General features: G+C 44.8%; 2 protein-coding genes across 3 annotated transcripts; both read right to left on the bottom strand.

Moving 5' to 3' along the window:
- Positions 1 to 18,154: 18,154 nt before the first annotated feature.
- Positions 18,155 to 20,607, bottom strand: LOC130473788 (probable transmembrane reductase CYB561D1). The gene is made up of 2 exons (XM_056845382.1): positions 20,570 to 20,607; positions 18,155 to 18,655 (listed from the first exon to the last, which is right to left on the bottom strand). Exons 1-2 carry the CDS (start codon positions 20,579 to 20,581, stop codon positions 18,155 to 18,157), a joined length of 513 nt encoding a protein of 170 aa, XP_056701360.1. The 5' UTR covers positions 20,582 to 20,607.
- An 11,896-nt stretch (positions 20,608 to 32,503) lies between these two features.
- On the bottom strand, positions 32,504 to 60,269 carry ATXN7L2 (ataxin 7 like 2). 2 transcript variants are annotated; one of them, XM_056844346.1, is made up of 11 exons: positions 60,131 to 60,269; positions 55,519 to 55,587; positions 52,931 to 53,035; positions 50,472 to 50,676; positions 48,490 to 48,782; positions 46,825 to 46,907; positions 45,607 to 45,851; positions 45,134 to 45,326; positions 44,341 to 44,462; positions 38,136 to 39,009; positions 32,504 to 32,630 (listed from the first exon to the last, which is right to left on the bottom strand). In XM_056844346.1, exons 1-11 carry the CDS (start codon positions 60,267 to 60,269, stop codon positions 32,616 to 32,618), a joined length of 2,343 nt encoding a protein of 780 aa, XP_056700324.1. In that variant the 3' UTR covers positions 32,504 to 32,615. The 2 variants fall into 2 exon arrangements, with proteins under 2 accessions (XP_056700324.1, XP_056700325.1); XM_056844347.1 differs by lacking the exon at positions 52,931 to 53,035 and having other exon boundaries at positions 60,131 to 60,266.
- Positions 60,270 to 60,948: the final 679 nt, after the last annotated feature.

Here is a 60,948-nt window from a genome sequence, read left to right on the forward strand (position 1 = left end):
CCTGCTCTACAGTACAGTGATGGCCACTAGTTTAGAGGGCTTTAAAGGGATTCAACAAATTTATGAAGGACAAGTTAATCGATGGTTATTAGCCATAACTTTAACCGACCTAGGAAAGGTGTTGACGCTATTTAGGACTGCAATGCTAGAGTGGGAAATAGAGTAGGAACCCAGACAGAATTTGGCAGCAGATGGTTCTTTGGTAGAGTATTGGATATCCCTTAAAAAAAAAAAAAAGCCCTTCAGGGAAAGGGAAAAGGAAAATTCTGTGTGTATATGTATGTCTTGTGTACGTATGCAAGGGAAAGACAGGCATTTTGCTCCAAAATAGTAGGACAAAGGAAGCTCCTCCAGCGCCATAAGGAAAGCTTTACAGGTGCTTATAGTCTAGAACAGCCTCATCTCCCACTCACCATTCTGTGGTTTGCAGGTCCAGCAAAACGTTACTCTAACCTGCAGAGGATGCATATGCGCTTATCTATATCAGGCAGAGACCACAATCCCACAGAGCATCTGGGCTGCATATCTCTGTCAGGTAGTCTGTACTCTCCAGCATAGACATAGGTGAAAATAAAATACGTTTTAAACAACATGTATCTGCAGGGTCTGTCTGTTTTTTTTAAATCACCGACTGGTTAATAACAGCTTTACTATTTTAAAAATGGGCCTAAGTAAGATATGCCTTGCTGCCAGTGAAGACTGCATGTAATTGTGGCAACATTGGGTAAGAGTTTTCAGGACAAACTGTGGTTCATAGTGCAGTGTGTCATTACAAAAAGTGATAGATAAAACTGTCAGGGCACAGATTAGCTAATCTGCACCCCTTTCCTGCAAATTAGTAGTAAAATGACCCAGTGCGGTCAGGGTCATGGCCTCGTGGGGCTATTCAGCAGTAAGGTTGCATGTATTAATATTTATCAATACATGGTGCTTATATCTCTTTAAAAACTTCACCTTCTGTCCTGCTATTCCATTCACTCACTTTGCTCCCATCTGTTGTGGGCCAAAACTAGAAATAATATGCCAGAAAGGCAGCATATTATCTCTAGGCAAAGGTCTAGCAGCCCCAGAGCAAGAGGCCCATCAGTCACCTGTGCCATAGAGTATGTGTAAACTCCAGGGTCAAATGTGGCTCTCATAGTTACCTGCTCATTGGTCACGTTTGTCTCACCCTTTCTCCAAGGAATTCAGGGCAGCATGTATGGCTCTGTCCTCACAACAACCCTGAGAGGTAGGTTAAACGAATCTGTCACACAAATGCAATAAGTATGGCATGTGTCCCAATATCCATGGAATACAGCACCAAATTGAAGGAGGAGAAGACAGAGAGGTGATAGGATAACCATCTTCAAGTACTTGAAGGGCTGTTGTCATATAGAGGATGGTGTTGTTTTCTGTTGCCCCAGAAGGTTGGACCAGAACCAACGGGTTGAAATTAAATTGAAAGAGTTTCCGGCTAAAGGAAGACCTTTCCAACAGTTAGAGCGGTTCCTTAGTGGAACAGCCTTCCTTGGGAGGTGGTGGCCTCTCCTCTGAAGGTTTTTAAGCAGAGGCTATAGATGGCCATCTGACAGCAATGCTGATTCTGTGACCTTAGGCAGATCATGAGAGGGAGGGCACCTTGGCTATCTTCTGGGCATGGAGTATGGGTTACTGGGGGTGTTGAGGGGGAGGTAGTTGTGAATTTCCTGCATTGTGTAGGGGGTTGGACTAGATGACCCTGGTGGTTCCTTCCAACTATGATTCTACACTCCAGAATTGTAGTGAATTAGTGGAGCACACAGTACAGATAGCTGCCTAGCAGAGCTTGGGTTGTCACCTGTTTTTCTGAAAAAGGCTTTTTGCCTTTTAACAGCTGCAGTTCATGACACATAACACTGCCTTATACTAAATCAGACCATTCGTCCATCAAGGTCAGTATTGCTTACTCAGACTTGCAGAGACTCTCCAGGACCTCAAGCAGATGTCTTTTACATCAGCTACTACCTGACCCTTTTAACTGGAGATGCCAGAAATTGAAGCCAGGACCTTCTGCATGCTAAGCAGATGCTCTAACACTGAGCCACAGAACCTTCTCATAGGTGTCAAGCAGCACCTATTCAGTTTCTGCCTACCTGCAGCTATTAAAGGTCCAGAACCTTTGACTGACAGTAAGGATGAGAGTCTCCATCTACACTCACAGGGTTGGGGTTAGTTATTGGAAGCATGCAATCCTAAGACAGCAAGAGACTTGTGCAACACCATATACCTTAGCTAAACTGAGAGCAATGCTCACACAAAAGGTAGCTCTGTGTATTCATGCATGAAAATATGTTTCACTTTCCATCACTAAGGTATGAACAAAAGAAAAAAATCTTTTCCCACTCAACTAGCAGAAAAATTGATCTGAGCAGACAGCGTGCCGGCTCACTGAATGGTCTGCTAGAAACTGCCATAGGCTAAAGTAGCAGCACATGAGCTATAATCTTTTACAGGCATTGCTACCAAAGAAGGTACGATCGTTTCAGACAATGCAAGTGCTATGGCAATAAACTGCCATGCAGAAGGCTAATGCTAGGGATTTCTATTGGAATTTCCTTCTTACACTCTCATGACTATTCCACATTTTGCATGGTGCTCGTTCCTACTTTGTTAGACGTCTGTTGCTTCTTTATTATGTGGCTACTCCAATGGCGGGTTGCTTGGGAGGTTGCACGAAGGAACATGTCTATATTTACTTGTCTGCGCAATTCTATGAAGATGCAGAACAGTTATAAAAGCCCATTTAATCATTTCTCCCCCATGTCCAGCATAGATTACTTCTAAGTCTACTGTGCCATCCAAATACACACATTTGAGCATGGTAAGGAGGATGTGCCTCAAATATGTGTAAAGTCACATTCACTGAGGGAAGAAAAGCAACCTTTTGACCTATACAGATTCTATTGTGTAGAATAGATCAAAGTAAATTAAACATTTGACAAAATACAGTTTGACTATGAAGACAGAGGTTTCAGCAATATAAAAGTTGTTCAGTAAAACTCACTTGATCATGTTTAACTCTGGCATCTTTACCTTCCTGCAAAAGGATTTGAAGCTTGAGCAAGATTTACCCTTGAGAAACACATCTGGGGTCAAGTGTAACTCTGCTATCAAAATCGTCAAATGCAGTGCTCTTACCATTCTTTGCGATTTTTCTTTAAGCTGTAAGCCCATCTCCCTTTCTTGGTGATTCTTTTTGATACATATATACACATATATAGATAGAGACACACACGTGTGTGTGTGTGTATGTGTGTGTGAGTGTATATATGTATGTATGTTTGTATGTATAGGAGCTCCTCTGGCTCCTGACTCCCAGTAATTACTAGTGGAAAATGATTGTAGTTTAGTATTTCAAACCCACAAACACTGATATACTTGCCTTTGCATGATTTCTTCCATGAGCATCATGCTAGGAAAAACCTTTCTGTCTTTTGGTAGCTAAGCCTTATTATGAATCTAGTAAAACAGGTCACATCTTGACCTGGATTGCCCAGTCTAGCCTGATCTTGCTAAGCAGGGTCAGCCCTGGTTAGTTCTTGGATGGGAGACCACCAAGGAAGGCCAGGGTCGCTACACAGAAGCAGGCAATGGCAAAACACCTCTGAATGTCTCTCGCCTTGAAAACACTACAGGGTCATGATAAGTTGGCTGTGACTTGACAGCCAAAAACTGGAGGTCACAGATTTCAAAATCAGGTATTTGTACATGTTGGCTTAATACTTACGTGCACTTGTGTTAAGCATGGGTCCATTACAAAGGAACCAGGAAGGTCCTGCTGTCTAAAAAATATCGCAGTGGGTGGAGAGGCACTTCCAGCAGCACAGAGGAACAGAGTAAAGAAAACTAACACATTCTCAGATGGCAAGCATATATTTGCACTTCATTTGGTAAGCACGTATAAAAATTCCAAGCAGTTCACTAAATGGGTTAGCAAATTGATAAACAAAGGTCTTGATGAAAGTAGAGAACTATTAAGATATTCAGTAACATAATTCTGTTGCTTGTACACCATTAATAATAATTGCACATACTTGGTGAACACATTTGTGCACCTATTTTGTAAAAAAAACACAGAGAACTTAAAAAGTAATATTATGGATCAGCTGGCTTGGAGAGAGGAGAAAGTTCCTTCATTGGTTTGGTCATTGCATCCTTCAAAATCAATTTTTGGCTGTACTATCCAGTTTGCCTCCTCTTTCTTCCTGTGGCTCAAAGCCCAGCAAAATCATCTCATCTTCAAGGGCATTCTAGGGGCCAAGCTAGCTGTATGTTCATTGCTTTAAAAGATAAAGTTCCTGCCACAGAAATCCCCTAGCCACATAGGTAGGTATTAGAAGAACTTTAAAAGCACCTTCGAATATATAGGATAATAACTTTTAGTCAAAAGTATTAAGACCTCATTTATCCTCCTGGACAGAGGGCTTTAGGCTGCCACGCCTGGACTTTAGAACCAGTCATTCCTTGCAGCGATTCCCGTGTGAATTAAAAATAACAATCCCCAACCTTCAGCTTGAAAAAAGAAAGAACAACCTGCCTTTTGGCAGCTCTTATTAGGATACAGTGGTGTGCCAAAAATCTGTCTAAAGATGGAATTGCAGAAGGAACACAAGCTTGACTAGCCAACTTGTAATTCAGGTTCATAAGCATTTGCTTATTTCCTACTTTTTTGCCATCAAGCTTGTATATATTATCTTGGGTGCCCAGGAAGTACCCCAACCAAGCTCTTATCAGAATCAGCCATGCCTTGTTTCAGCAAGGTTGATGTTGCCTTCAAATCATGTCCTAGGATAAAACCCACATTTAGTGATCGATGGTCTCTGGGCTCCATGAAAGGCATTTGAATCATGCCTGTGTGTCACAGGTGGGAGAATAGGGAATCTCTATCAGCTCTCACCACTCTGGTATGGGTCTAACTGGAGAGGGCCCAGAGCACCCTCCCTGCCCCTGGCTGCTTCTTCTCTCAACTGGGTATATCTTCTAGATGACCAAATGAGGCATGAGGACCCAGGCAGAGTAAAAAAACTGTTTATTAAAGAGGTCTAATAACAGTAGTTCAAGCAACATATAGGATGATATCAATAAAGGCTTTAGAACAAACAAACAAGCCTAGGATCATGACACTGTGCCATAAGCTTAAGAAGACCAGAGCAATCTCTGCAACACCAGATGTACCAAGATCTGTGCAACAGCTCTGTGGATGCATGATTCCTTCATTGCATCCTTCAAATCCCACTTTCGGCTGCACTGAGCTCATCACTATGCACCATCAGTTTGGCTACAGACAGTTTTCTTATTTCTTTAGGCTTGACATGCACTATTTATGTCTATGCTGGAAGTAACCCCTTCCCAAGTACCACCTGTTCCTCAAAACATACCTCTAATCCTAGCTTTCCTCTTTGGAGCAGGAGGCATTTCTGGAGAGCTCAGACAGAATCTCCTTTGCATCTCCAGGGACTGCCCATTCAGAACCAACTGCCTCCATAGTAGGACAACACTTGCCATTGAATCTCCTAATATTTTGTGGACCCTCCCACAATTTGGTGATTGGTCCCACTTTCCATGGCTGCCATTTTGTGGTGGTATGAAGTTTTGTGCTTCCATTGTGCTTCCTTGAAGTTTTTAATGTGCCTACAAGCTCAATAGGGGGGAAGTGTGGGTCAATAGCAGCCATATGTTCTCTGTCTTTTTGTGCCCTAAATAAAGTGGGGCCCAAGGAATATTCTTAATAGTGAGATCAAAATGGCCTTTCTGTTTGAAAGATGCACAACAACTGCTGTTTAAAATAAGCTAGAAACAGAGAGAACTTTGGGAATTTTTCCGTTAGAAAATTTTTCCATCTCCCCCATCAACTTTCACATTTCCTGGGAAATATGGCTGAAACCTCCCCTCCCTTACCCATTCTTTGCCTGCTGTTATGGCATAGTTTGCTCAAATGCAAGCAAACAGTCCCTGTTCCCATCTAGAAATCTGCAGAACTTCCCAGATGTCAGAAGGATGCTGTGATCTTGCAAAGCATGATGTCTTTATTGTCTCTAGGATTTCAGATGTTCATTATGGATGAGAGACATGAAAGAGATGCTGTCAGCAACTGAAAATATAAATTATAGCTCTGGGAGACTATTCAGACAGGAAAGTAGGTTGGAAACTCTATTATAATGAGAAAGATTCAACAAGCCAACAATTTATGTGCCTTCCAGAACAGCTATGCCAGCATGGCGTAGCGGTTAAGAGCTTTGAGCTCTAATCTGGAGATTCTGTCCACAGCAAGCAGACAAAATAGATCTCCATGCCTGGCTTTTCTTGGTAAACAACAGGCATCATGTGAGGGGTAGGGGCCTGGTGATTTTCCAGAATTGCAACTGATCTCCAGCCTATGGAGATCAGTTCCACTGGAGAAAATGGCTGCATTATATGTCACTGAGCTACCTTTCCTCCCCTCGCCTCCCCAAACCCCGCCCTCCCCAAGCTCTGTCAAATCTCAAGGAAGTTCCCAAACTGGAGCTGGCAACCCAAGTGCAGGAGGAGGGAGACTCAGAAATTAAGACCACGACACAAAAGAAGCAGGGGTTAGTGCTTCTTCTGCATCATTGTTCCTAATTCAAATGGACCCCCCAGTACTGCTATCTGCCCCTTGGGGGGAATATTGAGTTTGCACTGCATGTATGTTCTCTTGTGGGGCCAACAGCAGTTCATGAGGCAGGGGAGTCACAAGAAAGAAGCTAATCCCTCCCCGCAGTGGTGCCCCTATCTGCATATCTGATACTTAGCAATGCAAACAGAATTATTTGTAGATCTTCCACCAACTTGTGAGGATTGACTCTGACAGCAACTGGCCCAAAGTTTCCCAGTGAGTTTAATGGATGAGCTGGAATTTGAGCTCAGCTTGCCTGGTCCACACCCAACCAACTTATTTTCTTTACCTCACTGGCAAGTACACAGCACAGACAAGATACAAGGCAATGAGTGTTAATGCCCCCCAGGCAAAATTGGTAACACTTTTTCTGTATTCATCTGTCAGCCAAACTCACTCACCTTAAGATTTCTACAGTTGCCTGTGGTTGAAAGCTATCGAAGCAAAAGTATTGCTTTCTGTCTTCCCAATTCCAGTTGCTCCATTAAGACCACAAAACAAACAAACAAGATCACAGACAAAAAAAAAAATGTTGCTATAGGGGAGTCCTTCCTGATTACATAACCAAACTTTCCTCTGGGTGGCAGTGGTGCTCCAAAATTCCCCAGAGCAATATTGTATAATGGAGGCTGACCAGCAAAACATTGAGGTTGGGGTGGTGGTCTGTCAATCACCAAAAAAAACCCCCAAAACAAAAAAAGCAGGTTGTGGTAGAAAAGCAAAGCAAGATAGGGCCCAGTAGGAAACAAGGCTAGACCCAAATGGCATCTGTTTATGTTTCATCTCAACTTCTACTAAAGCAAGAATCCAGATCTCTCCCCCACCCACGCACACCATTGCAGAAGCAGGTTCCCGATAGAGATTCTTGCAAGGACGGGTAGAGGAGCAGCAGTCACAGCAGCCAGACATGGGACTGAAGAGTCCACATCCCTGCCAAACACAAAGATCAGTAAAGGGGCAAGGCAAGATGTTGGGCTTGACTGTTACGTGTATTTGCAAAATGTCTGTTATTATAATGACAAATGGGAGGTAGGATTTCTGGCATTCCAAAAAAAACAATGCACAGGAAAGAGTACAGTGGACTAGAAGGTGCTACATTAAGGTGGCCAGGCTTATGCTAATCACAGGATGATCTCAGCCAATTCAGAGTGCATACAGCACTATGTGGAATCAGTTTCTAAAATCCAGACTTCTACGGTCCCTGGCAATTCCTTTTGCCTTTTGTTTATGGGCTGCAGCCAGTTCCATATGAAATAAGCCTGCCCTTTGTACAGGAATCTAGTCTGCACTTTCCTTCAAAAGAACACTTTTCTCTTGCAAGTATAGGAGATGCTGCATGTACTTGTGAAATGTCTGCTATAACGGGAAATGTCATAGAGGATTCCAGAAATTCCTGGCAAGCTCATTTTTTTAAACTGGATTGATTTGAAGTATTTTTATAGCCTGCCTCTCCTGTGCCCAGTGCAGCTTTTAACAATGAAACAACAACCAAAGAGCATGGGCTGGGCTGGGCAGTGTCAAGTCAGCCTTGGTCATTATGGGTTCTCAGGTAAACTGTAACAGAAGGAAGTGGGGAAGGGGCCTTTCCTTGCTGGGATTGGGAAAATTCAGTCGACTAAGGGTTCCCTGGGGAGAACTTGGTAATGGCTGTAGGGTTGACAGGTCCCTCTTCTCTGCTGGCGGCAGGTTTTTGGGGCAGAGCCTGAGGAGGTGGGGTTTGGGGAGGGGAATGACTTCAATGTCATAGAGTCCAATTGCCAAAGCGGGCATTTTCTCCAGGGGAACTGATCCCTATCGGCTGGAGATCAGTTGTAATAGCAGGAGATCTCCAGCTAGTACCTGGAGGTTGGCAACCCTAAACGGCTGTAACCACTGAGAATGTCCCCTGAGAACATCTAAACTGTCTAAAAGGAAGCATGACAGAGTTTTCCTCCTGCTTTCCTCCCAAGCTGCTTTCCCATGCAGAAACAAAGCTGGGGGGAGGTATTTCCCCTTTTTTGCTGCTCCATGTGCACAGAACATGAGAGCAATAACTCCGCCACACACACTGTTTTGGTGTGGGAAAATGGCTTGGGGGGGAGCAGGAGCCATTCCCCTCCACACACAGTAGTGCTCTGAGCATGTTTGGCCTCTCCTTTATTTTTAAAAAGCCATCCCTGTAGCTGCTGTGTGACTGCAGGTAACCTGAGCTGGGTCAAGGTAACCCAGACATAACTCTTAAAAAACCCAGACATGTAGTTTGGCCCAAGAAAGCAGCCATCACTATATCTCAAGACAGCAAAGTTCCACAAGTTAGTTATGCATTGTGTAAAGTAGTATTTTCTTCTTTACTCTTCTGGATCCATAACTCTAATTTAGTTTTCTATGAGGGAGGGAAAGTGTGTGCACTCCCTTCCTTCTACCCCACAAACACTTTTGGAAAACTCCATCGTGCTTCCCTATAGTAATTTCCCCCCTAAACTAAAAAGCCCCACAGTCTTTTGTTTTTCCACTTTTAGGGAAGGTGACCAACCCCTTGATCAATTTGGTTGGCCTTTTCTGCAGCTTTTCCAACACTACAGCATCCTTTTTGAGATGGGCCAACCCAGGATTGTGTGCAGTATTCCAAATGTATAGGGTTGCCAACCTCTAGGTGGTGGCTGGAAATCTCCTGCTATTACAACTGATCTCCAGCCGATAGAGATCAGTTCACCTGGAGAAAATGGCTGCTTTGGCAATTGGACTCTATGGCATTGAAGTCCTTCCCCTTCCCAAACCCCACCCTCCTCAGGCTCCGCCCCAAAAATCTCCAGGTATTTCCCAACTCAGAGCTGGCAACCCTACAAATGTAGCCTCACCATAGGGCATTACAGTACTACCCATTTTATTTCCAATCCCTTTACTGATAAACACTGTGTTTGTGTGTGTGTGTGTTAAGTGCCGTCAAGTCATTTCCAACTCATGGCGACCCTATGAATCAATGTCCTCCAAAATGTTCTATCTTTGACAGCCTTGCTCAGATCTTGCAAACTGAGGGCTGTGGCTTCTTTTATAGAGTCAATCCATCTCTCATTGGGTCTTCCTCTTTTCCTGCTGCCCTCAACCTTTCCTAGCATGACTGTCTTTCCCAGTGACTCTTGTCTTCTCATGTGAGAAGACAATAAACACTAGCATAATAAAAACATAATAAAACATAACAAACACTAGCATACCATTTACCTTTTCACTGCCGCTGCACAATATTCACATATTCAATGAACTTTCTCCCATGTCATCAAGATCCATTTTCTGGTCAGTTGCTGCCAGCACAGCCCCCGGCAGTGTATGTGTGAAACAGCAGTTTTTGGTCCCAATACACGTCACTTTACCCTTACTTACACTGAACCTCATTTTATCTCTTTGTTCACTCAACCAGTTTTGAGAGATCTATTTAGAGTTCCTCACAATCCACTTTGGTTTTCACCATTATCAATAATTCAGTGCCATCTGCAAACTTGGCCACTGTGGCTCAGTGGTAGAGCATCTGCTTGGCATGCAGAAAGTCCAGGCTCAATCCCCGGCATCTACAGTTAAAGGGACTGGGCAGGTAGGTGATGTGAAAGACCCCTGCCTGAGACCCTGGAGAGCCACTGCCGGTCTGAATAGACAATACTGACTTCGATGGACCAAGGGTCTGATTCAGTAGAAGGCAGCTTCCTGTGTTCATGACACTGCTCACCCTCAGTTCCATAACATATATGAAATGAATTAAATAGGACTATCTGCAATAACATAATCAACAACTAGCATTTTTAATATGCTTCGATCTTGCTTGTTCACTTGAACAAGACTTCATCCAAAGCTTTAATGTTTGTAGTGTGTTTTACTTCACTATATTTATCATCATGACCATACCTATCAGATACGTCACTATTATTCCCAAAGTGATCTGCCCAAGAACAAACAAGCAGTAGCCTAAACTTATGGCTTCTATATCCATACTGGCTGCCTCTGAATGAGAACTACTTCTTTCAATGGCACAAAGGGCCCAAAGGCTGGGAGAGAGCATCCAGGGAAGGTCTTCTCCCTGAACTGCGTGGGGGGAAAAGACCACAAGAAGGGCTTGAACAGGAATTCTCTCATTAGGAAGCGTCCATCAAAGGGCAAAAACGCATGGTCGCTTTAGCCTCCTTTATTCCCTGTTTCAGCCAGGATTCAGCCAGGATTGAACATATGCGTTTTTGCCAAACGTGCATTCGATCCTGGCTGAATCCTGGCTGAAACAGGGAATAAAGGAGGCTAAAGCAACCATGCGTTTTCGCCCATAGTCTCCCACAAGGAAACGGGGAGGCCTGTGTCCAGACGTCTAACAGAAACGAGGGGAAAGCACAGCATCCAGCAAGCATCTCCCTGACTGCACAGGGATGAAAGCTGTTCTGAACTTCCCAATGAAAGAGTAAATTCCTTCAAGTACCTCTCAGGAGTCTACAGGGCTGATGAAAGGCAGCCAGCACATACAAGAGGGAGTGAAAGATCAAACGCAGGGGGCCTCCCAAGCTCCACAGCTTTAATTCAAAGCTAAATGGCTGAAAAGAAGCTAATGGGCAAGCACCAGTCACTTATGGGAAAGGGCCTACCGAGCACCATTGTCTGACCATCTGTTATTGCATCCACTCGGGGGTAACTTGTCAGCCTGCTCAATTGAATTCTCACGCAACGTCACTCTACATGAGGTCAGGCAGCTATAAGACAGTCTCCTTCCATGGATACTGGGAGAGGGAAAACAGCAGCCTTTGGTAAGCAATGGGGGAGAGGCAGACTTCGTGATGAAAAGGGGTAAAGAAACAATAATGTAAAACCTTTATGTACCAGCTAAAATGCTCTCAACCCCTGATACTCATCTGTTTTACATCATCATCTTTCTGAGTTTTAGATGCTTAACCATTTCGTAGATCCGGGCGGCCCTTTAAATAGTAGGGACTTTTAATAACAAGGAGCCATAATTTGAGAGCAAACTGAAATAAACCAGGTTAGCACATTTTATTATGAAGTCCACTACCTCAGAGGGCTGCTCAATAACCTGGGAAAATTCTGTAAAAGAGACAAATGGCTACATAAGGATCACAATAAAGGAATCTAAATTTATATAGATAAAATAAATAGGAGGGCAAACATTCAAAATCAGGAGACTGAGAACTAATAATGGGAAGACTATAAAACACAGTAACGGAATGTCTCAATTTATCAAAAGATGCAATTAATATCACTTAAGGACAGTAACAGTCTTTACTGAAAAGTAACAAATTTTTATAAATCAGGGGTGGGGAACCTTTTTTCCGCCAAGGGCGGAATTATTATAACATAATTTGCGGGCCATACAGAATTATCAACTTAAAAATTAGCCGACCAAGCCCCAAGCAGACAGCTGCCCCAGATGACCCCCCCCACGCTTAGGCAAGTAGGCAGGCATCCAACCAGTGGCGCACTCGCCCACATGGTGGCACAGGATGGTCTGTTGCACCAGCTGGGTGTAGCCGTCCAGCCGCACACCGGAGTTGCTCCTGCTTCGCATGGTCAGGGCTGGATTCTACAGCCAGCTCCTGCTACCTCCGCCTGCAGGGATGAAATGAGGACACACTGGCTAAGAACTCCCCTCCACGTGCATTCTGGCCCTGCCTCCTTTAACCCCTCCATGGTCGCCACTTCCACCCCCAGCCTTCTTGTAGTACAGAGGGAATACGTTTCTCCATGGCCCAGGTGGGAAAGGGTTAACACGGCTTCTTGGGCAGTCCTAGCAGCTCCATAGCTAATAACTCTTCTGCAAGTGGGGGGGAAATGTTCCTTTTCTTGGCAAAACAAACTCACATCTGCCTTGAATAGAGGCTATTCCTGTCCGCGGGAGGGGGCGGATCACCAGTCTTAGATCCTTCTGAGCTAGAGATCTGCCAGGACCCATGAAGAGCCATACCAAATGGTTTCGAGGGCCTTAAACGGCCCCCGGGCCTGACGTTCCCCACCCCTGCTATAAATAGTATGTCAGTGATTTACCTGGTGTGACTAGGCTCCAAATGAGATGGAAACATGGCTGACTGCAATAAAGTCTTGCTGTCCTCTGAATGAGTGTTTGTATTGAGATTTGGGGCTTCACAGCTTGATCCACCATAGCAGGTTGTTTATGTTAAGATTTTCCACAGTCTAACAAACCACCCATGTTATCTGAATTTTGGATTAAAGGTGCTGTTTGACCAGGGATGCCAAGTGACCAAGGAAAGTCTAATTAAAAGCATACAATTCCAAATTAGCTGTGAAGTATCTGATGTTTTAAAAGATGTTTTAAAATAATATAAAAGATTGAAAGATTAAGGGGCGAGAGGCTGAGGTATCAGACACTTACAATTTTATTAAACAATGAACGCTAAAAAGAGCTTTACCTCTGGAGATTAGTCAGTGATGGTTTATGAGTTTATAGAAACCCCTTATACACTACCATTTCAAGAATGACATTGAAACATTTCTCGCACACACATGTCCCTGGCCATTTATGGATGGGAGGTTTTACCTTGCATTTGCTGTTCCCCAGATGCACATTTTCCCCATCCACACTCTTAAAACTCAAAATAAGCCCCCATGTAGAGTTCTGAGAATTCAGATGGGGAAAATGTGCATCTATAGAGCAGCAAACCAAGACAAAACTTTCCATGCATAAATGGCCCCTTTAACAAAGACTAAGCTGTGCAGAAGTATCAAGATTGGTTATTCACTGGTCTGGATCTTTGGACACCTTTTTACTTACTCTGACACAGATAAGTGGGTCTTAAGACAGCTTTTGATACCACACACACAAAAACTTGCCTCCATGAATCTCAAGAGGATCAATTGCTGATGCAGATTAAGACCTTATATTGGCACAGTTTGAGGGCCATGTTTAACTGTATCAGTCTTTTACCAATACCATTCCTGTTACCATTGGGGTAAAACAGAGTTTATTCCTTTTACACTTTTTAAAATAAAATGACATCTTATCAGAACTGTAACCCCTGCCCCACTCAAATCTTGCTTTATGCTAACAACACTGGCTTTTCTTCTTATACCCAAATAATGTTTGCGTGGGCTGTTTGCTGCTTTGGGCAATTTTTGCAGCAGAAACTCACTGTGTATAAATTATGATAAAAACAAAGATTGTTGTTTTTGGAAACAAGCCAGCTATTCACATATGGCATTTTGACTCATTCAACAGAGCAAGTTAAGTCATTTTGCTATCTAGAAGTTGTTTATCGCCTCTGACAGGTAAATCAAGAGTTGTTTTCCAGTTAAGTCACATATAGATCAGTTTCTTGTATAAAAAGATCCTGGAGGACCAGGGGGTCAGGGGTTGAAGAGAGAGGTGTGTATACCTTACCTGTCCTTAAAATTCTGGAATCTAAGTGTTATCCCCTCATACCTCATAGGTCAGAAATTTGGAGTTTATACAAGCCAATAGAATTTTTCCAAAATAAATAACCTAGTGATGGGGCTCCGAAGACTCTACCAAGAAAATGGAAGGGTAATTCCACCCCTGCTGATTAAGGTATACTTGGGTCTATTTAGCTAGTATCAAATTATAAAGTTCTGCCCAAGGATAGTTCACTCAAGAATTTCTGGACAGAACAACATAAAGCTCTCTCAAGCAGATCTCAAGGACAGAAAAAAGAGTTAATTATATAAAATATTTATGATTTGAATGTTGTAAAACTGAGCTGGTTACAAAATGAGAAAAAAGTCTGACAACTTTATTCAACTTAATGGTGACTTCCCTCGGCTCTGAGATGACTCCATGGTACACCACGATCAAGTTCAACCATGGATTTGAAACCTATTTAGCAGACCTTATTTCAGGAAGGCCTGTACTTAGGATTCAGTAAATGCCATCAGCCACTCCAGACAACTATTATAACAACATTATTTTAATCTGTTTATGTACCAAAGGTGTTGGAGGATATTCCAGTTTATATTTTTCATTACCTCTTTGTCTCTGAAAAGGAAATATTAGTTTACCTGAGTACTGGTGAGATGAAATTGTTGCTCAAACCAATAAAGCAGCCTCACAATGTCAAAAATACTTCAGTGCTCATATTGTATAGTGGACAATTATTACTTTAGCACTGCTGCCCCTGCCCCTGCCTCATTGGTACCTGTTCCACAGGTACCGATAACTGACAGAAGACTTCAGCTCTGGAAGAAACTGCACCAATTTTAAAAAGCTGCACTGTGTTTCTCTCAGACCGACTGCATTATGCTGTACAGAACAAATGGCTTTCTATGTGGTCAATGATTCCTGCTGGGATTATCCTTCTAGTTTAATGTTATGCTAGCTATAGAAAGCCTTTGCAAATGGCTCCCTCTTGTGGAGTTCTTGTACAAACAAGATGTACTAAGCGGTTCTGGGTCCAAGTGGTTCAGGAGTGAAAATGATTAATTCCTTCAGTGCCACCTGCATCCTTCATAAGCATTCAGACAGTGCTGCCAGTCTTTGTGGCTGTTGGGGAGCACAATGCAAAACGTCTCAGAGCCACAGAGTCAGATTTATATTGTTAGATAACGTTAATGATGTGGCAATAACACAATCTGCCATGCATCAGTTCTAGGCAGTTTCATTCAACACAGCATGGCCCACTGATGGGGGGAGGGGGAGAAAAAATGCTGTTTTTCCTGCAGCAGTTTGAGATTGCATCTACAATCTGTTTTTACTAGCAGTGTATTTATTGCAAGTTCTGGAGTACTAAAAAAAAAAAAAATCAAAAGGACAATTTTGCAGGATCATCACTTTGACCTTACTGTGGGGCTTATTATATACATATGTAGGTGAATATGCTACTTTGAGGATTCTACTATAGAGCTGCCTGAGCATCCAAGCATAACTTAGAAGGGAGTCAGCTGCAAAGTGGATGGTAGGTAGGGGTTTGTTATCTGGTGCTGCATTAAGTAGCGGTGGATAATTTTTCTCTGTACCACACACTTGCACTCAGTATATAGAATAGCCAGTGGTGTGAGGGTTGCTGGCATTCCTTTCTTTGCAGATGTAACCCTGTTAACGCTGAAATAACAACATCTGTAACATTTGGTTTTCAAACGTATCACAAAAGGAGCAGTTATCAATTCCACTGTTAGAGATGGGGATAGTCTGGGATTTCAGACAGACAAAATTCTGAACACAACAGCAATCCATCTAACCTTAACAAATCAAAATGGCTCCTTTTCAAACTCAATGTAGCTCCTGATAGTTGCTCTCTGGATTTTGGCAGCAGCATCCAGGACACATGCTGCTACCATCTCTCTGACTTCGTCAAATTCAACCCTGCTTGTGATCTTCACGCACACACACGCCAACCAGCTCAGCTGTTCCTTCTCATTAATGAGCTTCTTTTCTTGGGCTCATTGCTACTGGCACCTAGGAGATTCCTTTCATAGAACGGCCTTCTTCCTCCCTTCTTTCTCGGAGTTTCCCTCATATGCACTCAATCTGGGCTTTTTTCTGCTTTCAGCTACCTTTGGGCTCGGCTGTCAGCCAAAGGCCAAGAAACAAGTGACCCCTGGCCTAAACTTCCCACAGAGCCCGGAAAAGATCTCCTCTCTAAGTAGGCCACTGCATTTTCTTTCTATGCAATCGATAATGCATTTTTAACATCCTCACATAACGCACATTCATTTTTAGTTGCTCCAGGTAAGTTAATGGACCCTTAAAACGATGTGGACTTGCAGTCCACAAAGATTCCTTCCCATAAATCTCTTTGCTCACATAAATTCCAAGATTCTTCTCTTCCTCTTCTGTAAACTCATAGGCATGCACACATTTCACACACCCACGCACCATCTGCGTGCTCAACAAGAACACACATGAGGCACTGTTGGTACTGAGTGGGCTTTCCATTGTTAGGTATGAGAATTAGTTCTGCGGCCAACTCATTTGTCTCAGAGATGTCTTCTTCTAAATAAAAATAAATCACTGTTACCGGCTAAGAAAGCAGACACACATCCTTTCCTTAAGAACAAACTGCAAAATGAAACTGAAGCAGGGAACAGCACATGGTAGTAGCAGATGCGTAAAGAGAGAGGAAAAAGAACTTGAAGGCATAAGTGAACAGATATACTGGTATCAACATGCTGCAAGGTAAGACCAGAAACATCCTGGGGAGGGAGAACTTGGAAAGTCAACTTGTCCTGCTCTCACTCACCTATAATCCTTACCCAGTGCTGTTATTGTGCTTCTAAAAAATGGAAACCAAGCTTTCAAACTCACTCTCCTGAAATCTGTAGTTAGCTGCCATACAGGAATAACGCTACTCATTTGCACGGTTGTTGGAAAGATTACAAGATAATGTCTTTATAGCATTATTAAAATGCCACGTGTTATTAATGTGAAAAAACCCTAGTCCAGTGATACTGCAACATCATAGGCTTAGCTTGTACTCTATGTTTTTCTGCATTTTATTCATGTATTCTCTTGGCACAAGAACCTCCATATCAGATGTTCGGGTTTTTTTAAGTCCTGTAATTTGTGCCTGAAATTTTGCTTTGAATTTCACTGATTTGTTTTGTTTCAATTCAACTTGCCTCATGCAAACTGTCAACTTCTCATCTTGAAACACCAAACCCCTTGGATGCCAAAACACCTTATCAGACTGGAATATTACTTAACTAGTCTTCACTACAATGCTGGTTCTACTTGGGAGGAGCAAATTCTGTTCCTTTAAAACATAAAGAAATCTGGGAAAGTGAGACAAATGGAAACCACTCATGATTTAACCTCTGTCTTGGATTTGGTTCCCTTAAAGACAGGAAGTTTTGACACCCTCAGCCTCCTCCTCAGTGTAGATCTTATTCACCAGCTGGTAGGACAGTGAGGACTCTGCTTGGACCAGGCTGCACCTTCAGCAGGTGGCCAGTTCCCATTCCAGGATGCCAGTTCATCAACAGGGTGCATATGGAAGAGCCAGGAGAAACTGACACGCTGGGCAGTAGGGTCAGCCCCATGGGAAGAATGTAGGAGATAGAAAGGTGAAAAAGAAGCCAGGCAAATAAAATCCCATCAGCACTCCAGGCTTCAGGTAAGGTTAGAAGGTCTATTTATTTTAGAAAAATGTATGCTTTGAGAAACCCTAAACTCTAATGCTTCCCTGCCAGTAGCAAGTGACAGTGTTAACGGCCTACAGAAAACACACATATAGAAAATTGGTATGTGGCTGCATCGAGAAAGCACAACATATTCAAGCATGAAGGCCAGTGAAGACTCTGTGTTCAGCTTATCAGCAAAGGGGAAACGGACGCTATGTGTTTTCAAAATGCTTAAAACATGCCTTAGCATGTTTTAAAAGTCAAAGCAAATAAGGAATTTCTGCTAATTCACTCAAGGAGAACAGATCACCGTATCAAAATATACAGAAAGTATAAAATAGGCCTATAGGACAAAAGGGGCTGGGTACACACAGGAACTCAAACCCAAATGTACTAAAGAAACAACAAGGGACCATGAGATAGGATTTCAGTTCTTGGGGAGTCTGAAGCTCAAACATGCTGTCTCTTTTTTGGCAGACAAGTTCTAATAGTTTGATTTATAATCACCAAGGCTGGACAGAAGGGAAGGCCCAGGCACAAATACCAAGCCACCCCTTTGATCTGGGCCTGAAACCAGTCAGAATAAATGCCTAGTACCACAGTGAAAGTGGCTAACAGGTAAACCAGCAGTCCAGACATGATGTGGTACAGTCGGAGCTGGGCCACAGAGATCTTCAGCAGCTGTGAAATCTGCAGGCACAGCCCACATAAAATCTGTCCACACATGGCCAGAAGTGTCAAGAGACCCAGACAGCTGTGCCAGGAGACAAAGTGAAGGATTTCGCTTCGGTTCTTGCTAGAAACAATGAAGGCCAAACCCAGTGTTGCAGCCACAATCACCAGTGACTGTGCAGTCCAATGCAGTCGCACTTTGACCCTGTGGGAGCAGGAGCTGAAGAGGGAGCCATCTGGCGAGAAGATCAGGATGGCTTCAGTCAAGCAGAGGCAGAACTAAGAACAAGGAAATGATTAGCAGCCTAGCAGTTGTCCCCTAAGAAGCATGCTTGTCAAACTACCTCATGTCCTACTTCAACTAAAAAATTAAGCCAAAGCCCTGGATACACTACAGTTAATCCTCAATATCAAATGGTAAAAGCTTACCCAGAACCACGTCACTTCAGAACAATAGAGGAAGCAAGGAAGGAACCGAAATGTACATACTTTATGCCAGCTTTAATTCATCTGAACTGGCACAACTTCCTTTAAAGCAAATGCAACTCTGTGAAAATGCTGAGAGTTCCATCTTTGCATAGTAGGGAACTGAATGCGCTCAACAGGCTAAACAAGCCAACAGCCCATCAACAAGCACACACCCCGGCGTGGCTTCCATCCATGCTCACCCATCACACAAGGTTAAGAGCTGGGAATTCCACAGGAGAGCACTTTCAACGTGATTAACAACAGGCACTTTTTGAATCTACTGACAGGACATATCTGCTGAGGCACATGAAGCAAAGTGAAAGGTTCACACTGGAGGGTTTTCACATAAAAGGAAAGAAACCATGACAGAACTAAGTCTGAAGCTTCTGGAACTCTGTATGACTCTCGTTTGGTGTTGAGTATTAACAATGATTACAAAGACTGTTTGCCAGTGAAACAGGTTGCAAAAGATAATTTTTCCTAGAGAATGAGAGTTGGGGCTGGGATGGGTGTGGTCAGGTGTGGCACTTGCGAGGAGGAGGACTAGGAGGTGGATGTGATGACCCTCAGTCAGCAGCTGCAGGTCACCATCTTTATTCTTACTTTCAGCCAGTAACACGCAACCGGTGAGATCTTCCCCCCTGGGTAGTTAACCTCACCTCCAAGGCTCACACCGACTCTCCCATCTCCCACTCTTCCTCTGCTTCCAGCCACTCCCAGTTTCACCATCCCATTGCCTTAAGGGAATGGCCCAACAACCGGACCTGCCCCCACAGATTAGGGTCCAGCCCTTTTGGCCCTGCCTTAGGTCAAACAGTATACCCTCGCCATGGAGCGCTGCTGCAAATGCCAACCATCTCCAACCCGTCGTTGGTGTTCCCAGCCATACTTGTCCCACAGGTTTGGCTCCCTCAGGTCTGACGTCTCCCTTGTTCCACTGAGGCGACCTGTCCTCCCAGGAGGGCCCCCCTGCAGCCCAGTGGGGTGGCCCCTGTCCTCCCCTGGTGTCACAAAGCAGTTTCTTCCTTTGCATTAAAGTAGCACCAATTAAATATAGTGGGATCGTCACCGTTCAAATGTAATTGCGAGGGAGGGGAATCTTGGTGTTCTTTTTTGCTCCTTTTGTTGGAAATGGGGAATCCCTGGAGATGTGTGGTCTACTGCTGAAGAGGGAACATGCATACTCTTCTAAAACATTGATTATGAAGAAAATAGAGACAATTATGTTAAAACCACAGACAGCTTTGCAGTTTCTTTTTTTAGGGACTGCACAAACCACCATCTGCTACAGCAAATTAGCACATACCCTTTACAAGTTGTTTCAAATCCTTTAAACCATCCCAAGCATGGGTGTGTGGGTGAAGTGTACTGGACATTACCAAAGATATCACGTGCATTACCTAACAGGTACTTGAGCTATTGGCCCAATCAAAATACATACATCTGTTCAGCAGGTCTGGTTGAACTTGAGGAAACTGTGTTAAGGTATCTCTTTTTTGTGTTAAGGTATCTCTTGAAGCACTACAAAAAAGAACATGGTAGGAAAATGGAGGAGGAGGAGAAGTGTGTATTGGCAGTCGCAAGCAGTAGACAACAGAATTCCCATCTCTCTAGGACGAGCTCTCTCGGTTCACAGCCCTAGTCTTTATGCTACACTCTCCATAAGCAAAAGTAGCAACACCAAGACAACTGAGATACATGCAGAAAAGAAGAAAACTAACTTACTGCTATTGACATGAACACAGGGTGCCAAGAAAATAAACCTGGGGGGGAAAGAAAAAAATTATTAGACAAAGCAGAACAATCTTCCAAGCTATAAATAAATATGACCCCAGTAACTGCAAGACCAAGCAGAATTTTCCCCTCACCAGCTGCAGAAGGTGGGTGGGCAGGCAGGAACAGAACAGCCTGGGTATATACCGTACATTTCCCACTCCAATATATTTTATAATGCTGGGATGGATTAGAGAATGTGGTTTAAATTGGGTTCTAAAGAAAGCCTTGTTTTTGAAGTACACTCCTCTCCCAGTTATCTATGTAGAGTATGCAGACTGGATATACATAGCATGCATTTAATATGTGCAGTTTGTTCCCGTTATAGAACTAGGAGGTTGCTGAATTTTGAGAATCCTGACAATAACTGAGATGACTGCGCAAGCTACATTAAGCAACAATTCAGGAAAGCCTTGGGAAGCTCTGCATGTTCAGTGCTCGCCCCTCTCTAAATCAGGAACATCCTACCCAGACAACCTCTGCTTCCCTGTGTCTTTAGGGAGAGGTATATCCTCACATTTTAAAGATTTTGCGAAAGAAAGAAAGAAAAAGAAAGAAAGAAAGAGAAAATTGAGAATAGCTTATTATGCACACGTACCATGATTTTGATTGCTTCTGCGAACTTTCCAAACTGAGGCTTTAGGGTAATGGGGTTCAAAATTGTGACTGCTGTTCTTCACAAAAATGAAAGATGAGACTTGGGACACTCTGAGCAATTTAACAGAAAGTTCTCAATGAGGAAGTCAATAATGGTAAGCAAGTGTTTCTGCAGGCCCACCACTACAGACCTTCTCCTACCATATGCAGCCACAGGGGATTCAGGTTGTCCTGGCAAGAGTGAGACCCAACAGGCCTAGCCAACACCCTGAATCAACCAAACTGTACACCTAGGACCGTGTTGGCGAACCTATGGCACGCGTGCCCGACCTGGCACGCGTAGCCCTCTCTGCCGGCACGCGGGTAAGTGGCTCGGGACGGAACCGAAAGTCCAGATGGGCGAGGCAGCGACGGATGGAAGAGGTGGAGAGAGAGCCAGCCCGCTTCCCGAGGGACGGGGCGAGGAACCAGCAAGCCGACAGAAGACGAAGCGCAGAGACGCGCCGGCGCGCTGCCGCACCCCAGCTGTAGCCCCGCCGCCCGGTCGCGCCTGCGCCAGTCAGAGGACTTGGCTGGGGGCATGGGGAGGAAGGCAGGATGTTTCAGCCCTAATAAGGTCTTGGGGGCGGGACTAGAGGGAGGCTCCACCCCCACCAAAAGTCGACCACGAAGCCTCTCCTAACCGCCCCATTTCTGGTTTATTCCCCCCCACACACACACACACAAGAGAGGTGGTGTGTGAGGTAAAGCGCCACCCTCCCCCTGCCCTCACAGCGCGGCCGGGTTTTGAATGCGCGCTCGAGGGCCGGCAGCGCCAAGGCGGGCGGCGAGGAGGAGTTCGGGGCTCGGGGGGTGGGTGGGGAAAGCAATGTTTGATTCAAAACTCTGCATGGGGGGTTATTGGCCATTTATGAATGGGAGGTTTTGCATTGGATTTGCCATTCAGATGCACATTTTCCCCATCCAGATCCTCAGAACTCAACAATAAGCCCCCCTGCAGAGTTTTTTTCCAGACGGAACCCTCTGAATATAGAGCAGGTTTTGCTTCATATATTTGCCTTAGGGTTGCCAGGTGTCTCCCCCAATCATTTACCTCTTTTCCTGATGGTTCAGTTACAAATATCAAGTTTCACTTTGAAGAAGAGTTGGTTTTTATATGCCGACTTTCTCTACCACTTAAGGAAGAATCAAACCGGCTTTCAATCACCTTCCCCTCCCCACAACAGATACCCTGGCCATTTATGCATGGTCAGTTTTGATGTTCGCTAAAAGCTCTTTTTTAAAATGCGAATTTAAAACTGCCTATTCACGGTCTCAAAGCAAAAGGAGAAATTCCACCCCTCCCACTCGCCTGCTCCTTTGTTCCTGTTTGCATAGCCATTAGCATGTGCATAGCTAACCCGCCACTGTTATTTTGCATGGTTCCTTCAGGGGGATTCTTCAGGTTAAATTGCCGTGTTGGCACTTTGCGATATATAAGAGGGTTTTGGGTGGCAGTTTGGGCACTCAGTCTCTAAAAGGTTCGCCATCACTGACCTAGGATATAAAAGGCCCTGTCATTTCCTGTAACAAGTAGGGATCCTGTATCAGAAGTGCAAGGCTTGCCAACAAACAAGACAAGGCAGAGAGGGTTCCCTGAGGATCCGAAGTTTCAAAGTCAATTCTCTTTACTACTTAGCTCACCTATCACATCTGCTCTATCTAGATTACTTGAACAAGATTACATTGTAGCCTGTGGCTGCAAGGAGATGCCATAATTCAAAAGGCTGATGAAGGATTTAAAAAACAATTAAAGGTGTTTTCCTTCAGTCACCTTCCTTCAGTCAATTAGCAAAATTAGTCTCATTTGCCAAAACAACTGTGTATGCCTAACTGTTTCTTTTCTTCATTTTGACTTGGAACACGTGCAGATGAAGCTTTCTCCTTGAGAAACAACACTAGCAAGGCTGCTTTAAGCCTCTAAAATCCCATACAAATTAATTAGGACTACATGTTAATTACAATAGGAGAAAACACGGAGCTAGGATCACCAACTCTGGGTTGGGAAATTCCTGGAGATTTGGGGATAGAGTCTAGAGAGGGCAGAGTTTGGGAAAGGAGGGTACCTTACTGGGGCATAAGACCATAAAGTCCACCCTCTGAAGCTGCCATTTTCTCCAGGGGAACTGATTGTCATCTGGAGATCAGTTGAAATTCCAGGAGAACTCCAGGCCCCAACTGGAATTGGTAACCCTACACAGAACACAAATCCAGTAAAAATTAAAAGCCCTTCTTAACTCCCATCAATTTGAACGGGAAAAGTAAAACATGTTCTTAGCTCTCTCACTGAAATACTCCCACACCACTTGAAAGTACTTAATTATTGCAGAATCATGCCATTGCAGCTGGAAACACAGACACTTTCATGTTGAAAGCAATGGAAAGCAGTACTAAACAATGAAACACATAACAGGACTGCCAGATCAAAAATTGAAGAATAAGAGACTGTGTACAAAGATCTGTTGTCTGCCCTATAAAGTTCACTAAAGCTGTTGAATTCTGAAATAAGAAGCATCCATTATATTCTATAGAGCTGTCATGTTCTAAAATAAGACTTCCAGGCGCCATTACAGAAGATAAGAATATTCCAGACTTCATTAAGAAAGACCTACAAAACACCCACGCTGGCTATTAATAAATTATAACCAGCAACTATAGCATTTAAATGACTGCAGAAAGCTAGGCAGAGTATACTGTGTCAAAAGATATGGACACACTTGAGTAGCACATGGCACAATGCAAATACACCTGGTAGCAGAAACATCTTGACTCTTTCCCAACTGCCTATGGAAACAAATGAAATTCAGTTGCACAGTTAAATGCTTAAACAGTGTCATCCTAAACTGAGTTATGCCTTCCTATTGAAGTCAATGGGTTCAGAAGAGTGTAGACACTGCATGTTCCATACCTTTCCTTGAGGACTGATTTTATAAAGCCAGATTAAACTCTCCAGGAATATATTTATCAAATATTTTCCCTCTTTCCATTATCCTACAATTGTTTAAAAGTGTAGGCAATTACCCTTCTTGGCCAGTCACTTCAAACAGTACAAACTTTGTACATGGATAGCATTTCAACACAGAACAAACATGCAGTGTGTGTGTGCATGGACAGATCATTGCCAGATATTTTTCTGTAGGCATATGATCTGAGGGCGGGCCTGACCTGAATAGCCCAGGCTAGCCCAGTCTTCTCAGATCTTGGAAGCTAAGCAGAGCCAGCCCTGGTTAATATTTAGATGGGAGACCACCAAGGACATCGAGAGTTGCTATGCAGAACTGAAGCAGGCAATAATGGCAAACCACCTCTGAATGTCTCTTGCCTTGAAAATCCTACATGCTCACCATAAGTTGGCTGTGACTTGATGGCACTTTCCACCACCATATACCCTGGGAAGCCACAATTAGCCTTGGTTTCAGCACATACATCAGATGCAACAGAGGACCTGATATGTAATGTTGCCAGGCATGACAATCAGTATGTGGTTTGCACCACTTTTCCTACACAAAAGCATTTTCCATGTAAGATTTTAAGCAATTCCCAGCAGTAAGTAAGGTTGGAGGTACATGTATTCATTATATATTGCTTTCAGAGAAAAGGGGGCACGGGTTCTTAAAACTGCAATCGAGGTTAAGATTGCTGAACATGGTTTAACGTTTGTAAACTTTGTTTCCTTGGTAAAAATATACTGACCTTTATTCTACCACTTCACTAAGCAATGTTTGAAGTCTTTCTCCAACCTAAAAAGCCTTCTTCCAACAAAAGAGCCACCAAAATAGGAAGAAGGTTCCTTAGGAGGTAAATAATTTCTCCAGCCTCAGGCAGGATGCCACCCACTATATTATGCACCCGAATGGATACCATTTTCTTCATTTCAGCCTCTACAATACTTTCTTGTCCTTTTCACCTTTTCTGTTGATATTGTACAAACTGGGCAGAACTGAATAAAGTACATAAACTGAGAAAAAAGATGGTTCTCGTAGGTTATCCGGGCTGTGTAACCGTGGTCTTGGTATTTTCTTTCCTGATGTTTCGCCGGCAGCTGTGGCCGGCATCTTCAGAGGAGTAACACTGAAGGACAATGTCTCACTTGACACTGAGAGACACTGTCCTTCAGTGTTACTCCTCTGAAGATGCCGGCCACAGCTGCTGGCGAAACGTCAGGAAAGAAAATACCAAGACCACGGTTACACAGCCCGGATAACCTACGAGAACCAATGAACTCTGACCGTGAAAGCCTTCGACAATATATTGAGAAAAGAGAGGTTGTAGTTTCCTCACAGGCAGGTTTACATAAGAAATAGACTTTCATTAATTGAATTCATTTCCAACCTCATTTTACCAAAGCGTAAGGAAAGAAAACAGAAAAAGATTAAAATTGGAATTGTAGCCAGGAGAACAATGAAACAGCAGATTAAGGTCAGCAGAGTGGGCTAGGGTTGCCCCCTCTGGGTTGGGAAATTCCTAAAAAATTGGGCGGTACAGCCTGGGGAGGTCAGGGCTTGGAGAGGGCAGGGACTCAAGAGGGCTATGATGCCATAAAGGCCGCCCTTCAAAAAAGCCATTTTCTTCAGGAGAACACATCTCCGCAGTTTGAAGTTGTTACAACTCCAGAGCTCCCCGTCCCATCGGGAGGTGGTAACCCTTGATTGGGCTCTTATTAGGGGAAAGGCAAGGGGCTGCCCCTTCCAGACTAACCAAGACTACAGTCCACAATAGCCATGCAGATTAGCTTTGGATTTCACACATTAACAGATCACTTCAGGATACAATGGTTCCATATTAACATACCACACCCTCATTAGCACATTATCTGGATACTTACAGGACAATGATTAGCACATTACCGTTGATACTTTTTGTAGGACAATGATTCAGCTCAACCCGACCCCTTTCTGACTATATATGACTCTTCCTACACACTTGACACTGAGAGACACTGTCCCTCCTCTGAAGTTGCCTGCCACAGCTGCTGGCGAAACGTCAGGAAAGAAAATACCAAGACCACGGTCACACAGCCCGGATAACCAAGGAACTCTGACCGTGAAAGCCTTCGACAATATTTTGGCTGCCCCTTTCTTCTGCTTTAAAGTAGGAGGGGGGGGGGTTCACAAGGGGCGGGGTGCCTTTACTCATTATGTCCCCAGACTACCCGCCCAGCCTTCCCACTTGTCCCTTCAGCCCGCTTATCTGCCCTATCAAGCCTGGTTCGGGTGCTGCCAGAGAGCCCCAGGCATGTTTGGATCGGAGGCGCGCGCGCGCTCCACTCGCCCGGGCAACGAGCGACCTCCCTCGGCTAAGCCTAGTTGCAGTGAAGAAGCCAGAAGGCGGGAGCTAGTCCAGAATCAGTCGCGTGTACGAGGAAAAGGCAGCTTTGTGGAAATGAGCAACGGTCGCGCGGGATAAAGCCCTCCAGGTGGCTCCAGCATACTTGTCCTGCGCCTCTCCATCCTAAAAGACGCGAGAGGAGGGGGTTGGGGGGGGGGCTCCTTCCGTACCAGCTCCCCTCCCTCCTTCGGGCTTGAGACAGAGACACCTCCATGCATGGAGGAAACGGATGCCACTCACTGGTGCCGGGCCTGGAGAGCAGCAGCAGCAGGACCGTCACGCCCAGCGCCGCCAAATGCGCCAAGAGCGCGCAGCCCCGCCGCAGCCAGCGCAGGGCCCGGGAGCCCGCGGGAGCGTCCAGCATGGTGAAACTTTGCCCTGCGGCCCCGGGCTGCTCTTATAGGCGGGTGGGGCTGGCAGCCGGCGGCGACACCCACCTGCCCGGGGAGAGGGCGGTGACCCGGGGCGCGGGGCGGGGCGCGGCACCTGGCCGCCCTTTGCTGCAGAAGGGAGAGGGGAGCGCGGCCTTGGCGCCTGCCGCTCGCCGTCGGCGGCAGACGCTAGAGCTGTGCGTGCGCGCCTTCAAGTCGCTTCCGACTCATGGCGACCCTATGCAACCATGTCCTCCCAAATGCCCTGTCTTTGACAGCCTTGCTCAGATCTTGCAAACGGAGGGCGGTGGCTTCCTTGATTGAGTCCATCCATCTCCTGCTGGGTCTTCCTCTTTTCCTGCTGCCCTCAACCTTTCCTAGCATGACTGTCTTCTCCAGTGACTTTTGCCTTCTCATAATGTGCGACCCAAATACGACAGCCTCAGTTTAGTCATTTTAGCTTCTAGGGTCAGTTCAGGCTTGATTTGATCCAGAACCCACTGATAGAGCTGGCCCCCTGAAAAACATGCCATCTTCTTTAGCGCTCCATATGGCGCTGAAGCCCAGGGACAGTTTTCAGCCGAGAGACGGCATTATTTTATTTCTTTAAAAACATTCCTATCCCGCTCTTTATCGAGAGCTTAAAGACTTGACGGCGTATGCGGAGTCCCTTTGGTTTCGCTACCGCTGCCTCCACTCTTCAAAGAATAAGATTTTAAAAACTACATTTACGAACAGGCTTGAACTTAGGCATGTGACCCACAGGTTGTGTGAACAGCTTCCTTCCCACGCAGTTTTGGCATTTCCGCTCCACCATCACAACTCTGCTCAGTGGCGGATCTACTATGAAATGAATGAAGCTTAAGTTTCAGGGCCCTAAATCCCAGAGGGGCCCTGAAGCAACTTTTTTTTTTAAAGAGTGTATTTTACAATAAAACCGATGGAGGGCTTTTTTAGTGTTTATTATTAGAATAAGGCTATTTTAGTGATAGAATCATAAGCCAATGGGTTGAAGTACTTAATATTGACCTTAGAATATTCTCTAATACCCGTTTCACATGGCCTCAAAATGTCCCTGTAATTGGTCAAAGCAAAATGTTCTCGGGGGGTTGCCGCTCCCGAATCCCCAGCTGTATGGGCTTCCTGAGCTCACCAGAATCTATTCATAGCCTACAATTTGGCAGCTGGATCCTCGAATCCTTCGTTGGTGCATGGCTTAATAGTTTTATAGCTCAGCCCTTAGGCTAGAGCCAATCAGAACCATAAAAAGACATCTGAATTCTCAATTCAGGCTGCCCTTGTCTCGCTTGTGCATTTTAACACCAAAAACCAGATTTTCACCTCTTTATCCTAACAAGCCCCCTCTGATGACCTTCCGCCACTCTATTAGAGAATGAACCAATACATCTGCCATAGAACAACCCCATTGAAGAAGATAACAGCGGTTACTCAGACCTCACTGCTGGTTGCAAAGGGCCCTCCATAACAGTTCAAGCTTCAGGGTCCCCAAAATGTAGGTCCGTCACTGACTCCGTTCAAATTTGATGTGAGGTGGATTTCATATGGTATATCTAATAATATAGAGCTTGAACTCAATAAAGTTTGTGAGCGACTAACTCACCTGAGAAAGTTTCAGTTTACTTGAGCAAGTCCTTACTATTTGGAAAGGGCCAGGGTTAAGCCTGCTCTGATTGAGTAGGCTGCCACTAGTACTGCATGCAAGCATCTACCATTTATTGTTTTGTACCTTGATTTGCAAAAGAAAATGTGTCCTGTCCTTGGACTAGCCAGTATCTGTCTTTAAAATGAAAACAGTAGCAGCTTGCTTCACAGGGCATGCTGGAAAGATTCCAGTACGCAAATGCAACTAAAGTGTTGCATCTGTGAAGCACACCGTGCATCTGCCTGCATGGGCTCTGGTTCTAAGGATCAAAATCGATGTTTTTATTGTTTATGTAGGTACCACAACTGTCCCAGACTAACATGTGAATCAGCTTCAAGTCCACTAGGAAAACAGTTACCCTGAGACAGGCCTGGAGGCCTAATTCACACAACCAAAGAGGTGGATTGTGTATCGCTGTACAACTTGGCATACAATAGAAGCTAGTCCTAGGCAGTAAATCCCTACTGCTATAAATCATGCCCAGGCTCAGTTTGGAAACATGCCCTTTCCCCCCTGACATGCTGAACTCATATTCTGTACTTTTTTGGAAAAAAAATATAACCATTCATGAAGGGTAACGTAACAGTGTGATTTTCCTCACTGGTTGGCAGACCAATATGTATGGAAAGCAAATTTAACACGGTATTATATACAGACATGTGGGTTATTACCTGGGAAATTGTCTTCTGCGTTGATGTGCATACCATCAAAATAGTATTGACCTGATCACTGCTTGGGTCCATGCAGCCTCCATGACCAACACACCGTGAACAGCTGCCCTATGTGGAGTGGTTAAAACGCTTAGGGCTGTTTAGTTTAGAAAGAAGGCGGTTAAGGGGAGATGTGATAGAGGTCTAAAAAATTATGCATGGTATGGAGAGAGTGCACAGGGAGATTCTTTTCTCCCTCTCTCATACCAGAATGCAAGGTCATCAGCTGAAGTTGGAGGGTGAGAGATTCAAAACAGACAAAAGGAAGTATTTCTTCAAACTATGCATAGTTAAATTGTGGAACTCCCTGCCCCAGGATGTGGCGATGGCTGCCAACTTGGAAGGCTTTAAGAGGGGAGTGGACATGTTCATGGAGGATAGGGCTATCCATGGCCACTAGTCACAATGAATACCAGTCATGATTTATACCTATTCTCTCCAGGACCAGAGGAGCATGCCTATTATATTAGGTGCTGTGGAACACAGGCAGGATAATGCTGCTGCAGTCGTCTTGTTTGCAGGCTTCCTAGAGGCACCTGGTTGGCCGCTGAACAGACTGCTGGACTTGATGGGCCTTGGTCTGATCCAGCATGGCTTTTATGTTACAATCTCATACACACAGAATCCAGCAACTTTCAGAGTCTGGCAGATTCTTTAGGCTCCCATCTGCAATAGCTTTATTATTTGTGTCACCCTTCACATGTGTACTTCCCCCATACAACCATCTGCCTGTGTCCCTTGCTCCTGACAGTGACCCATCTCCTGTAATTTGCAGTGACCTTTTAAATCCTAACAGCTCCAGGCACTGAACTGCTGCTCAGCCACCCCCTGCTTCTCCTTGCAAGAACTCTATGAATCAGCACTACACTTGGGTCCCTGGTCACCTGAGTCCAGCACTCCATTATCCCTCTCTGTGTCCAAACTAGCTCAGGCAGACTGAAGCTGGGGCGTCATCAGGTACCAAAGCAGGCAAATGTTTTTTTTTCCTGGCTGATGGGTTTGGGATGGGGAACCTTTCTTCTGGTATTGCCATTGCTGGGCTTGAGTACTTCCTTCACCGTAGTCCTGTGAAGGCTCTGCTTCGCCTCCCTGCTGTGTTGCTCCAAGGATAGGGGGGGAAGGGAAGAAATCCTCAACCCTCCTTTTTAATCAGCCTTCTGTGGGCTCCTCCCCAACTATAGAATTCTCATGCTTGTATCTGAGAGAGAATGCATAAGTTTCATGAACAACTGCCTTTTGGAAGCCCTTCGCAGTATGCACAATCTATGTGGTTTTCCTCTGTACCACACAAAGTCTTTTATGTATTCAGCCAATTCCCGGTAAAATCTTTGCAAAACCATTTCAGTGGGTTTAAGGAAGAGAAAGGCATTCAAATAGCTCTCCATTCTCCTTGGACTCATAAACATTACTTCTAAAAACAGAGAGCTGCCAGCAGAGCGCAGACACTAGTTTGCTTTGGACGGGCTCGATTCCTGGTTCTCCCCGCTCAACAGCGATGCTTATTGGAAAGGCTGAGGGCGCTTCTCAGTTTTACAGCCCTCAGAAAGCTTTATTGTGAGGCAGAAATACTCCAAGGAGTCACTGGAGAAAGGATGGGATACAAATGTAGCAAACAAATTAAGGGGAATCCACCAGGCTTGTGGGGGGGATGTTTTTGCTAAATTGAATACAAAACCTTAAGTAACAGGGACCCAACAGCAAGAAGAAACAGAAGGACGCATAGGTGGGCATTAAACTGCTGTCTAAAGGAAACACAGGGGCACCCGAGCATAATTAAAGGAGCACTGTAACTTCAGATTACAAAGGCTGAGATGCCTCTCTAAATTCTTGGCCCCCTCTGCAGGCTGGTCTACAGCATGTGGAAGGTGGAGTAGGAGAATCCTCGATGCCAAAAGTCCCTGCCTGATACGAGGTGGCACAGGCTACCTGCCTTTTCCCCACCCCACACACTTCCAGTGTTGCGCTGAAGTGCAGAGCACATCAGGGAAGCTGTTGTGTAGCTACTATATGTTGTTAACAATGTATCTTGCTAAGGCTCCCCAGACACACATGGACACATCCACAATTCTACAAGAAGCCCAAATACACCTACCAAGACACTTTGTAATTAATGTGCATGTGGTTAATTCTATATTTCTCCCTGTCTATTTTTGCAAGTATTGGGATGCTGATGGGCAGTGTAGGAAGAACAAAGACAATTCTGCAGGATATGCACAGGCATTTGACTTCTTTTCCTCTCAAATACCCTGCTCAGTTTCTTCCTTAAAGTGGTGATGAAAGACAGTCACACACCTCATCCACTGGCAGTGTGGGATAGCCTTCCCACCAAGTGTACATGTAACCAACCTAGCCATGTTCCCCCAGTGCAATTTACCTATTTCTATGGAAAGCTGTGCATGCAAGCTCAAAAGTGCCAGAATGGTTACATTCATAGTATGCACCTTCTCTTTCCTGGTTGGGCTTTTCCTTCTCTAAACCTGAAGGAGCAGTAGCACAGAGCAAAACATATGCAGCCACCATAGTACTTCCCTTATATTTAACAACAGGGCAGTGGTATGGAGGTTGCATGCAGAATGCTCACTATCATTTTGCCTGAAAAGACTTTTATCTGCCAAAGAGCCTAGACAGAATCAAAGCTGCAATTTCAGCCTCCACAGCAATGTTAAATACATCATAGTCATGGCTATGAAGGTGGCGCTTGTGGCTTTGTTTCTCTCTCTCTGGTTAACACAAAACACAACCCATTGTGCAGAGTCATAACGCTGATAGCGTTACAGAGGGAAAACAGTATGACTGAGGGAAGTAGGAAGTGGGCAACCCTCCCTCTTGAACTGTTACAAAGCTGTGTTGATTGATGGCCCTGGGCAGACGCACAGATACCTGGACACCGCTTCACAAAGTCTGTCCAACTCTGCCTCCCCTCCTTTCCCACTCCTGTTCCTTAAATTTTTTTTAATTATTTTTTAAATAAAACCAGAAATACTTTAAAGAATTATCATCCCCGTTTCACCGTGGATTCTTGGCCACTCCACCTGTACCCAATCTCTTACACTGTGACTTGGTTATATTTGTATCTATAGGGCTTCCTTGTATTAAGACTCTCTTTCAACACACGCCCTCAAAAAAAAATTAAGCAGCAAATAAAGCAGGAGTCTTGAGGTATTTTAGAGGAATTTTTTTTCTTTAGAAAAATACTATAAAGTTATAAAAAGCAGAAGGCTTTGAATCTGGCCCAGGTGCTCGGGGTCCGCAGACTGGTGGCTCCTTCTGCAGAACACAGGCACTTGCTGTTAATGCGCTTTTGACTGTAAGGAGAAAAGAAAACAAGAGTGTCAGTGTGGAAGCCGAACGCTAATAACAACCCTATTCACGTGGCAAAAGTCTATTCCAGCTCATGCTGCAACCAGCCACCTCTTCGGAATGACCAAAGGACTCACATCCATGTTTGCAGCTTACCAGGAAAGGGTGTTGGCATGGAAACCTTTTATGACTTTGCTGTGAACCCCCTTGGGCATTTTGGAGAGGCAGCATATAAATCTTTTTTTAAATACACAAAACAAACGTGAAATGGCTTTGTAAAGGTTCACATGGTGCCATGCAAACAGGGCTCTGCAAACACAAATTAGATATGCCCAATTCCTAATATGAAAAAAAAAGGAGGAGGAGAAACCCCCCCTTGTCGCTACTTTGGAGTGGCTACAAGTTATTATATAAACAACTTGTAACCTCTGCTGCTTTGCACAATTTTTTCCTGTCAGTTCCTAGTAAGGACAGATGATACCATTCGATAATCAAAAATGTATAATTCTCAACTGCCCTTCCTTAGAGGCAATCCATAAGTGATCCAAAACGTAGGCCCTTCTTAACTTACCATGCAGCTGCAGTAAAACTAGAAAGCTAAGCTGCATGGGTGGCACCAATGAATGCTTCCAGCCCAATCACCACTCCACTCCTCTGATTTGATTACAGGCCCAAAGAAGGATCACACTCCCAAGAATGACTGACGTTATCACAAATTACCTCTCTGTCACTATGGGATCAGTGAGCATCTAAACAGCAGTGATATTATCTTTGGTTGATGCGCTTCTTAGTTCCATAGGTATCACCAATGAACTGATCCAACAAATCAGCAAGGGCAACTCCTATTTAGTAAAAAACCCTAAAGGTAACAATCACATAATAACACAACTATATATTCCTTGATTATATAAGGTTTATACCCCAGTCCCCTCCTCTCTGATTTGGTCTGGTAGTTGCAACTATAATAAAGAAAAGGGATATGATCTACATCTACAGATGTGGATGTTGTGTCAGGATCTAAATGAAAAAAAGCCATTGATACATCCTCTGCACTTTCAGATATTGGTCTGTGATGATCTGAGAGAGCCTTTACTGGCTACAGGTACACAAAGGTACAACATTTTTTATTGAGTTGGGGGAGAATGTGGAGGAACCATACTTGTTAAGTTTCTATCTGCCATGAAGTTGGCAGGATAAAAGACAACAACCTCTCTAGATACTGTAAATCTAGATACTGTAATCCCACTCAGCATTAAGGCTCTCTATCTCTATAATCCAAATGAATTATAATGTTTGTATCTAATTTAGTAAGAGAAGAATTCTAGCCTGAGGGGGAGGAAAAACAATAATTGGACATCCCCATTCAATACCAAATGAATAATTCAGCTCTATTCAACAACAGAACCCACAGCTACAATTTGGTCTCATGATCAACATTTCAGTCTTGGAATAGTATTCTCTGAAAAAGACAGAAAAGAAAAACACACTCCTGCAACAACGTTCTTTGGCTGCTGAGTCTTCTGATAAGGATCTTGTAAACCCCTCACACTTGAGAATCAAGATTTAAAAGTTCCCAGATCAAAACACTGTTCCGAGCTGAGGTTACATTAGCCTGGGGGATTAATGCCCATTTGATTTATTATATTTATATCATGCCATTTTCCTTCTTTCATCTCAAAATCCAAGACGGTGCACATGATGTTCCCAGGAGGTCTCCCATCCAGGTACTGAAGAGACCCAAACCTATGTGGCTCCAAGAAGATGTCTGCATCCTGAGCCTTCCATCCATACCCTTGGGGTACCAGGTGTTATACCAAGTTTTGACTGGTCTTCTGTAACTCAATTCTAGAAGTGACTGCTAAAACTTTTTCTTACGTTTGAGAGAAATAAGTAGTTTTAATGCATAGAGATTTCATGGTTGCACCTCTCTCAGCCCTCCAAGATGCCCAGCTCTTTTTTCTCTAATATTTCTACCCGTTTTTGTCTGAAGAAAGGATATAAGTACTTACAGAGTATTTGATGGGACCAGAAAAACCAGGGGAAAAACAGCTTTGTTACCCTGCAGAAATTCTTTCTAGACAAATGTGACATATATTCACAGGGGACATGCCTATTGGTAGCTGTTAAGCCTTGATGGAGTCTCTATGTTTTAGAAGCATTCTCTTGTTGATTATCCGATGCTAGGGATAACAAAAAGGGAGGGGGTGGCCATCGTACCATGATTGTGAGCTTCCCAGAGATCTACAATTATTACAAGATCTTTTTAAAATGTCTGCATTTATTTTAACAATAGACCCCTATTCAAAAATATAACCAAAAAGTAGCTATAGCAACAGTTAACAGTTTTATACATGGCTACTTTTGGTTACAGCTGAATTTCTTTATGGGGCAACCATCTCTTCCATACTGCAATGTGTTTTGAGAGAATTCCACAGCAGAACTTGCTTATAAAAAATGACACATTTAAATTTTCACTGTAATTTCAGATAGCTAACACCCAAAAATACAACTCAAATAACTCCAAGAACAGCATCACAGCACAAGATGTCCCCCATGTTCTCTTTTCCAAGAACCAGTAAAGTTCTGCCTTATGTGTCCTCGACTTCAGAAGGGTTTTGCAGGACCCAACTGATATTGGAGGAAGTAATGTGGTAGGAGCCCCGTGGTGCAGAGTGTTAAGCTGCAGTACTGAAGTCAAAAAGCTCTGCTCATGACATGAGTTCGATCCCGACAGAAGTCGGTTTCAGGTAGCCGGCTCAGGGTTGACTCAGCCTTCCATCCTTCCGAGGTCGGTGAAATGAGTACCCAGCGTGCTGGGGGGTAAAGGGAAGATGACTGGGGAAGGCACTGGCAAACCACCCCGCAACCAAAAGTCTGCCTTGGAAACGTCGGGATGTGATGTCACCCCATGGGTCAGGAATGACCCGGTGCTTGCACAGGGGACCTTTAATGTGGTCTGAAATGATTCTAGGAGTGGATTCTTAATTTGCTTTGTACAGTTTTGCTCTCCGTAGCCTCCTCTCGGAGCAAAACCTGGTTACTTCCAATATAATTAACATAGCCCCAACCTAAACATTTCTGCTCCTCAGTCTTAAAGAATACTCAGTCAAAATTGCCACCTTTACCCCCAAAGAGAAGCTCTGTGCCTTTGACAGGAGGTCAAGATTTTTCCTATTGCCATCTCCATACCAGAAACAGCTGTACTTGCTGAATTTCTGCCTGTGGTGCAGCTAATAAAAGCGAAGAGCCTCTGCCAGGAAAAGGATGGCAATCTTAACACAGGCCAGGTGCCCTATGAATAAAGGAGCAGAAATGAAAGGTGGTGACACCAGCCCATATCCACCAGCCCATATCTTACCCCGCCTTTGGAGGTCTTTAAGCAGAGGCTGGATGGCCATCTGTCGGGAGTGCTTTGATTGTGGGATCCTGCGTGGCAGGGGGTTGGACTGGATGGCCCTTGTGATCCAACCTTGTGAACTTGTGAATTTTGTTACATGGAACCTTGGTAGCCCCATGCCTGCTAAAAAGCAGGCTGCCCATCAATTACATGGTTTTTAATAGTGCCTCCACTTTTAAACAGACTGATCAAAATGTAAAATAAATTTGCATATTGCAAAAATCACAATATGGGTGCACTTTTGTTAATGAAACGAGCGAGATAAGTGCTCAGAGAGCTTTGCTATGGAGCACTATGAACATTTAACGTGGACAATGTGATTTAATAAGCTAAAACTACCACATTGCTAGGAAAAGCGACCATCTTTAATATCTTGCTTTTGCATTTCTCATTACCATCCCACGCCACAATTAAAAACGCCTCATTAAACTCTCATGGCTGTACCTTAAAATTGGTTCATGCCCCAAACCAAGCAATCCAAGCATGAACTGACTGGCAGCATTGGTAGAAGGTATGGGGCGCTAGCCTGACAGTCATTATCAGTTTGTGCTCTGAGAAGGAGCTTGGTTTACTTTTTTTTTTAGCTTTTATCTCAGTTTAATTTTTTTAAAATTTGTTTTGGTTACCTCTGCCTTCTTGGTATAAGCTGTTGGCTTGTCTTCTCTTTCCATGCATGCGTGGAACAGAGAGAAACAGCGAGCCTGTGCTCACTTCATGGGCCATTTTATTTTGTTTTCTTTAATCTTATAATTGTTTTGTCTAGATTTTGTGGTGTTCAGCTGGTGCTGAGTCAGTAATTTGTTATTAAGGAAAACAGTTTTTGCTGTTTTACCTAATTTCTTAAAACTCCTTAGTATATTTTAGTTGGGAAGTGTGTTGGAACTTTGATTTTAAAGGATGGATACACTACCGCGGGAGGGGGGGGGGCATTGTTTTAGTCAGTTTTTTAAAGTTAGATTAGGAGCGTTGTTGGTAATTAGCTATTACAATCTGCTTTAGAACTCCTCTCCTCCTCCTCATTAGGGTGTGGTAGCGTGACACGAAGAGGAAGGCGGTGGTAGGGAAGCCTTGAGAAAACTGCTGCTCACTTTGCTCTGCTTTGCTCCATATCCAATTTGAGAAAGCAGTATTTTATTTAGTTTCACTTTCTGTCTTACCATCCTTCTATTTTATCTTGTTATTTTGATACGTCACTTATTCAGTTTCACCTGCATCCATATTGATAAGGGTTTTTAACCACTCTGTAGGCAGACTTTAACTCTCCCACCAAGGATTAAGATTTTAGGGTTATAAAGCTTTATAAGCCTCTAGCATTGTAGCATTAGGGAATAGATTCAGAATTAGATAATTTTAATATATGTTAACGTATTCAGTTATTTAGGGGACTTGAAATTATATGAAAGGTTAAAATTTTATTATGGATCGTAAGCACAATTGTCCTTTTGATGATCTTACACACACCCCTCACCTAAACAAGGTAGGGCAGAAGACCCCCTTAGATTCAGCTATGATTTTGAAAACCATTTCAAAAATTTACAACCAGTCCCAGATCAATTCTCTCTGCAAAATGAAATAAACAATGTCCATAATTCTTTGATTGACCCTTCAATTAAGGAGGAACCTATAGCGATTTGCAGAATACATTTCGACAACTTGATACAGTAAAAAATAGTGACTCAATACTGAGTTTGCCGAGATCACAAACTCTCCTTACTGCAGACATTTTAAATAAAATCTATGAAAAAATAAGACAAACTATCAACTCAAGGTAAAAGGTATGCAGTTATGGAAATTGTGATCAACAATCGTTCAGGATGAGGTTTCCCTGGTGCTCCCCTTTTTTATGCACTTCTCTGTACACCTGTTGTGAAAGTACAGCTGAGATAAAACTGCCACATTTGAACCCTTTTAACTGAACAGTATTTCAGTTTTGCTTCCTTGACGTTGTCTGAAACTCCTCTTACAGACTATACCAAATTGAAACATTTGGGAAGCACTTTCGGAAAGGTAATGGTCACAAAGTGCCCAGCCTTAACTTAGCCCTGCACCAGCAAGGCTCTCCCCAAAGGTGGGTGGAAAGGCTACACACACTCAGGGTGCTCCAGGCTCCTACCTTCATTGTGTTCTGCTTCTCCTCGAAGCCCAAGGAGACCACTGGTTTCTTCCTTCGGATAGAGCTGCCCAAGTCAGACGAGGAAGGGGAAGGCAAGGGAGAGGGGGCGTGCTTGGCCTTCACCGGCCGACAGTAAGTGGCCGTGTTCTTGCGCCTCTTGGCTTCCTCCTCTGAGATGCAGTTGGCCTGCAATGCTTTGGGCCCGTTCAGCGAGGAGCTCCGATTCTCCAGCTGCGAAGCTTTGACTGGCACGTGGATGGGAGCCCTGCAGTCCAGATGGCTTACCCTCTTGATTCTGGCACCCGCAGGGACAGTTCCGTTGAGGGAGAGGCTGGAGGAAGAGATCCCAGACGGCTTGGCCTTTGCAGAGGAGTGGGAGACTGGGCAGCTGGCCGCCTTGCTTTTGCCCAGATCCAGAAAACAGGTCTGTTTGTAAGGTGGGCTGGCAGAGGCGCCAGGAGATTGCTTGCGCTTCCGGGCCATGGCCTCTGGCTCCATGCTGCCAGCCAGCTCCTTGGCTTTGGAGGTCTTACTGGCCTTGGTCAAAGGCAACTTGCTGAAGGATGGTGAAGGGGTGTTGGCTGGGAGCGGGGAGGTGATGGACTGGCTCCCACCCATGCAGTCTGACTGGCTGCAGGCGGCTGCCACGTGGGGCGACCCCACTGCATAGTTCATACTGTGGTGAGTGCGACTCTCCCTGGAGGCAACTGTCGCCGAAGCTGCGCTGGACACGGAGGTCCTGCTGGGGAGGCTGTGGGGAAGGCTGCAAACCAGAGAGGAACTGCTGTTCTGGTAAGTGCTGGATGCAGAGAAGCCCAGAACCACAGGTGGTGGAGTGGAGAGCAGCTGGTGATCAGCAGCTGGAGGGATCCTCCTGGTTAGGTAAAGAAAAAAAGAAAGAAAAAAAAGGGGAAAAATTGAGCTGATCTTTTTAAATTATTTAAACTCTCACTTGTTAATCTCCTTTGCTCCAGTCCTTAACCACAGCCAATCCCCACCAACCCTCTTGGTTTTTCAGACTGGAAGTCTGCACCATCAGAGTAAAAAAAGCAATTCTTTTGCCTCCAGTGTTCTGTCAAATTCCAAAAGCCTAACAGCAACCTTTCCATGTTACTATGGGCATAAGACCTTGGTATTTTTCACAAGGGGATGAGATGGTATGGTTTCCCACTGCTGCTGCAGCATTATAACAGTCTGTCTATTATGTTCCCTGAATTCCCAGTTTCATTTTTTAAACAGTAAAAATATATCCTCTTTCACTGCAGAGATATGTCTTTCCCTTGATAACTCCACAACAAAAGGGGCTACAGAGTTGTTGTTTTTTTTAACAAAAGCTGTGCATTCACAGAATTGTTATGTTATACCACTATATCAATATGTTGATTGCTGATTTTTTTTAAAGCCCTCAAGTGGCGGGGGAGAACGGAAGGCCGCCATGGGAAACTGGGCCAGGGAAAGTTGTGCCAATGTGGGTGGTTTTCAAGAAGATCTACACTTTGCCAACTACATGGGTATCATTCTGGCTTTCCTACAAACATTTCCAAAATGTCACAGTAAAGCATGTTTGGGAAAAGACTGCAAAAAAGACAATGAAAACCAAGGAGGTGCATGGAAGCACCACAATGCTGTGGGAAAGCATGAAAAAACTTGCTTCTCAATAGCATCCAAGCCAGGGCAAAGAACCCATGTGTAAGTGACCCTGGAGAAAGATATGCTGGATAAGATTCATAACTATTTCAAACTATTCATAACTATTTCAAACTGTTTTATAATTTTCATTTGTCTGCTTCCTCGAAAGAAGCTCAACTCAAAATGCTTCCAGTGGTATACTACCCCCCAAAAGCAACAAAATCTTTCAAATAAACTTCTTTAACAGCTGCGCTGACCATGCAGATTTTCCCCCCAGATATAAGTCAGCTGTCCCAATACCAAAATCTCATTGTCAGAGTTTTTCCATATATAAAGCAGAGATTAAAATTTCAAACAAAGGGCTATGAACCTACAAGTGCAGGAATATAATCTGGTATTCTGGTATTGATATTGCTACCAATGTTGGAAAGCTGTGTCTGATAAATAACAGTGAATTCAAGATTTGGAAACTGCTGAAATGGACAGTCTGATAAAAAAATCATCAAAGGAATGGTTTGTTTCGTACAGTAACCTTAGGTGAAAAATCATCATATATTGTAAACATGCATTATAAAAGTGGAGGTTTGGGAGGGGTAATTATATAAACTTTACTGCAATAAAAACAATTTGCAAAAGCCTTTCCAACATTGAATGCTTGCAAATACAGAGACATCAGACACCCATCCTCTCTTCCAGACCCAGTGTGGGATTTGTTGGGGCGTTGTTGTTTTTTGCTCAGATGGATGTTTTTGTCCACAGTCCACCACCAAACCCTGTATTCCAGCACCACCTACTGGAGAACTTGGGACTGAAAGTCCCTGCAGACAGAAGGGACTAAAAGGTTAATTGAATGAATAAAACGTTTCTACTGCCAAAGGTCTGCAATGATAGACAACAAAGCTGTAGAATAACAGCATACTGCCTGGAACACTCTTACCATATGAACACTTAACAAGCCCTAATGTCGTCTTTAAGGGAATGCATGTTTATGTATATAAATGTACTACACTCATGGGCTTTTAGAGTCTTTTCAGGCTTTTCTCCCTTGCACAATAAATGCGCAATGGGTTCTTTATTGACTGCAAAGGATCCAGCCGCCTTTTCTGAAGGCATCGTTCCCACTGAAGAGATATTGTATTCCTAGCGCTCAAAAAAAATGCACTTTTCTGTCACTTCCGTTGCGCCAGAGACTCCTGTGTGGAATGTGGTTGAGAAAGTGACAGGCTCCGATCGCTCAGGATAATAAAGGCTCCCTCCATTTCCAAGCCAAAGCCACTGGCAGTATTTTAAACGTTTCAAAACACTTCTTGCGGGCCCGAGTATTGTAGTACTGCAGAGCAGGATTAGGTGGCAGAAAGATGAGAGGAAAAACACCTGCAAGGCTAGTGCTGCTAGAAGTGACACCTGGCATTTCATGGACTTCCTTTTTAAAAAAAATTCTGTCTCATTTACATCTTTACTGTGCTTTCTCTTGACAACCGCTAGAGCACACTCCTCTTCCCTATTTATGTTTTGAAAAGAGGTGGTGAAAGGATGATTGACATTTCCTCCGGGAAGTGTAGTTTTTTGACATCTACAGTCTGAGAAAAAGCACGTACAGTTGCCAGATCAAAGGAACATTTTTAGAGATATGAAATAAGAACACCCACTGCAGGTTTCCCAAAATAAGAGATGCTTCTTGATGATCGTGTAGGTTTTAAATCTCATCTAGTATTTTATATATTAGAAAAGTGGCATAAAACTTAAAAACAACAATAGAATAAGAGACACACAATCAAGTATGTTATAATAAAAGGATAGACAAGAAAGAAAGGAAACAAAGGGAACATAAGGCTCTGGGGTCGATCCCCCACCCCTTCGTTTTGGAAACTGCATACTTCGCATTTCTTTCTTGTAATGGTTTGTTCCAGCCAGCCTTTTTTAAAAAATGGGTGACACCTGTGAACAAAGGTAGCAAGACTATTTTTCATAATGACTCCAACTTTTCTGAGAAGAGAGAATATTAGCAATGAAATGGATTTATGGGAATATCACACAAAGAGCACAAGGTGCTTCACTGACAGGGTTGCCAATCTCCAGGTACTAGCTGGAGATCTCCTGCTATTCCAACTGATCTCCAGCCATTAGAGATCAGTTCACCTGGAGAAAATGGCCACTCTGGCAATTGGACTCTATGGCATTGAAGTCTCTCCCGTTAAGCAAAGGCAAGTTTAGAAGGTTTGTACTGCTGCTCCCTCAGTTACAGGATTTTTTTCCATCTCTAATTTCCAAAGATCGTAAATCCAGCATTTTTAATATTTATTCAGAACAATTCCTGCCTATGAATTACAACAGCAGAGACCACACAACTGCAGCCCTTTAGTTTAAATCTTGGAATATGCCCTTCTGAATCAGAGCATTGAAGTGGGTCAGATTTCCTCACCCACACTGTTGTCTGTGGGGATTATCCTGTTAAAAACTTATGGGAGCAATCCTAAACAGGCCTACCCAGAAATAAGTCCCGTGTCATTCAGTGGGATTTACTCCCTGGAAACTTTCCCTAAGATTGTGGCCTAAATCTTAATGTTAGTGACAAATCTTAGGCCTCAAAATGTATATAAGCTTGTGTGTGTCTTCAGTAAAAAAGAAAAAAAAACTTAAAATGAAAAGGGGTTAAGAAAATTATTATAACAGATTCTGACTAGATCTTAAATTCATTTTATGTTCTGTGCAGAAACACAACACACAAATGCAAGTTGTTACTCCATTCCAAAATGCTTTGATCACTACAATGGAAGTAACTCTTTACTTTCTTTTTTAAAAAAGTACTCACAGCTTCTCTACTGTTTTTAAAGAAAGATAATTTGCCCTGTGCTTCTGCAAATTATCTGGTAGTTAAATCTAATTGAGTCTTCATAATATAAACTAAGCCACTGTCAATTTAGAAGTTAGCATGCACACAAAATGGCTTTCCTGCTCAGTTCAGGCAAACTGACACCTACCAATGAAAAGAAACTGTGACTTTGAGAGAAACAGACTACTATCACTGGGCAGGAAAAATACTGCCTAAACTGCTGGAGCAAGAGAAAGTAGGTTGAGCCCCAGAAAGTAAGAAGCAGCTTAGGGCGCCCAACAGAATACCTTGGGCTGAGACTCAGTGAAGGAGGACCTAGAATTGCCAACTTCCATGTTAATATCTAAAGTTGTCACTGAAGAAAGCAGCAGGCTTCAATATTCCATCCTTTTAAGCCACCTCCTCATATTCTCCAATTTGGCAAGGCACACAAAAACCCTGAAGACTGAGAAGGATCTGGCAAAAGCTAGGGTCTGTGTGTATTTGGTGAAATGAAAGGAATTCTGTGTTTCTGAAGATTTAGAGTTACAAACAAAAATTGCTTTCCTATTTATTTTATTATTTACCTTTATATCCCGCCCTCATTCCCGGCAAGCCTACTAAATAAACAGGGCAAAAACACATGTTCCTGAAAATATTTAATAGACAAATGTAAAGCAAAAGTACCGAACTGTTTTTTTTTTTTTAAGCAGCTATATTTTACAGCAATCATACTAAGTATGTTTAACTGCACCTTCAGCTAATGGGGATGCATTTTTGTGTCGTTGATTTACACAGTATCTGGGATAATATAAATTAATAGTTTAATTAGAAGCCTGGTGATTTTCCTTGTAGGTCTACCCGGACGGAAAGACGCCAAGAAATTCTCCTGGACTTGGGACTTATGCACACATTCTGTCTTTGTGGCATTTCTCCCAGGGTTGCTGCCATCTGTTTCCACATCCTACCACTGGTTGGTTGTCCCTGACAGTCTCTCATTTCTCCTGCCACCACTCAGAGGCAGGCTTGCAGCCATCTACAGATAAGTATGGCTGAGCAGAAATGGGATGAGGGGAAGGCAAGACACAACATTTGGTAAACGTTTTTTGTGATCCACACTCCACTTTTGGTAAAGGTGGGGGAGGGCAAAGCTATTTCCAGCTATTTCCCCTAACACCCCTTCTGAGAGGGCATTGCCCTAGTTTGAAATTGGCTTCATGACACTGTCGCATAGCCAAATCTGATAGGCTTCATGTTGGCAATGTGATCCCTGAAGGCTAAGGATCAGCAAGAAGATGACACTGTGTGGAAGAAGAAAAAAGGCTAAAATAGGCAGGAAAAATGGAGAAAGGCATGAGGGGAGAGAGGGGGTTCAGGGAACATTTGCACGTTCCTTCTGAGCAGAAATGGTTGCTTTGTGAACTTCCAGTGAAGCAGTTACTTCCTGGTACAGAAATCAAGGTGTAAAATAATGTACGCACAAGCCCTTAGTGTTTCTGGAGTTCATTTCCTCCCCACCAGGCAAACACAAGCTACAGCACAGAGCAGAAGCAGGCGCTGTGAATTCAACATGTGTTTCAACAGGCATTTGAGACTTCAGAGGTTTGTGATCCTGGAACGACTTCTTCCTTTGTGCAAAAATATCCCTAGTGCATGTGTCTGCTTGCATGTACACATACATACATGCAACAGTGCACAAGTGCATTAACATATCCCCAGGTTAAATCAGAGGATGTGTTCTGTTTTCCACCTAGAGTAACTTACTTCCACATGTGAGAACTGAGATGCCTCTCCAGCATGGAACTGAGTGCTGAGCAGAACCGATCCAGCCGCCGGCTAAACACGTAACACCCGGGGCTCACTAATCTACTTCCAAAGGTGCAGAACTATGGGGGAGGAAGAAAAAAGAAACATTAGGTGCATAACATTCATGCTCACAGCATGTCCTGCAAAGTGACAGGGACAAGATCCTTCTGTCACTACGGAAGTGGTTCATTCTATACACTTCAGCTCCCCCAGTTCATGAGCAACAGAAAGCAAAAAGCTATTGGACACAAACACAAAAAAGATGAAGTAGGGCTCATAGCACAGAGGTAAAGAAATGCACATGCTGTGCATGCATAAAATCCCAGGCTCACACATGAACATACTGAATCAGAACATCATTGATCCCTCAGTCAGTACTGTCTACTCAAACTGGCAGCGGCTCTCCGGGGTCTCAGGTAGAGGCACTTCACATCCCCTACTGTCTGGTCCTTTTTTCAACTGGAAATTGAACCTGGGACCTTCTGCATGCAAAGCAGAGGCTCTTCCACTGAGCCAATGCTTGACATATCCTGTTCAAGGATTTCAGCTAGCATGGATGGCCAAGACCTCACAAAGCTGCTGCCATTCACAGTAGACAGCCCTAGACTAGCTGGACCAATAGTCTGATTCAGCGGAAGGCAGCTGCTTATGTTCAAGTGTCCACGATTTGTCCTGCAACATTTGAGCCATGCGTCTACTCTCAAGGATGTGATGGAGCAAGTTTACAGGCCAACCCTAGCCTGCCACTTACCGCTTGGGGACGTGGTGCCCGTGTTGAATAATGGCAATCCAGCTTGCGGGAATCTTCTGTTGCGTCATCCTCACTCTCCTCGCTCGAAACCCGACCAGCGCCTTTGGGCGTTGGGAAAGGATAGAGCCCGTGGTCAACTTCGCCGGAGGTGGTGGGCAGGTCGTCAAGGTCACTTTCAGAGGATACCCTAGACCTAAGAGCAACAGACGAAGGAGTGACTTCTCCAAGGGTAGAAGGTCCCGAATGGTTAATTGTCGGCTCCCCTACTAGGGAATATATACTATATCGTGTAGCTTTGGGAGGAGCCCAACTCCTGCAAAAATTATCAAATAAACCTTTGCCCTTGTTGGAGGCACTGTTCACAGGTGTAGAAGAGCAGACTCTTCCAGGCAGGCTTAATTCAACTGCGAAAGCAACTCTGCAAAGACAACTTTCTCTCCTCCCTTTACCTGGGAGGACCTCGGTTTCTGTACCTGGAAAGTGCACAGTGGGAGTGAGGCTGCTTCGCTCGGCAAGGAGAAGTACTGGGCAGGACCAGCGATGCCTGCGGCAACGAAAAGGGGTCCTGCGAGAGCCGTTCAGCCGCCGCTTCCTTCCTGACCGGGCTCTTCTCTTTGGGGGGCTCGCCTTTCCTGGCGTTGGCCTTCAGCTCGGCTACCAAGACGTCAAAGTCCTTGGCACGCCCTTGCACCTCGCGCCGCTGATGCACCGAATGGATCTGGAGCATGGGTAGATGAGGAATGGGTTAGAGAGAAACTCCTTCATTTGCGAGCCTTGCAAGAGTACAAACTAGGTGATTTTTGATAAGGGGAGCTTTCAAGGAAAGAATTCCTCACATGAGAGGTAACTGTTCCAACCTTAACAAATATTTGAGCCCTAGTAGTTGACCTACAAGAAAGCTCTCAAAAGACAACTCACATCATTAATTTGCCCAACAATAACTACCTATACCAATACTAAACCATCCAGCATAAAACTAACCTATTAAATCACAGAGGAAAGCTAGCTATCAAAAAGTCCGCTTTATTTCCAATAGCTGCAAGTGATGTACACTGTGGAATTACGCTTTACTTTGTTTTGTGATTCCTGGATCCCCACCACCACAGTAAGGGCTTGTTGCCTAAACCAATAAGCTACCAAACATTTAACGTTTGTCTTTTGCCAAAGGTGGGAGCATCCTGAACGTTTGGAACAGAGACCCCCTAATTCCCACTGTTCCTTTATTCCTGTGATGCATTGCTGGCTATAAAGCTCAAAGCTAACTATTGCCACTGCCTTGGCCATGCTTGAGGCTTCACATCATTAACCGCCACAAGAGGATTCTTGGCCTCCTTTCTCAAGACAACAAGGGGAGCAATCCCCCAGGAAGTCCTTCTGCACGAGTGCCACTGAAACAAGAGGCAGCTGTGCAGAAGCTGGGTGCTGTTCCTATTTATTTTACTAGGGCTTGCACAAGAAAACTTCCCAGTGGCTGAAGCTTTTCCTAGCATGGAGACAGGTGGCCCATCAAAGCTTTACCACCTACATTTCTGTATGCCAGGCTGCTGTTAAAAGCAAAGAAGTGGGACTGATTTAAAGGGGGGGGGGCAACTTTAATGCCAGGACTACAGAAATGGGTAAGGATCTTGTCTTTGTCTTGCCCCACTCTTCCCCGATTTCAGCAGGAAGGAATGTCACATGCATCACCATACCTTGCAGGTCAGTAACCGTGTGCAAATCTTCTTGGTTTCAGGGTTCATTACCCCACACTGCCTGTTTAGGTCACATTCTTTCCCTTTGGGAACAAAAGAAAAACAGAATTTAGCACACATGCCTCAGGGCCTCGATTTCCTTCTTGAAGGCAGCCTTTTCTCAAAAAATTATTATCATTATTATTGAACTGAAGAGGAGGAGGAGTTGGTTTTTATATGCCGACTTTCTCTACCACTTAAGGAAGAATCAAACCGGCTTACAATCACCTTCCCTTCCCCACAACAGACACCATGTGAGGTAGGTGGGGCTGAGAGAGCTCTAACAGTGCTGTAACTTGCCCAAGGTCACCCAGCTGGCTTCATGTGTAGGAGTGGGGAAACAAATCCAGTTCACCAGATTAGCCTCCGCCCCTCATGTAGAGGAGTGGGGAATCAAACCCGGTTCTCCAGATTAGAGTCCACCGCTCCAAACCACTGCTCTTAACCACTACACCACACTGGCTCTCTTGTTATTGGAGCAAGAGAACAGATACTTATGCAAATGATCTGCACTTATGCAAATGATCTGACCAATTTATTTTCTGGGGGCAGCCTACGCAGAGTTTAGTCTCTACAGACTGCTGCTACCAAGGCTTCGGTGCCAGTCTTCTTCTTCTGGCCTACAAATGCAACCAGTTTACTGTGTGGAACAGGGAGGAGATAGAGAGCTTGAATAAATACCACCTCCGAGTCAACCAGCTGTGCTTCCTCTGGACTCTCTTCCTCCTTGAAGCTGAGACTCTCAAGCCAAGCCTGGTCCCTGCATTCCCTTTAAACACCCCCTCCCCCAATGATCAAACTGGTCTCCCCCCAATCCATCTCCAGCCCAGTGCACAAACCTGATAAATGTCTGATTATATGAGAATGGGCCCTCACACGCTGACTTGCAGGACCATTCTCAATTCCTCACCGAGTGAAAGGTTAGCCTGCTTCCCCTTTATCAAGGGAACCAGTGAGAAAGCTGGTGAAAACATCTGAGAAGTGACTACCCAAACTGGCAAGCTTTGTATTCTCTCAGGCCCCCTATAAAGTACCAAGTGACTCAGGATTTTCACCCACAGGGTACACCGATCCTGAATGTGACCAAGGACAGTGAGTTTGGAGCACCTCAGAAACCAATGCCCTGGACTTACACCAGGATTTTAGCCTCTACTTCAGAGAGAAATCTGGGGCCTATACCATCCCCTTTCAACTAAAGCCTTATTCTGGGAAATGCAGTGCCTGGCAGTGCACTGCTTCATCCCCCCACCCCAACAACCTGAAGATGATTACTATGTCTTGGATCCCAAGTGTATTTACACCCCTCTTTGTCCACGAGGGTCCTCCTCTGCACAGCGTTTCCTCTGGGGCTAGGTGCTTTTTGGCTCACTGGAAGAGGCTGGTCTTGTACAAACAGAAGCTTCTGGCCACCAGAGGCTCTCCCTCCACCACTGAAAAGGATGCAACAGCACAAGAAAGTTTTAGGATCCAAGCGTATGCTGTGTGCAGAGGGTTACCAAATCAGGATTCATCTTTATAATGCCAAAAGCCGGACAGGCACCATTACGAAAGAGAAACAAGCAACCAGCTCCTGTTGTCTTCTCTGCACCCCTCCCTGCTTCCAGCCACAAGGAAGAGAAGACTCACGTGGCATCTTCTTCAGAGACTTCACATGCTCCTTCTCCCCCAAGATAGGAGGGTTCTCCAACTTCCTGCTCAAGCCATCTGCAGGCACGATAGCATTGCCACCTGCCTTAGCTGGCACAACAGGCTCTTTTGGTGATGCTGCTAAGGAAGATTTGCCCACAGCCTCTTTTGAGCTAGCAGAAGACTGTCTGGAGATAGCAAAGTCAGAGGGCTTTGGGGAGGCCTTGATTCCATCTCCATCTGGCTTTGGAAGGCTGGAGATCTTCTCTAGGTTCACAACAGGCACAAACAAGCTGGGGACAAAGTGGGAAGACAGGAGACCCATAAATCAGAAATTCTGTAAGATTACTGTCTCCCACTTCAACAGATAAAGATGACACTCTTGCATCTCTTTACTACTGAATTCTGTTTCATCCAAATACCCAGGAGGCCTCAGAAAGGATGACTGTGCAACCCAGGTTCCAGCACAAAGACTCCCTGGACATCCCAGTGAGCAAAACTGGCCTGCTCTCCACTATTAACAACATCTGTAGAAACATCAGCGAAAGCTCCAAAATTGTGGCCTCAGCCAGCATGCTAACAGAAAGGATGAGCGGGGGAAACAAGGAGACATCAGGTGCAGCTCCCATAACAGGTACACAAGGGAGGGACAATTGGCTATAACCCACAGTTCTTCCCTGGCCAACAACAAGCTGCTAGTCCAGCTTCATGCACCACCAGTAGAAAGTGCACCTTCCAGCAGCAGAATGAGCATATCCACAAACAGAGTCCGTCTGACCTTTCTTGCAGCATTTAAACCAGGCTTGCCCCCCAGGTAGTGGCCACCTATCTTCATGATACTCTAACAAGTGTGTGTGTGTGTGTGTGTGTGTGTGTGTGTAAAGTGCCGTCAAGTCGCAGCCGACTTATGGCGACCTTTTTTGGGGTTTTCATGGCAAGAGATTAACAGAGGTGGCTTGCCAGTGCCTTCCTCTGCCCAGCAACCCTGGACTTCCTTGGTGGTCTCCAATTCAAATACTAACCAGGGCTGACCATGCTTAGCTTCCAAGATCTGACGAGATTGGGCTGTACCATGCTGCTTTTCCTCCTACTCTAACAAATAGGTACAGCTAAAAAAAAAAAAAAAAGGTACAGCTACCTCAGTTATAGGATCTTGCCACTAGTGCTTTCATCTTAATTAAAATATCTTATCCAGCTTTTCTCTATGACTTGGACGGGCAAACAGAAAAAAATTACACAAAGCCTTTTCTGTAGTGGCACCAAGTTCCTGAACTCCCTCCCTACTGAAGTTGCCAACAACTGAACTTACAAGCTTTGACAGAGCATGTAAAGATGTTTTTATTTCCCCAGATCCTTTAGATTCCCCGCTCCACTGTGGTGTTTTATTAGTTGCTTTACCAGATTGTTTTGTTTTTATCCCATGGTTTTTAAACAGCATTTTTTGTTTTTGTTTTATGGTAACTGTTTCAAGATTTTAAGAGCTTCCTGAATCCAATGCTGTTTTAAATTGTTTTATTGCATTTTTCTATTTTTGCTGCTATTTTTATCCTTTTATCCAATTGTTTTAGATAGACAGATAAAACTACCAATATCACATAATAATGAGATTAACTGCCTCACATCAAAACACCTAAAATTGTTCAAAACCAGAACCTTTACAGTAACAGGATCTACTTAGATAATGGCAAATAGGGCCATGAAAAATATAGAACCACTATGTTATACATTACTTCAAACCAAGCTTAGAAGTAGACTGGGTACAATCTAGAGATAAGTTTAGTAGTTATATTTGTGTATGGACGCCACAGAGCAAAACAAAGCACGTGTGCAGTTGCTAGAATCGCAAGCAGATTCCCAACACCATCACAAGAAACAGAAGGCTACATACTCCAGACCCTAAGCAGTTAGTGCACAGTTTCCCCCTTGACTTAGTGGGATATCCTCAGCTCAAGAAGGTACCTTGCTAATTCATCCCCTCTTACCAGAGGCTGTCCTTCGGCATCTTGTCTGGCCTCTCAGGTGGGTGCTGGGCTTGACTGAAGGAGGCCTGGGACTTCTCCCTCCAGGATTTGGAGGATCCATGACCTCCACTGGTAAGGGTTCGCCCATTGATTGTGTGGCACTTCTGCAAATTGGAAGAGGCCTGCGTCCGGGTATAAAGTTTGCTGAGAGGTCCATGTCGTCTCTCTGTGTGAGAATTAAAGATAGAGTTACCACAGATGCCAATATAGGCTAGTCAGTGCAGGGAATCTGTACGGCAGCAATCATATTTCAAATGATACGAAATGCCCTGGCGTGCAGAATTTGGTAGCACCACGATAACCAAGGGAGGTCTTTCTTTTTTGAGCACAATTCTATCTCCATCTCCAGCCATTTTGTTTCTATCGATCCTGCTGCCCACAGATGTTCTGTGACTTCCAATCCTCCATAAGTGGTCACAGCCGAAATATTGCCAACACCACCTATTTCTTCCCCAAGTTCTGATTAGTTTCTCCAACCTTTCCCCAAGGCCAGAGTGTATGTCTGGAACCAAGCATGCCAGTCAAACCAAACCAATGCGTGCAAAGGCATTCAGAGCTGGGTATATTTTGTTCTAGTCTTAAGGAGCCAAGGGATTATGGTTACATTTTTAGATATTTTTGGAAACAGAATTCTAGATCTCTCATACTAGGTTTCATATGCAAAGCTTTGCAGGCCAGCTGCTTGTGCCACGTTGTTGGCAAAGTCTGTAGTACCAGCCTCACTTTCTCCCCTTCCCAATTTCCATTTGAACTCTACTTGGCCACTCCCAAAATGGAACTTTGAATCTCCTAATTCCACAACACAGTCTACATTCTTTGATTTACTAACCCATGTTTTTTTTTACACTAACCGTTTCTAAAACTGTACCGCATAGCACTCCACAAAGAGGTAAGTAAAGATCCCCTGTGCAAGCACCAGGTCATTCCTGACCCATGGGGTGACGTCACATCCCAACGTTTACTAGGCAGACTTTGTTTACGGGGTGGTTTGCCAGTGCCTTCCCCAGTCATCTTCCTTTACCCCCAGCAAGCTGGGTACTCATTTTACCGACCTCGGAAGGCTGGAAGGCTGAGTCAACCTTGAGCAGGCTATTTGAAACAAACTTCCGTCAGGATCGAACTCAGGTCGTGAGCAGAGCTTGGACTGTAGTACTGCAACTTAGCACTCTGCGCCATGGGGCTCATACCCACAAAGAGGTACTCAAAGAATATCTACTGGGAACTATCCCAGAAGGTTGTTACCAGAGCTAGAAGACAGCAGAGGAGCCACTCTCTCATGTGGCTATTCCCATAACGTGTGGCGTTTCCAGAGCACTGGCACTAAAATCTGTTTGTTCCTTGCTGTTTCTACCACCAGCAACATAGATGTGTCGCCTGCACACCATTCTGCTCCCCATCTCCTGTGAAGGCATGATTCATAAAGCCAAAGCATAAGCACGGGGTGGGGGTGGGGGGAATTATGCACCTGACTGCCTACCCAGTTGCACCTGCGTGTGCCAAAAAGGCAGCTTCCGCAACGGTTCTAGCAAGCTACTCTCCTGGAAAAAATATGATCTGCCCAAGGTGATTTGCTGAAACTAGCCAAGTGTAGCTCTCCCTCCCCTTCTCTTGCTTCTGTTCAATATCCTCCTTTTTTTGATGGCCCAGAAATGGACTTCATTAATCTGAGTGAAGTGGCTACTTTTCCCAAGGGTACCAGGCCACAGGAAAAGATTACTCGCAGATGGTTGCTAAAGGATATTTCGTACATTAGATTATTCCGGTTGTAGTTCGAGAATGCAGGTAGAGAACCAGCAGGAAAATAGCCAAGCACGGGGATCTATTTAAGGTCTGAATGGAAAGGGAACCATACGGGGTGGGGGTGGGGGGAGAGCCAGGACCCCTAGCCTTGTGGAGGGGCGGTCCTCTGTGTTCTCAGGAAATGTTTTTTTGCAGTTCTCTTACCAAGATCCTTCAAGCAGAGGCTGCGCTCAGTGGGACTTTTTTTTAACATGCAAAGCATGTGATTTATCACTGAGCTATGTATGGCCTCTTGAGATGCACATCACTGTGGTTCACATGTGTCATCATTCACATGCAACTCAGATGTGAGGTTCCGGCCGGGCAATCCTCGCTGCCTCTCTTACGCTCATTCCCAAAACGAGAGTAGCAAAACATAATACTGGAGGCAGCCCTAGCACAACCACGCTTCCCCCCCCACACACACCTTTGTCTCGCAGACTGCTGCCCTGCCAGCAGTTTCCTCACACACACTGAGATGTGATTCAAGCAAAGAAGACCTTCCCCTGATATGCAGGAGAACAACAGAAAAAGGGCCTTTCAAACAGGCACCACCCACTGGTCGGTGCCTGAGGCAGTAGCAAGCAGCACTAATCACAGCTCTCCCTGAGAGGCCACAGAAATTCAATTGGCATGCTTACCGCAGTGCTTCTGAAAGGCTTGAGGTTTGACCACTTGGCCACAGTGGTTACACACCACCAGGTAGAACTCATCATGAGCAGGGCAGTGACCAAAGATAGACATGTCTGAAAGGACAAGAGACGTGAGCGATAAGAGAGCGCCCAGAAGAGCCGCATGTCACCTTGTCAGTTCTTCAAGCTAAGAACACACTTCAATAATACTCATTTATTTTGCCCAAGACTAAATGAAAAGGCAAAACCTTTGTAGGCATTACGGCTTTTTGTTTGTTTGCTTTAAAGGCACATAATGGAACACTGAGCTGAAAAGCACATGTTGCATTTCTACCACGATTACAGAGACAAGCCTCATGTTCTTGGTTTCAGCATCCTATCTGAAAACTGGGAACGCTATCACCTGCCTGCCTTGCAAAAATGCAACATCAATGAGACAGCAGTTGCAAAGCATGTTGTTCACTTGAACAATATCAGCAGTCACTTACACCGAGTTGGACCACAGGTCTGTCTCAGAGTATTCTCTGCTCTGACTGCTACCTGAGATTCTCCAGGCAGATATGCTAGGGGACAAATCTTGGACCATATTCAGACTTGATGAATACGAATGGAGTACCAAGATCTGAACCAGGAATTACTTGATTGGCAGTTCAGTGCTCTACTGCTGAGCCATGCATTTAAAGAACCTCATAATATTTTACATGTTACCGAAATCAAGACCTATCTTCACAAATGGCCACTCAATTTAGAGAACTGGAAAGAGGTGATGTAGCCTCTGACATGCAGGACACTAGCTCAGGGCAAGACATTTTTGTCGAGACCCAAAACAGCCTCATATTTTAAGGGGGGGTGAACACAAAGTGCCAGAACACTTGGTTAGCCTTTTGCGGTGGGACAGTCACACTCTGTCATAAGCTCTCTAACTCTGGCAGCAGGCAGCCCCACCTCCTAGCACAGCTGGGATGGCAGAAAAGGAAAACAAAGAGACACAGACAATCCGGGGAGGCGCTGAAAAGGCCCAGGGCAGCAGGGCAGGGGAGGAGAGCTGCCAAAGAGAAGGGGTGGGGGAGGAAACTCCACTCCTGCACAGACTGGCGAGGGTCTCTCTGATTAGGACGGGGTGCCAAAGCAAGACAGAAAAAGCAGCAGCAGCTCATCGAAGAGCTCTGCAACGGGAGTTGCGAGCTCCTCGAGATGGACAAGAAGCAGTGTACACCGACTGCTAAGGCTTCTGGGTAAGAAGCAGAAAGGGGCCAAGGGAAGTTTTAGAATGCCCAACTGGATCTAGGAAAAATCCAAACCAGCTTCCAGGAATCCACCAAAAGACTCCACTTCAAAATAACCTTGCAGAAGGCAACCATTTTTGTCTTTTCCATAAACGGGACTCCCATCTGGATCTCTACTCTGGCCAAAAATGGGATTTGCCTATGGCCACAAACAGAATGAGCTTTGGATCTCTTGACTGAGCATGGCCAGATGGTGACCCAGTGCAAATTTCCCTAACCATTAACTTCTGAGACCGGAGTGGAGAGGGCACCATGCCCTTATTCAAATATGTTTCCGACATTACACTCAGTAAATATTTCTGTGGAAAGACTTTGTGAATGCATCTAAGTATCGACTTTCTACTTGGCCCACCCCTGCAGAATGAAATTTGGATCATTTGTGTAGATCACCTCAAGCTGTTGCTCTGCAAGTCGGAAGGGATTGTCAGGGCAGATGAATCTTCGGGGCAGCACGAGCCGGGAAGCTGGTGATGACCCCATGGATCCTTCCAACTTCATGATTTCCAGCAACAAAGTTACAGAGCCAGAACCTTTTCACAACAGATGGGACTTCAAAGTCATGAGGGCTTGTGAAGGCACCTCATACAGCTCTGAGCTACCTTGAATCCCTTGCTGAATCCCATTAATTAGGTCTCTAGTCTATGGAAAGGTTGTCGGGAACTACATCAGGCATCAGGGCAAGATCCTGGCAGCAACAGCAGCCCTTAGTTCAAAAAAACCTGTCTATTTGTCATGGAATACAACAATATAATCAAGTTTGAGACTGGCCTTGTACTGACTTCCTAATGTACTGGTGCAGCCCTCCTCCACTATACCCCAAGATATGACAAGGCCCACATCCAGCTGTTAGCTCCTTTAAAGGGATATAATGCCCTCAAGAGGTGTGGCCGTAAGACCAGCAAAAGGACAACATCCATCTCTGCTTCCACCCACTGTGTATTCAAGCCCAGACTGCCACCCTCCATGTAGTCCAGCTCTTCCCTCTCAGTCTCATTTCAGAGCATGGGGAAAGCACCGCTTGCCGTCTTAACGCCACAAACCGCTCTAGGACCATCACTCAGCATCACTATGAACTGGCAAGAGGCACAGCCAGCTCCTCTTGCGCAGAAATGAAAAAGCCAGTTATGGTCTCAGCTCAGGATCCCCCTGCTGTACACATATCCATTGTTTGCCACTCCAGACTGGTGGATATAAAGCTCTCAGAGCTGCACAACAGCCACAAACGCAGAGCGGTCCGTTCAAAGCAAGGGTTTCTACCGCTTGACCTGCCATTTTCCAAAGCACAAAGAGAAGTGCAGTACACGCACTTACCTTCTTTAATGAGAGTCATTGCATCCAGTTTCTTGCTCCCATTCTTGGTGTTCTCTTCCAGCTCAGACCCTAGTAGACAAACATTGTCCCAATCAGCATCACTAATAATCCTTGGCAGATTCATCATCCACTAAAGTTACTAAGAAACCATGACATCCAGACACATCAAGATTAATCATTTTCCCTCACTGCAGCCTCGTCCAAAGCATGTTTACTCAAACACAGTTCCCACTGAGTGAAATGAAACTTATTCCCTGGTAAGGGCTGTAGCCTGACTATGGTCACAAAATACTTAAAGAGAGCCAGCGTGGTGTAGCAGTTAAGAGCTGTGGACTCTAACCTGGAGAACCAGGTTTGAGCCCCACTCCTCCACATGAAGCCTGCAGGCTGACCTTGGGCCAGTCACAGCTCTCTCAGAACTCTCTCAGCCCCACCTACCTCACAAGGGGTTGAAGGGAGAGGAAGGGATTGTGATTGTAAGCCACTTAAAGGTAGACTCCTTAAAGGTAGAGGAAAAAACTGGGTATAACCCCCCCACTCTTCTTAAGAAGACCTCAGGGGCAGGGAAAACTTCTATCCTGGCTGCATATGACACCTTCCCTAAACTGACCATGATATCAGTATGCCCAAAACTTCATGGCCCAGAATAAAAAAGATACACCTGCCAGCCACACTGGACACAGAGAAAGAGAAAAAGAAGTAAATCTGTAGATCAGGATAGAGGATACTCTTCTATAAAACCAACTGCCTAATGGTAGAAAAGAATAAGAGTCCAGTAGCACCTTAAATACTAACAAAATTTCTGGTATGGCACGAGCTTTTGTGAGTCACAGCTCACTTCTTCAGATATCTAAAGAAGTGAGCTGTGACTCACAAAAGCTCATACCTTGCCAGAAATTTTGTTAGTCTTTAAGGTGCTACTGGACTCTTCCTCTTTTCTGCTACTACAGACAGATTAACAGCCATCATTATAATCTACTGCTTAATACAAATTATTGTTATATTATTATTACATTTCTGTTCCACCCTGAATTCAAAGAAGCCTGGGTGCACAAAGATGTATTACAGGAGGGTTATCCTATTTAATCCTCACAATAACTCTGCCAGGGAAGACTACAGATATTTGTAGGCCCTCAGAAAGAGGGTGAATTTGGGGGCGCCGTCTCCCTTCCTCTTCTCTTCCATTTTGCAGCTCCCTTACTCTCCCCTCGGAGGGACTCTACAAGAGGGAGCAGGGTGCCATTCTTCCCATACCCCTTTGAGCCCTGCTGGCACAAGTGGAGCTAAAATGAGAGCAAAAGGACCATTGCTCTAGCCCCTTCTGTTCCACATCCACCAGGAAGTCACCTCAGAAGTCCCTACAACATCAAGGGGGTTCCAGAGGCAGCCTCTCATCCATGATGGGAGAGGTGCATGGCAAAAGCACAGCTGTATTCTCTTGTGCTCCTTTTAGTTGACGTGGCTCTGACGGAGTTAAAAAGCCATGCAAGAAAAGGCTCTTTGTAGAACTCCCCCCCCCCCAGGAAAAGGGCGGAAGGAATTGACCCAGAGCCCTTGTGGTCTCACAGGGGCCCTGGAGTGATTCCTTGTTCTGCAATGGGAGGGGTACCAGTAGAATGCAGTGGATCAGGACACAGGCCAAGTAGCGGTGTTGGGTTCTCAGCTGGTCCATGGTCCTTGGAAGGTACCTTGAACCCTGCAAAGAGGAACGGGCTGAGAGAGAATGATTGGCCCAAGGTCACCAAGTGAACTTCAGATATAACTGGGAATGCATTAGAAAGCCATTTTCGTAGCTTTAGAGTTGCCATGCTTAAGAGAACGAGGGTCCTTAAGAATCAACCCTCCTAATGTGGCAGATGTTTCCGAGGTTTTGCAAACATACAGTAGTGGACTTGCTGAATCTCATACTTCACTGCCTGCTGCTTCAGCAGAATCGCTCTGCCAATCCGTATCAATCAAGGGGTGTCCGGAAGACAATGACAGGCGCGTACAGCACCATCCACAGCCTGCTTTGCAAATCACAAAGATGTGGCCACAGGGTAAAAACATGGCTTTTCTCAATTGTTGTTGAGAGTAACCACTTCAAAACTCGTCTTTTCATTTCAGAGGGTGGTACTTGCATATTCAGGTCTACCAGCATACTGTGTGTGCCCGTATACACACTCACCCAAGGGATAAGGCAGCTCGCTCTCTCGCTCTCTTCCACCCATCGTCTGCCTCAGCTTTTCTGCTCTGCTAGTTGTCAACACAAAGCTTCTAAAACAGAGGCCCCCAAGATGGAACTTGCCAATTCCAAGTTAAACCAAGGCCACTCACTGTCCTTTCGGCTCCTGAAACCAAACCCCTTGCTGAAGCCAAATTATCCCTAGTGTCATGATCTAAAACCAGCTTGCCCTGCAAACATGTTAATATTTATAAGCTTTTCATTACAGCCGCATCCTTTTCTTATTATGCCGTGCGTGTGCACGTGCATGCATGTCTATAAGCAAATGCTTAGAATAAGGTAGCTGGTAATGCAATCCCAAAACATGTACAAGAAATCTAATACAGAGCTTTTGGGGCTAACCCTTGCATACCTGTGACTATCCCTTAACTCTTTACACCTGGGTATCTCTTAGCACCATACAGGCATTCCCAAGGTGCCCATAAACTCCTTATGATGCAGAGCAAAGGCTCCAAAAGGGGGAAATAAGGCATGAAGGGGCTCATTTGTGTGGGCAAGTAGCAGGGCTTGTCTCCAGAGTCCTAACTGCCCTGCTTTAACCATGACAAGATACTCCCTTCAATCTAATAGATTTCACACCACATGGTGCCCTCACAAAGACAAGATGTACCTGTTACGATACACCAACTGTTTCAGCATCAAAACACAAGGCAGAAATCCAAATAACTGATTCTTTCTCTTTCTCTCTTGCATTGACACCTATAACAAGCATCAATTTCTTAATAGGCTAACAGAGAAAAAATACCAAAGCGCAACGGGGGTGTGTGTGAACTAGGTGAGCTTTCCCCACCTTTGATTTCTTTCAGTATTCTATATCGATAAGCAACCAATAAATAAGGCTAGCCTTTTAGGGAGCAAGAGGAAGCAGTGTGCAAAGGAAAATGTGCAGCCTCCTTCTAAATCCCTGAAAACACAGGAGTCATTATGCAAACTCTGCTGGAGCTGTAAGTAGATCAGGAAACATATGAAGCACTAACTATATCAAGTGCAAAGGGAAGATAATGGAGGGGGAAGGGAGAAGCTCAACAATACAAAAAGCATCACCAGGGACAGCTCCGCGAATCTCACCGCCCCTTCTGGAGTCTGCTGTCAGGCGGCACTCAAGAAAGTCCCACATTCCACAGAGATATTCCTGGGCGATTGCAAGGATTCTCAGAACAATTGCAAGGGGCCAGCATTTCCATCCACCATCTTCACCCACATCCACCCTCCCTAGGCAAATTATTAACAGTGGATAAATGGCACAAGGTGACAACACAGAATGGCAAAGAAGGAGAATGGAGATGCTGAATCAAGACGTAAGGAGCTGAGGATATGCGGCTCCAGAGGAGGCAATCGGAAATTTTAAGCGAGGAGCGTGGCCAGGTCAACAGTGCAGAAACAGTGTGGTATATAGGACAGAAGGGAAGGTGCAGGGAACACAGTAAGGCAGATGGATGGGCGGGGACCGGTTTCAGTGGCCTAAGCAAAGATTTGGATGGAAACGGAACAACTTCCAGAAGAGGAAATCCAACTGAGAAGCACAGATGGGGGAGTGGGTGCCGCAAAAGTGGATGACTGGAAATACTTTTAAGGAACTGGTTGAGAAAACTGTGATGGGAATTAAAGATCAAGACCTGTGGGGAGTTGTAGTCAGTTGGAATTGCACAGGAAAAATTCTGGAATCTAGGGAGAGAAGTGTCACCTGGAGAAAGACAATCAGCAGGATTTCAAGAGATCCACAGACGATCAAGAAAGCCTACAAGTGTTACGACTGTCTCAGAAACATGGGATGCTATTAACATTGTTTACAGGAAATTGAAACGTGGATATATTGGAAATCAGGCAGAAGGAGGAATGCTCAGGTGAAATGGAGACAGACAACATGGACTCAAGGATCACACGAGGTCAAAGCGCAGGCATTAGGAATTCTGGTGAGACTGATAACAGAAATGTAGGGGGCACATAGAAAAAAGACTGTGGACTTGGGGATCTCAAAGATCCGGTAAGCGTGGCTTAAAAGACGATTGCTCGTGCTATAACAAGGGATCAAGTAGAGAAGAGAACTAAAGAACCCCACAGGAACATGCACGGACTCCCCCCGGAGGGCGAGACCATAGGTATACTCAGGGTGGTCAGAGCATGCATCCTGGTGACATCAGGATCGGGAGAGCCTAAGGAACACGATTTAGCAGGAGGAGGAGGAGGAAGAATCTATCAGGCAGGGAACGGAACGCGGCAGCGCTAGGACCCGGCGGCTCCTTTGTTTGGGGCGGCGGGGTGAGGGAGGGGGGGAGCGAGGGAAGAAGCTCGACGGCGGCGGCAGCGCAAGCGGCGACGGAGTGTCCCCTGCTCCTCCCCGCCGCCTCCCCGCGTCTCCGAGGCGGCGAGCGGGGCTGGCGCGCTCACCTGTCTCGGCGGCGGGCGGCCCCGCTCTTTCCACCCAGGCGCTCCAGCTCTGCCCCGCGAAGTCATCGAGACTCGGCAGCCGCCGATCCACAGCAGCCATTGCTGCTGTTACCGCCGCCGCGCGTCCACGCACCGCCATCACCGCACGAGAACGCGCAGCCCACCCCGCCGGAGGCAACCTCTTGCGCAGGCGCGGCCTGCTTCCTAGGTCATGGGAAATGTAGTTCTTGGGGTGGGGGGCGCCTCGGCTCCGCGCATGTCAAAGGAGGGAGAGGCGCGGGAATGGCATGTTCCTGCTTCTCTTTCTGGCGCTCTCTCCTCCCCCCCTGCCCCACTTCGCCGGTTTGGCTTAACAGCTCCAGTGTTAGGGAGGAAAATTTTCTGATTGTGTGTGTGTGTTATATATATATATATTATGTTATAAAAAGTAATAAAAATTTTATATATATTTTTATATATATAAATTTTTTTATTGCTTTTTATAACATAACACATAAAAACAAATACAATAAAAATAATATTAAAAAAAACAAAAGAAAATACAAAAGAGTATCTATAGAGACTTATTAATACATTTGTAATTACTAAACTTTCTGATTGGAAGTCCCTTCTGAATCTCCATCGTGCACAGTCCCAAGAAATAGGTTTTCTAGCTGAGACGGGCAGATTACCACAGTTGCACCTAGTCCACCAAATACGGATACTAACCTCAAAGCGGGACCCGCAGTTCTCTCAATTACGGCTGGTCTCCACACTACAGAGATCAGTTCTCCTAGAGGGAATGGCAACTTTGAACGTGCCATGTTCTATCATAGAGC

Source organism: Euleptes europaea, chromosome 2, assembly GCF_029931775.1.
Source record: "Euleptes europaea isolate rEulEur1 chromosome 2, rEulEur1.hap1, whole genome shotgun sequence".
Lineage (NCBI taxonomy): Eukaryota > Metazoa > Chordata > Lepidosauria > Squamata > Sphaerodactylidae > Euleptes > Euleptes europaea.

Bases quoted from the DNA above. Each gene is read 5' to 3' on its own strand.
- ATXN7L2 (XM_056844346.1), bottom strand. From the start codon at position 60,269: ATGGCGGTGCGTGGACGCGCGGCGGCGGTAACAGCAGCAATGGCTGCT. The intron at 55,588-60,130 runs GTGAGCGCGCCA...TTTGTCTACTAG, and splicing joins GCCGCCCGCCGCCGAGACAG to GGTCTGAGCTGGAAGAGAAC. The intron at 46,908-48,489 runs GTGAGTCTTCTC...TTGTTCCCAAAG, and splicing joins GTCTCTGAAGAAGATGCCAC to GGAAAGAATGTGACCTAAAC.